The sequence below is a fragment of the Myripristis murdjan genome, chromosome 8 (genome assembly GCF_902150065.1).
Source record: "Myripristis murdjan chromosome 8, fMyrMur1.1, whole genome shotgun sequence".
In the NCBI taxonomy this organism is placed as follows: domain Eukaryota; kingdom Metazoa; phylum Chordata; class Actinopteri; order Holocentriformes; family Holocentridae; genus Myripristis; species Myripristis murdjan.
Genome location: NC_043987.1, coordinates 27231987 through 27288953, shown reverse-complemented (window position 1 = coordinate 27288953; position 56967 = coordinate 27231987). Strand labels below are relative to the sequence as shown.

Here is a 56967-nt window from a genome sequence, read left to right as displayed (position 1 = left end):
CCCCCCAAAAAATAAAAAATTCAATAGATTTGCAAACAGTGAAAACAATAATTAGTTAGCTGCAGCCCTGGAAAACAAATGCAATACAAATAAACACTAATACAATAATATCATCTTTAATGTCTTGACTCAGTAAGCTAATTGGCTCACGCTGCCAGACACTTTTGAGCAGCTCCTTCTCCCACGTTGCAGCCTCGCTCAACATTTTGTTTCAGTCAGAAATGATCCAAGTCATGGAAGCGGGTCAGTCTCAAAGCGGCGTCTCAAAGGGGCGACATTAAAGTAAATTATGATGCATTACCAGCAGATCCATAGGGCCATCTGAGTCTTATTTCACAATAAAATCATCAAGCATCAGGCGATTACATGCAGTTTAATATCAAGTCCTTTTATTTGCCACATCAATTATCCCCTAACCCGAAAATTTATATTGTTTCTGTTATGTTATGCTTTGATTATAATGATTTAAATGCATTCCCAGTGTCCTTACAGCACACCCATGATGCCTTATAAATGCCTTATGGGCACTTGATGTGAGTGTTACCTTTCTCATTTGTACTTCTCAGCTGCACAGCGAGGTTAAAGGACCTTGTGACGAACTGATAAACTATTAATTAGCGCGACATTCCCCCCACATTCCCTCCTTCATTATTTCTCCAACCCGTTTTTTCTGCAGTCTTGTGAGAGGACACGTGTCACGTGACGCCGCGAAGCTCTCGGATCTTGCGAGCATTTTGTCACCACAGATTGTTCCAGCGCCGGCTCAAGAGGCATTAGGTATATTCTGGTTTATTGAGGCGATATTACGGCACGTGGTTTATTATTAAAAATAGCTTAACTGCATGAGGAGGTTTCTAAAATCCCAGCGTTTTAATCAGCAGGCGTTCTTGTCAAATTGGATATGCCATGGCCCCCTCCGCTGCATCAGTCTCCTACCTCGCCCTCCCACTCAAAATGTCCTAGACACGCCGATGCTCTCATTAGAATGCAGGATGCAGCGAGAAGCCCTGATCTATTCAGAATTGCTCCTCCAGGAGCGGGGACCTCCTCCCCTTCAGTGGGGGCCAAGAGCAGCAGATTAAAAGTCACTGTGTTCATCACCCTGCTAAAGCACTCCCATTAACAGACATTACATTACCTTCCCCACATGCTCAAATCCCTAACTGGCGGCTTCATACCACTTGTCATTACATGCTGGGATAAAAGACTTTTTAATGTTAACATCTTCACATTCACTATGTGAGCTCTCAACTTCAAATGAAATCCAGTTATTACTGTCCGTTCTGTGGAGCTGCCTGGTTGGGATGCCGATTTTGTGAACAATTAATCCGTATTTAAGGTTGTTAAGTGTGTTGATACACTCAATTCCTGTGCGCTGAGGGGGAAGCCGAAGCCAGCCGTTAATCAAAATGTCTCTCAGCCATTTACAGAGCAATGTAAACTGCACAAGTTCGGCTTGCTTTAAAACCTTTTTCCCGGCGTTTTCTAGAGCGGAGAGCGTTCGTTGCTTCCAGCTGTTTTGGAGAGCAGAACTCGCTTCAGCATTTCTGTGTTTCGTGCTGCCCTCGCTTTCCCGTGACTGGGAGAGAGAGAGTGTGTGTGTGTGTGTGTGTGTGTGCGTGTGAGGTCAAGCTAAGGCATGTCAAGTTTGACTGCATGTGACTGCGAGTGTGTGCTTGTGTGACATTTGTTTGGTAGGGGTCAGAACATGCCATGTCGAGTGTGTGTTATGTTGTACAAACACACACACACACACACACACACACACACACACACTTTTATTTTATTGTAGCCCACCTGAGAGGGAGAGAGGAGCCTATAAGCTTTTTTTATATGATCCATGAGTATGAGGTTAGTTTAAAATGTATATATTAACAGTGACCTCATCTAATTACCTCATCAAAACTGTAATCCAAGAGATTACACATGTTCAAGAATGTATTCTGATTAAGCCTCTTCTTTCAGATTACTTTGCTATTTTGAGGTACACAGTCGCCCGCGGTTCAGTTTGTCCTGCGGTTTTTTGGTCACTGTTTTGTTTTGTACATCGATGAGGAAAAAAAGCGGCCATTTTCAATGTTTTGTGTATTTTATCTTATTTGCAAAAATTCCCTTTTTCATGCAGTGATTGGGAATAATAATCAACAAGAATACTTTCAAAGCCCCTGGTGCAAAGATACAGATGAGGAAAAGTGGAGAATTTAGTGGAGAAAGTTCAGAATTTATTGGAGATTTACACAAAAAGACTAATTTTATTTGCTGCCATGTCTTATAAAAATGCAAAACTCCTGCCAACTGACTTTCTCACTGACAGTTAAGAAATAATCCTCTATTTTTTCTGTCTGTAATCTGAATGCATCATTTTTCCAGGGCACATAAAAGTACACAGACAAATGTTGAAGTGATGTGTACCGCTTGTTGTTATGCACAGCGCTTCAGTGAATTACAGAAGACACTGTTTAAAGGTGCAGTACGCAAAATTGCCAAGGGATAAATAGAGTGAGGACTTGGCTGACAAAAAAAAAAAAAAAACTCCTTTAAACACTGAACATCCAAAAACCAGGAAGTAACTACGTTTGTTATTTTATTTTATTTATTTCATTTTTTAAATTTATTTATTTTCTTTCTTTTTTTTTAGCTGTAGTGACAAAGCCAGCACATGAACAAAATATTTCGCTCAGCCACCCATTCTGTCCAACAACTCTGCAACAACAGCATTTTTGTATCAACAGGTGGAGTTTTTTCAATCCTGCAGATCCTCCCACTTGTCCACCCCTCACACCCCTAAAATCAAAATGCGGCACACATAATCGTATTTACTTTGTTTTAAAAAAATTATTTTAAATTTGTTACATTGGCCTGTGAGGATGCATGAGGATTCTTTGTTGGAAAGCACAGACTCACATCCCAAAAAACTGACTTTTTAAATGGAAAAAAAGTCAAAGAAAAGTGAGAAGTATAAAAACTTTTTACAAAAAAATAGTAAAAAAAAAAAAAAAAAGCAAAAAAATAAACAATATTTTGAAATCGGACATGAAAAATATGAAATTGACACAGTGCTTTATGAGTAAAATAAACAGTGACTGTACTCATTGTTTAGATCCATGCATTCCAACCTAAAAAAATTTTTCAATCTCGCCTTTGTAGGCCACAGTAGCAATTTTGAAATATTTATGAGAGAAAAAGGTGAGTTCAGGTGGGTTTCCTGCCGGCGTGATGCTGTTAGAGGTTTCCTGCTGCTCCCCGGCCCCGGGCAGCAGGAAACTGTGTGTAAACAGCATTACTGTACGGAAACGCTGCAAGAGCGCGCAGCTCCACGTGTGAAGGGCCGCCTTCCTGGGAACAAACAAACGCCTCGTGCGTGCGTGTGTGTGTGATAAGCAACACTCTGCTGGCCCCCATCCATTCAGGCCTTACCCCAGCATCCTCTATGAGTGACACACTGACTAATACACAGACAGATAAACACTCTCACTGACAAACACGATAAGGCTTCGCCCACGAAACACTGACACAGACTGACTGATGGACGTCTCCATGGAGACCAGTCACCAAGACTGACACCGTGTCTCTCACAGCCGAGTGCCGTGCCAGCTAAATCCGTGAGGCGAGAGAGTGAGAGAGAGAGAGAGAGAGAGAGAGAGAGAGAGAGGAGGAAAGAAGGAGAGGGAGGAAGACAAAAGGGAAGAGGGGAGATCAGCGAGCGGCAGCAGATTGTTTACAAAGCCAGGAAGCGGTCCGGCCTGGACGAGGACGCGGCGCCGCTCTCGGCTCTCGGGCCACGTGAGCGCCTCTCCCGCCCTTCGATCCGCTCCTCTCTCACCTCGCTCTCAGCCCGTCACTCACACCTCCTCCAGCAGCTCGGCCCCATCACTTTCTCCCCGTTCCACTACCTCTTTCCTCCACCACCACCCCCTCCTCGTTCTCCTGTTTCCATCTCCTCCCCTGTTCCTGCACCTAAGGCATGTTTATTTCCACACCTCACCCCCTCTGGTGATTTCTCCACCCTTCTCCTCTCCACAGGTTCTTCTCTCTACCCCTCTCTCTATCTCTTTCTCCCTCCCTCTCCCTCTCTCTCTCTCTCCCACGCTGTGCGAAATGGAAGCTCTCACAGAGACCCGGGGTTGCCATAGTAACCTGCCATAGTAACCACTCACCATCTTGCGCGTCTCCGTCACGTCGGCGGGGGCTCGGGGCGTCCGCGGCCCGGCTATGCAGCTCCCAGAGCGGGGCGTCAATTCACTAAACGCTGAGGTGCGACGGCAGAGTCGCTGCATCTCATATCAGGAGCCTCCAAGAAAACTCCCAGACCTGCTCGCAGCAGCTGAAAGCGGAACGACGACGGACGGCTGACAAGGGATTATCATCTGGATTATAAATCATTAGACGTGTGTCATCAGATGCACAAAACTTAGGGGGAACATTGCTTGTTTGTTTGTTTGTTTTTTGGGTTCCTAGTAGCATTTTGGCAACTCTGACTGAATCTTTGCTGATAAAAACTGCAAAATCAGCGGGTGAAATCACACAGGCGAGGTCATGGTAATTGCCACCTCTTCCCGTGCCCATTTGATGCCCGTGCACTGCAAAAACTCAAAATCTTACCAAGATTATTTGTCTTATTTAAGTCAAAAATGTCTTATTACCAGTAAAAATCTCTCATTACACTTAAAATAAGACATGATGACCTCAGAAGTAACTTGTTTTTAGACAATTGTCTCTTGTTTCAAGTGAAAATTTGCTTGTTTCATTGGCAAAGTTTGTTTCTTGTTTCTAGCTAATTTTCACTTATTTCAAGTGAAAATTGTCTTAAAACAATTTACTTCTGAGGTGATCATGTCTTATTTTAAGTGTAATGAGAGATTTTGACTAGAAATAAGACAATTTTGACTTGAAAAAAGACAAATAATCTTGGTAAGATTTTGCGTTTTTGCAGTGTGGTTTCGCCACTCCACGGGCCTGATCCCGGCTGCACCTCACCTCACTGCAGCGCCCAATCCGAGAGCTACCACGAGAGAGAAAAATGCAAGAGGGGCAAAGCGTATAAATAAACTTGTACAACTGAGTCAACACTCTACATATATCGCGGGGGAGTCCAGGGAGTTGGGAAACGAGCGGTGTCTCCGTTGTACAGCGTTCACATGACGGCACGGAGAGTAATCGTGCTAACCGTACGGACGGCAGAATCTGTGATTTATCACGGCGACGGCGTGCGGCGTCACTAACTGCTTCCTCTGTGGCTCTGGGTAGCCCACAGGGACCGCTGCTGGGATGTCTCATCGCCCTCCTCTAAAGCCAACCCCCCCCCCGCTCCTGCCTGACAATATGACAACCTCCAACCAGATCCCCAAAAAGGACTTTTGATGACGCGTCATCTAGCGCGACAGTGCGCCCACACTTCTCTCCAGGCGTCTCATCATGATCTCTCTCGGCGCTCTGGAAACCAACCTGTCTGTGTCAGCGCTGAATCACCAGGAATAGAAAGGAGAAAAAAAAAAAAAACTTGTAAGCATCACACTTTGGTCGTTATGGTTCTAATATCACGTGTACTGGGCTGTTTCTCCTGCCATCTCCATCATCAGTATTTATACTATCATCATCATCAGTATCAATATGCCACAGCTGTTGTGCCTCGGGCCAACGCAGCCAGTCGGCGAGGCAGACGAGAGAGAAAGGCCCCGGTCTGACTCTGCAATGCTGTGCTGAGCTCTTCTGCTGCCACTGACCCGAAACAAACTCCCTCAAGACACCGAGCCTGGATGCAGCCGAGCCATCTATAGCTGCAAAGCGTGGCGGTCACTGAGGCTTGACCGCCTTCATTACCCAATCACATTTACTAATACTTCATCTAACCAGAGGAAGATAATATCTTTTCTCTTTTGCCAAACTCAATATGAGCCACGCTGCGCTGACTGCTTCCTCTGGCCGGCTGCTTTCCAGCAGCATACGGCCGACTGTATCCTGACTGCCTCGGTGTCTCAAGTGGATTTGTTGACACACGAGTGAGCAGCCGCCTGACCACTTTCGACCGTCTTTACTAACACATGATCGAGTCTTTGGCCTCGCGCTGCCAGACGGCTCGCCTCGTAACGCCGTCACTTAGTCATGAGGAGGCAAAGCGAATCGCCTCGGTCCATTTTCAGGCATCCCCCCTCCCTGCTTTAGGTCAGGATGAGAATATATTCCTCTGGGGAAATCTCACCATTTCTAATTATGTCAATTCAATGGATTATAGTATTCATTTTGTATCATTAACCATTGCCATTCTCCCAACTATTATTCAATAATTAATGCCCAGTCAGTCATCATGATCCCCGAAGGGCCAACACCCAGGCCCCGGGGCTGGAGACTCAATCAAACCAATCACAGCTAATTATACCCACCCCGCTATCACAGGCGGCTCAGTGTTTCCGCCGTGGATGGGTCAGCGCTCATGCACGACGCGGCCCCTGGTTGTCGAGATTAAACGAGCGCCAGATCATGCGCAAAAACAGACGCTCAGACCTTTGTCCCCAGGTTTAGAGGCGGCGTGCTCACGTGGCGACGGGCGGCGGCGGTGTGCGGGACGCGACGCCGGCCTGTCAGATGGGGCTCGTGGCGGCGCGTTACGGAGGGGACAGCCGCGATTCTCAGCCTCTCGTGGCTGATCAGCAGCTCTCTCTCTTCACAACCTTCAACCTGTGTACATCAGCAAGTCGCACGGCCATCAATCAGTGACACCCCTATGAAGAGATCAGCGACCAGCTTGCCCTGATTAGAGGAGTTTTACTGTCATCTATAATCTCTCTCTCTCTCTCCCTCCTATCTCTTTCCCCTCTCTCTCTTGCACACACAACCACTAAGTGCATGCAGCACTTTCTCTCTGCCTCTCTCTGTGCCTCTCTCTCTCTCTCTCCCTCCCATGCACACTTGCACAAATCAATGTGTATGTACACGCACGCATGCACAAATGCACACACTCATACAAAGACTATGCACTAACACAGGCACTAAATTTAGGGCAATAGTTACTCTGTTTGCATTCTAATGTAGCAGCAGAGAGGCCCCTCTGAATTAATGCAGTCCTTTGTCCTTTTAAGTACAGTAAGGGGACAAGGAAAGGCAAACTATACTTTAACCAGATTGAAAGCGTCCCGGCCTGACTGCGCGAGGAGCCTGAATCATGAAATTGAACGTTAATTTATGGGTAATCATTTATACGCCGAGCTCCTCGAAGCGCCCTTTCCCGCCCCGCGTGTTTGTTTTGGGAGGATTTGCTGTGACTCTTCCCACATCTCCACCGTGGCTCTGCGGCTCCAGCAGTGCCGGGGCGCCGTAGGGGGGCCCGAGTATTATCTCAAAGTCACACCTTCCCTCTCGGCCAGGTGTGCCGGTGTAATTTACCATGTCCCTGTTAACCTGCTTGCTTGTTTTCATCAAGCTCATCGGCCATGCATAAGTGGTGTGCCTCTGAAAATTAAAAGTGCAGCCTGGCCTGATTCCTCAGATGACTGAAATCGCTCACCCAGCTCTTAATTGGTGACACGGGGAGGATTCGACGCCCGGTTTTGTGGGACATAAGTGCCGCCACGTTAAAATTAACGGTTGACAGTTAAAATTAGCAAGATGACCGGAGACAGACGACCTGCTCCGTCTAATCTGTTATGAAATCGTCAGGCTGGGTGGAAAAAAAAAAAAAAAAAAAAAAAAAAAAAAAAAAAAAAGTTGAGGACGTCCTATCTTTGTTTTGTCTTCACTAGGTCAGCATCTGATTAAAAAAAAAAAAAAAAAAAGTGGATCTTCTGAATTAATTGTGAGGCTTATGAAAACTTCACCAGCCTGGAAGTTGATACTAGGCAAACAGCATCTCAAAATTCATCAAATCCGCCTAAATGTCCTGCTTTCGCTCGACCATCTGAAGGCCTCGACACAAGTCCGGCGCGCTCGAATAAAGTGCTTTCTGCTTGTGTTCTATTAGGCGATCTGTGTTAACCTTTCCTGGTGAATCATGACATTGTTCCATTTTAATAACATGCATATTAGGTCAAGACGTGTCATGACTCTGCACCTTCAGGACTGAAAAGGAGCTTCGGAGGAAAGCGGCGCGACACTTTCCCTCCACTTCGAGGCCTTTACTAATTTAGCAGAGCTTGTCACTGAATTTGCTTCTCGGCCTTGCACAGGTCACCAAATACTCTCTGAGCAGCGAGGCTCACAGGACCTTACACCCCTCCATCTCCAGAAAACCCACATCCGCAGACGCTGAATAAACCATTTTCTTGTTTTGTTTTTTTTTTCTTGTTCTGGTGAACAGCCATCTTTTTAAACAGCCTGGCCCACTTTGGATTTATTGAGGCTTCAGTAACGTTTGGGTGGCGGAAGGGGAGGCGGGGACAAAGATCAGGGAGAAACAAATTTCAGTGGCATTTGGGCCTTGGTGTGTTTGCGGCTACGAGACGTCCTGGTATTTTTGAAGCGCTGCCCTGAGCTGGAGGACCTCGCCTTTAATGTGATATCATGTGACAAGCCTCTCATGAAGCCGGGGCCTCGCAGTGACTGGTGCCTTTGCGCCCGGCGGAGGAGGCAGCGCGGCTTCACATGCGGATCAGCTGAGAAAAAAAGCCCCGTCCTCACTTTGCATGTTGCGAACCCTGAGTATGTATAAAACGGTGCAGATAAAACCGATCCTTTAACGGGTGACATAAAAACTTACCATCCTCTTAAAGTTTTACGTCTGTGGGTCTATTTTAGCCTAATGGAAGGGAATATGCTGTGGAGGAGCGCGGGTTCATAAACGGCGCGTGTCGTGGTCGTCCGCTTGGCGTTTCAGGAACTTTACAGGCAGCAGGGAACAAGCTTTAAATCTAATATGTGTAAAAACCAAGCGGCGACAGGAGCACTTAATCAGCATGTGGGAATTAAATTTCTGAAAAGGAAAAAAAAAAAGAAAAAAAAAAAAAAAAGAGGACACCAGCTATATTCCAGAAAGGTGTTGAACACAAATGTCTCGTTTCAAATCTCCTTTAGAAATCTCCTTTAAACTCAATCCCATCCTCTGCCTTCCTTATTGTGCTGCAAAAAAAAAAAAAAAAAATGTCGGTGGATCAGTGTTGGAGGGGGCTCTTAATGCTCAGGGCCCCCCCTCCTGTCAGTGTTGGAGCCTCTACACACAGCTCAACCCAGCACCCCCCCCTCCCCTCCTCCTTGTCTAATCCTGCCCCAGTGCCCCACTTCACCCTCCAACACCCCATTAATAACTTATTCTCTATCATAAAACTCAAGAGATCATCCGGTCGGTCCACAGCACGGAGACTGCCAGCGCCAGCCAATCTCATCCTGCCAGCCCCCCCAATTCGGATTTCTCTGAAACACTGCACATTAGCATTTAAATCCTCTCATAACCGTATCATTGTGTTGCAGATAGAGGCGGCAGATCTTCATTCATCAGTCCTAATCTATCTGCTCCTTGTTCTCAGCCGGAGGGCCCCGGGCTCTGACTCAGAACTTAACCCACCACGCAAAAGCCGCAAGGTGCCTGCGCATTTTTTTCCCCCCCACCACCTCCAAATCTGGGGTCATCAGCAGGGGCCAGCGAGGGTAACTGAGCCCAAATACAGAAATTAACACTTGCCTGTCCCGATACGGCGGGCTTAATTGGCTGTATTTGAATAATAGCTGCGGGGATCAAAAATGAAGCCCTGTCAACATGCGTGCGTTACAGTGGATGCTCCTGAAGGCGACTGCCAAGGTTAGACCAACTTGCTCCCACGTATCGACAAATGCATTAAAACCCGGGGATGGCACAAAAGCTGCAAAGGCAAAAAGTGGGAATCGGGGATGTTGCCGAGACACTGAACTGATGAGGGTAATTGAGCAGGATTTTGCCGCCTCGAGTCGGACACATTAGTCTCGTCATACATGATTAAAGGTCGGTCCACATATTATATCGGGTCATATATGCGGATTTTTTATTCCAAGCACTTGGGCGACAACGCAGCACAGGCTACTAGTTGGATGCACGTACCGCACAGACGCGCACACACACAGACGCGCGCGCGCACACGCACACACGCACACACACACGCACACACACAGAAAGAGACACGGAGCACATGAATCTGCATCGCGACCACATAATGTCCCCCAAATCAGCGTTGCGTGCCTACCTTCGTGCGGTGCCGCGATCAAGTCCTGAGAGCCATCAGCTCAACGCGCACCGAGCCGCCGCGGCGCTCCGAGCTCTTACCTTTCCCTAAAATAATAAAAGTGTATTCCACTGCAGAGCCGCCGACGCTGTCTTCTCTCCTCTCGCCATCCTCTCTCTCTCTCTCACACTCTCTCTCTCTCTCCCCTGTCTCCCTCACTGGCTCCTCTCTCTCTCTCTCTCTCTCTCTCGCTCTCTCTCTCTATAAGCGCTGGACTGGATGCTGCGCTGCCACCGCTGGTAATAAGAATTGTCTCTCAACGCTTCAGGTGGATGGAAAAAGTGGCATGAGATAAAGGGGTATTACACCAATGCTGGCACGCTCAATATGGACAATTCCAATTGTTGTTGTTGTTGTTGGGTTGTTGTTGTTGTTAAAAAATGAGCCTGGCCGCTATTGTTGCAATGCATATAGGCAAGTGTGCAAGTTGCGCTGATAACCCATGGGAGATGGACTTAAAAATAAACATTAGGAAAAAAAAAAAACGAAAATAAAATAAAATAAAATAAAATAAAATAAAATAAATAAATAAATAAATAAATAAATAAATAAAATACAATAAATTTTTAAAATAACTAAAATTTAAAAAAATAAATACATTTTAAAAATAATTACACCTAGAAAATATAGAAAAATTACATTTAAAATTAAAAAATCTAAAAACAAATTACATAAAAAAATAATAATGAAATAAATAAAATTGTAAAAAAAAAAAAAAAGTACATAAACATTGGCCTAATAGAGTAGTCATAATAATATCACAACAACAACAATAATACTAATAAATTATTATTATTATTATTATTATAACTATTATTTAAAAAGTTGTATGTAACAGTGGGGGTGGCTCAGGCCTGCTTACTTCCATTTTGCTATATTTATTCATTTATTTATTAATTTCCCAGCAGAAAGGCCTATGGACCTTCACACATACGGTTATATAATCTATACATGATGGTGGTGTGTCCGGCCTGTTACAGGGCACATTTGCCGCTTGACCGGTTTCCTTGGCAACGCTCAAGCACATACAGTGCCCACCGAGCCCCCACCTGTATGCACCGCACCGCCTGATTGGCTTTGAGGCCTGTCAGTGCAGCTCCCCTCACACACACACATACACACACGCAGGTACATCAGTTTATATGCTGGGGTGAAGGAGGAGGAGCCCCGGGGAGAGAGGAGACTGGCTGTTTGTGTGTGTGCGTGTGTGTTTGTGTCAATGTGTGTGTGTGTGTTTTCCCCTATATCTTGCATAATCCAAATTGTGAGTAAAAGAAATGAATGCTCACAAGCGAGGATGGATTGGTGGAGTCTCTCTAGGAACAGTTGTGTGTGTGTGTGTGTGTGTGTGTGTCTGAGAGAGTGTTACTGTTATAAATAATTAAGAGTTGAGGTGAGGTTTAAGGTCATTTTAAGGTTACACTTCTGGTTAGAGTTGAGGTTTAGTCGGCTGAACGACCTCGTCAGGATGTTACCACAAGGATGTGTGCTGGAGAGTGTGTGTGTGTGTGTGTGTGTGTGTGCGTGCGTGGGTGGGTGGGCGTCCATCAGATAGGGGAGGTAGCGAGGGATGGGGTGGGGTGGTATTCAGATGGGTGATTAGTGCTGGATTGATAACGTTCTATATTGAGACTCGGAGGATCAGTCTTCTCTCACATCCCTGCACCTCAACGCCAGCTCTCCATCACAGGCACACACACACTCATGCATGCATGCACGTGCCACACTTCCAGCTCTCACACACACACACACACACACACACACAGATGCATGATTTAGACTCAACACGTGTTAACCACCGACCTACCCATACGTTCACTCCCCTGGCTGCAACAATTTATTAAATTAAACCAACACACACACATTGCAAATCACAGCGTATGTGCCTCTGCGGGGCTCTCCATTGTCCCTTAACTTCACACACGCATGGCCTGGACCACCCCGTTTCCATGCGCACACACTCGCTTGACCCTCGATTGCCACAATTATCCCCCCCGCCCCCCGTCCCACCATGCAGTAATGGGCTCCCATTGTTCCCAGCCCATACCAGCCCCTCTGTATAATTCCATACCGACGGGTTTCTCTCACTTGCAGTGCTTTTTGCACTGCGTCGCTCCCTCCCTCCCTCCCTCCTCCCTCCTTCCTCCCCTCCCCTCCCCTGCTGCCTTCCTGCCTTCCTCCTCTCCCTCTGCCTCTCTCTCTCTATTAAATTTCCAGTCACACAACAGTGCAGTGGATATCCCTCCCTCTCTCTAACTCTCACACACTCACCGCCGCCACACATCCCTCCCTCCCTCCCTCCTTCTTCTCCCTCTCTCTCTCCCTCTCTCTCTCACACATACATACCTCAGTCTGTGGTGGTTGTGTTGTCGTCGTCCCGGATCTCTCCCTATCGCTCGCTCTTGATATTGACTGTTCTCTCCCTCCTTTACTTTGAACCTCTCAATCTCGCTCAGTCTTGATATCAGGCTGCGCTCCTTTCACCTCCAGTCGCCTCATCTCCCTCTCCCCCTCTCTCTCTCTCCATCTATTTCTCTCTCTGTGTCTCTCTCTCTCCCCCCCTGCCTCATTATTTAAAAGAGCCCCTCACATTCACCCCCCCCCCCCCCCCCCCCCCCCCCCCCTCCCCAACCCACTCTGTTTGTATCTCTGTACTGCAGTGTCTGCTCAGGCTACGGTGAGGAGTATAACCTCCCCTCCCTCTCCTCCTCACTCTCTCTCTCTTTCTTTCTCTCTCTCTTACCATGGTGTGTGTGAGTGTGTGTGTGTGTGTGTGTGTGTGTTTGGGGCTCGGTCTGTCAGGCCAGCCTTTAAGTGACTGATTGAGTGGACACCACAGGCCGACAAATGAATAAAGATGGGAGCCACTGTGAGGATTAATGCGCCTCATATGAAGACAGAAAGCTTGCCATCCAGTATTTCTGCCTCTGCCCGCGTGGATGAAGGTGCTCCCTCCTCCTCCTCCTCCTCCTCCTCCTCGTCCTCGTCCTCTTCTGCTCGTAGGCTTTCACACTCGCTGCCTTGTGTTCCTGCGTGTGTGTTATGCTGTGCTGGCATATGGGTTGGGAAGTGTCTTTGCCCTGGGTTAAACTCGGGTCCTGCCAGCCCGGGCGACTGGTTGCTGCGCGTTGGAGTGAAACCTGCGCCGCGCGTGGCGTCAAGCGAAGTGGGGCAGATACACTCTCTCTTTTCATTTCTCCCCTCCCTTCCCCCCTTAACACACACACACACACACACACACTCGCTATCTCAACACTGAACTCTCCGCAGCCCTTCGAGGCCCTCTACCTGAGCCCGCTTTCCTATCTGATGGGGAAGCAGCACGCCGCACCGCCAGCGCACACTCCAACCTGTGTGATGCCAAATTGAACACTCGGGCTGTCGTGACTGTATAGCAGGCGAGGGCTGAACGCTCCGATGCCTGCGTGCCGGGCCCGTGCGCACCCCTAAACGCTGTGTTTGTCCCCCCCGCCGAGAGAGAAGAGGCTCTGTTTAACCAAGCCTGCATTTCCGCCACTAAAGCCAATACACCTGCCTTATCAGAGGCAGCCCTTACCCGGCGACTGCATCCATTAAGGCCTATAGGCTCATTGATCTTCCCACACCCGGGCCAAGTGGACCTCAACCAGAAGGCCCCTGGAGACAAATCCAATTTGAGGTGTTATATGCTCCTCTGACCCCCCACTTCATTCCTCCTCCGCCTTGTACTCCTCTTCTTCTTCTTCTTCTTCTCCGCCTGTCCATGTGTGAGGCTAAACTCATCACAACACATTCACTCGGTGCCGGGGCGAGGCTTTATAATAAGAGCGCGGCTCCCCTGCTCCTCCACCGCCTGGCCCTGTCAACACCTCCTCCGGCGGGCCGTAAAACAAACTCTGCCCCCGGGCCTATAAACCCCATTATGCTGAGCAGCACTTCTGACACCGGGCTATATAATCTCCATGTCTCACCCGTGTCCAGCCCTTGGAGAGGAAAAAAAAAAAAAGAAACGTCTACTGCTCCTTTTGTGCGCAGAATCAACGAGGACAGGCAGTGACCGGTAATAACCGAGAGCAGGAACATTTACATTTGAGGCATTTTATCTGGCACCGCTTATCCAGGGAGACACCGCAGGCTAAACCCACTCAGGTAATCTGTTTTATCACCTTGTGTGTACAGAATAGAGTTCACCACTTTTTTTTTTTTTTTTTTTTTTTGGCTGAGATAAATCTACATAAGGTAGATTATAGGAGAAATCCACCCTCGGATACTCATGTTCGATATTTTGCGAGGAAGTGTGCTAAAATTAAAGGTGTGAATCTCTTTGCTTCACATTGATTCATTTTAATTCACGATCCACCGGCTGGCAATTTGATTGGATCATTTCTTTTTTTTTTTTAGATGATTCAATTCGAGTTTGTGAACCGCAATTTTTTAGTCCGCTCTTTCAGCCAAAATTGGTTATCCATTAAATAAACATGTGCAGTAGTGTAAGACTGTCCTGTTTTATCTGAAATGTGAAAAAGAAAATCAGAAAACAGAATTAATTTAACATTTTCTTATTAAAAAAGTTGCAATTCATAGTATTCTGTTTCATTATGACTTTTTTTTTTTTTTATAGTATATCAGAAATGATTCCATGCCAAATGTTTCAAATTAATTAAGACAAAGATCAGGGCAATTCATTCTGTTCATTTCTCTTCGGATTGAATTGGCAGGATTTACAATTGATACATCGATGTATTTTGCTGCTGCCGAGTAATTTTCTTTTTGGGTGTACCCGCTTTCCCTCAACCTGACTCGTCTACTTCCACTTCAATTAGCGACTTCCTATATTTCCCAGAATGCCTTTTGACAACCCCCAGAGAACAGGTGTCAACCTGTCGCTTTCGGTTGGGCTTTTTATGAGTACAAGGAGAAAGTAATAGTGATGGCAATAGGATAATCAGAGCAAGAGAGGGGGTTTATGCAGTCAGGGAAAGTGAAAGTCATGCTCTGTAGTCACAGCCGTCTTGTGGCTGCAATGCATTCTGGTTAACGGAGTCCACGGCCGGTGGTCAGGCTAGAGTCTCTTCTTCTCCAGTGGATTCCTGCCTGTTTGATTAATGGACGCCGGCTCAAAAACGATGAGAAAGTCGAAATCAGTCTTTGTTGTTTGATTGTGCGGGACTGACACCAGAACCTGACATTTACCAAGAAACATGAAGCCGAAACATTTTCTCCCAGCAGAGTCCATTATCGGAGTGTGACGCAGCCGTGTCGACGTGTCCAGATATCCTCAAGACGAAGAACAAGAGGCACTTGAGCTGCCTTATGTTCTGCCCTAATCACCATGATATATTAATCATAACCAGTTATGCTAATGAGGTCGTTAATTAAGCTCCTTAGTGCATTAATTAGCAAATATTTCTATGTCAACATACATATGTCTTCGCATAACACACGGGTGGTATTATTATGAACCCCCTAATCTTAAATCTAGAGATAGTGGCTTCGAGAAAATTAGGTTTTCCTTATTAATATGCAAATTTATGCGGCAAGGTGCTCCCAAATCTAATCAGATCATTTGCTCTATAGGGGGGGACCTGTGGTTTAAAGTTTCTGCCATGTATTATGCTTTGTTGTGCTCACACACGGACAGACACACAGGCTGACAGACAGGCACAGCCATATGTCATGATTAGCATGTGCCACGATGGACGGACATAAAAACACACAAGCTCCAGCTACAAAAACACCCCTAGAAATGCAAGGTGTATCGTTAATAGCTGTCTTAAAGTGGATAAATGTAAGTTCAGGATAATAAATCATATTAACAGCATTTAACTGATGCTGGTTATCTGGAGTGAGAGACAAAATATTAATAATGCTGGTGTAAAAGTATGATTTTAAAAAACTGTTCTGATGGTAGGTGTTTTCTTTATGGTCATGGCTGCTGGTCATAGTTTACTCACTGTTTTATTTACCTCTACATCAGGGGACGTGTGGGCCTCGCTGCTGTTATTAAAAGGCACAGTGAAGAACACACGAGCTCAGACAGGCACTAATAGCCAGATAGTGAGATAGAGATGGATAGAGGAGGGAGAAAAGGAGAAAAAGAGGGGGGGTAAAAAAAAAAAAAAAAGACAGAAGATAAAGTGGAGCTAAGCCGGGCGCTGAGGGCCGTCCAGTGATTAAGGGATGGGAGGGATGAACACCAGCCACTGAGGGACTAGTGTCTATCTGTGTGAGTCCATGTGAAAGCGGGGCTGAGGAAAAGCTCAGAAACAAGAACCCACTGTCACGGTATCTTAGCAACCGTCTCCGTCTCCCAGGTGACAGGGACTGACATCACTTCCTGTTGGTGTGTGTGTGTGTGTGTGCGCGTGTGTCTGTGTCTGTGTGTGTTGTACACAGTGTCCAAGTGTAAAAAATTCTGCACAAACCGGGACATGGATGTGTCATGAATGAATCCACAGAGGGGTGGGGGTGGGGGGGTTCACGTGCACTTCCTCTCCCACGTGCACGCCTGGCAGGGCTGCAGCACAGGTGTCCGTGTGTTTGAGGTGCAATGGTTAGCTTCTGTTAGCATGTGCTGGTGTGCAGGATTTGCCTTGTGTGTGTGTGTGCGTGTGTGTGTGTGGATGCATGTAAGGATGCATTTTGAAAGCCGATTGCGGGCACATATGTGGACTGGGTGCCATGTGCGCATGCGGTCAGCCTGATTGTACGGCATGCCAGGGAAAACATGGCCAAGTGATGCCATCTGGTAGGACTACTTGGCACGCGGGGACCCTCTATGGTTCCACGACATATTGGAGTAGTTAAAATTAACACTGTGACACTATTTGGCAGAAAAAGACACTGAACTATCTATTATTGTGTCTATTTCAGTCCCCCCTCACCTTGGGCTTCCAAAGTGTGTTCATACAAAGAGAAGCTGGGCTGTGGCCATCGCAAACACAACATCACATTCGTGTCAATAATAAAAACTCTTCAGTGATTTAAAAAAAAAAAAAAAAGAAAGAAAAAAAAAGTCTTTGACATATATATTTTTATTTCAGTATAATAAAACAACCTAATCTATAATTTAAAAAAAGGAAACTGACGAGAAAAGTAAAATCTCAATTAAAAGAAAAAAAAAAAAAAAGAGTCATATTTCATGTTTCAACAATAAAATGCAAAACAGGTGTTGTGGATTGAGCCACCAGGAGCGCAGCGATGCAGTTTGGACTGGAGTGTTTCCACCGAGTCCGCCTGGTCAAGTGTGTAACACGGAGGATTAGTGTGCAGTCGGCGGTGTAGTCTGTGTGTGGATTGCTGGTTGGACCATGTACATGGAAAACTAATGCTCGTATTGTCTGCCACTACCTTATTTCAGCGGCTCAGTCCGACAGTAATTATAAAAAAAGTAACGATTCCTTCGTTAATTATGGTGAACATTTGTACCAATAAAGCGACAGGACCCGATGCTGGAGCTCAGACCGGGCGAAACGGCTGCCAAGGTGGAACTAAAAACGATGTACAGTGGAGGATGCGTTTTCTTCCTGAGTCCAAAACAAACAAACAAAAAAAAACTATCAGATGAGGTCCATGAGGATTTCGTCCTCCATGACGCTGGAGACCTGCGGCATCCCGGGCTGGGCCACCGCCCCTCGCTGACCTGCGGCCATCAGCATCTGACCTGCACAGAGGAGGGACGGCACGGGTTAGAGGACAGCTGCAAAAATAAAGCCGACGTGAGACGACAAAGAAGTGCAAACCACAGAGAAATAAACATAGACACTTCCTTGTTTATAACACCACTATATCACTCTATTTATTTACTATATTTTTTAGTTGAATAGGCCTAAGATTTGTCTCTGATATAGATTTTTTTTTTCTTCTTTCCATCAAGTTATCTATTTTATATTTATATTATTTTATTTAGCTATGAATTTATTTATTGAACTTGTTATCTATTTTTTTTTTTTTTTGTTATGTTACGCTGTCTTGCTATATCCCAGGTAACAACTGTGCAAGAGGACCATGGATATGGGGAGGGGGGTGGGGGGGTGTTCATTTAAACTCATAAAATGTAAAAAAAAGAAAAGAAATTGTATTTTTGTATACATTAATTGTCTATGATTTGCATTCTATAAATAAATAAAAGTTATAAGATTTGTCTCTGATTTGTTAGCATTTTACAGACTAGTGGATCAAAACACACATTGTGGGAACATGAATGGGGTTTTCTTAATTCTGTCAAAATTATTGATGACATCTGGATGTTTGTATACGATTTTGCTTAACGTTTTATAGCCTGAATACGATCTGAGTAGATTTTAAAAAATGAATTGCCAGCAGCTACGTGGTTAGACACGTGCGATGTCAGAAATATCAGACAGGGAAACGGTTCATTACTAACCAGGTTTTTTTTTTTTTTTTTTTTTTTTTTTTTTTATGGCTCCGCAGGAAAAAGTGCTGCAGTGTTAGCTTTTCGTTAACACAACAGTCATTTGTGTTGGAAAGTGTCAGCACAATTCAGTGGATTCAGTCCCATTTAAAGAGAAAAAAAAAAAACGTGCAAATCAAAATGTCCATGTTTTAAATGCCAGATTAAATCACAGCCTGCGGCGGGGATGATCATGTGAAAATCTCATGGATTTTCCCCACGAGAAAATATGCTGCATCTAGGATTACACTCGTGTGGTGACTTCTGTGGCCTGTATTTTTCCAGTCTAAACCTCTTTTTTTTTAAAACCATTTTTTATTGTTAAACCAATACAGAATGAGCTCGATAAGATCTGACAAGTAAGTTCATTCTAGATTTCACCTTCTCATGCCTAATGCTGTACTTTGGTTGCTACGAGCCAAAAATACTTGAAATGAAAAGAACTAGGACTCAAGCATTTGAGTTATTGAGGGCTGATGCCAATATTTTTAACGGAATCTGCCAAGAGTCAATATTTTGTACTGACATTTAATATCTTTAAATCTGACCATTTTCATGCCAAAAAAAATCTTCACAATTAAAAGGATTTACTGTGTAGACCAGAATTTAATTCTTGCCATGGTGGAAAAACCAGGATGAAACCCAGGATGACTGGAGGAGGATGACTGTTACCTCAAGCTGTTCATTTCTGAGAGGGTTTTAGTTTTATCTGCATAAAACACTCCGTATGGGATACACCAGCTTTATCATTACACAACTCGTCCCAGAAATTAGCTGCAGCCACTGACAACATCGAGCTAGTTGGTGCAACATTACAAGGCTTTTTTTTTATTATTATTATTTTTTTATTTGAATTATGTGCACTGTAGAATATCTAAAACATTACACCTATGAGGTAAAAAATAAATAAATAAATAAATCAACAGTTTCATCCTGAGGCCAAACCGAAAAATGAGGCCAATTTTCACCAACACTGGAAAAATTCTTTAAGGACTTCCCACGGACAACCGGCGTAGTAGCTACTGATCGATTCTAGAATAATCAATCAAACTATATCATATCCATCATTTCACGGGTAAACCACACAACCTAAATGACATCTCATTTTTCATTTTCAAGGGCAACTTCATCTAACCCTATTAATGATCCATCAAATAATCCATAAGGACGGTGACAAAACGGGTTAAGAACGGGAGCAGCAGAATCGCACGCGCCTTCAAAGGGGTGGGGGGGTGTTTTCAGAAATTTGGGGTAATTTTCTATGATGTATTTTTGTCATGAACAAAAATGGCTGTGAAATTTAAATTGAAGAAAACTGTGACAAAATATTTTAGGTTACTTATTTTCCAGGGCTTAACGAGCATGTACACACTAACAAGGCACTCATTCATTATTAATGAGGCAATGGCTGCTGATTGGCTGTAATGTTGGTGGCCCCACCCCCTCCTCCCTGCCACCAATGGCTGCTACAGGACGGGCGGGCCGATACAAATTCAAGAGTTTAAATCAGGACCAGCCACTTTGAGACCCGCAGGCTTTGTTTGGGCCCGCCATGGCATTTGACAAGCTCATAGTTATTCTCCTCTTATTTTGAAAGTGCTGTTAAATTCTGACTGTGATGCCCATGAAACGTTAATTTTATGCAACTAAAAATAATCTCAGTTTTACGGAAATGTACAGCATAGTGCTGTTTAGCTTACCTATTAAATTATGAATGTTTCATCTATGAAAAAATTATGATATTCAATGTCTGTAAAATATAATCCATTTTAATGTAATGTAAATTCACATAACATCAACATTTATTTTTGGCCTGCGGCCCTCCATCCAGATACATTTTTGGCCCCACATGGGAGAGAGTTTGGGCACCTGTGCTTTAAATGCTGGATTGATTTTTGATGAGGCCCAGTTGTATCAAAACAACTGGCTTCAATCTGGATTTGCTTGTTATTCTGGTCATTCTATTTACCATTTTATATTTAAATCATTATGTAAATAACATCCCAGAGTGCAACATCCAGGCCCAAACTAGGAAAAAGGCGTTTTCAGTGATACCCTCCTCCCCTTTAATTTCGCTCACACACCAGTACTTCTAGTTGAGTGAACTATTTTGCTCAGCTTGCTCTTGCCACCTCTGTCGGGAGTGTGTGCTGATATCCCACCTGCCAGCGGCTGCCTCCACTGGCCCTGCATTTGAGCCCCCCCTCCTGGCGCCGGGTGGACCAACTGCTGCCCCAAGCCCTGGTGAGGCATCATGCCCGGCATGTGAGACACGCCGCCCTGCTGCGAGGAGACAGAGGAGCCGTGTTAACCTCGTGAACACGCCGATTAAAGGTCACTTGACAACCTTATGGGATATGAACTGCTGACCGGTGGAGTGGAGGTTCACCACAATACGCATTCTGTTGTGCTCTTACTGGCTGCTGTTGACTGAGGAGGAGACTGCGAAGCTGCGGATTGGCTCCTGGGTTCGGGAGGCGGAGCATGGACCCCTGGGGCGGGGCTTGTCCACCTTGAGCGACCTGGTTGGGCGGAGCGCCGCTGACCGGCGGCTGCTGGCTGGCCGGGCCGGCTGCCCTCATCGTCATCTGAAGGAACGCCGCAGATGTCAAACGTCAAACAGGAAAAACGACTGAACGTGTTAGCAGGTAAAAATGACTTGGGAGTGTTCACACGTTTCTCTTTGATTCAGGTCATAATGATAACATTAACTTGTCTACAGATATAATACAACTGACTTTGACTTTCATGGATTTGTTGTCAGCTCAACACACAGGCACTTAGTGATGATACATTTTAGTTTATGTGTAACAGGAAGGCAAACATTGCCCTGCTATAAATGAGAGATCCACCTGTGGCTAATGCCTAATGTGCCTAATGGGATGAAAATGATTTTGTTTCTTAATGTGAGATGAACACACGCGCTCACTGGTGAAGTCAGGAAGTTTGACAAGTTCAGAAAAGTTTGAGAAATCAGTGTCAGTCACCAACCCCCAAGCTCCCAAGTCGTATTTACATTGAACAGTTTTTTTTTTTTTTTTTTTTTTTTTTAAATTGGAGGCTGCATGTACTGATTTTGAAATAGGATGTTAATGAGCATTTGAGGAGAACAGGACAGGTAACAGTCGGACAAAAAACAGTGACTACATCTGTCCTTAAAGGTACCCAGTGCAGTCTGTGACCAATAGTGGAGCTATAGTGCCGGGGTTTTCATTTTTTTTTTCATATTCTGAACCCCAAGTTGACTTTCAATAAGCTGCAGACCCCAATCTGAAGTGATGTTACTGTGGCAACCCTGATACGAAAATGTATTTTGCTTGTGGTCAGTTTGAAATTGTTAAGATGTCATATTTAGACACTGACAAATGTAGATTCAAAGTGCTAATATTAGAAATGAATGTAAAGTAATCAATTATTCATTGCAGCATAGCAATTTCAGGTCAATTAAATTATGGAAAACTTAAACCGCAATCATTCTTCATTTTGCTGTGGACCCCTTGGAAGCCCGTCAAGGACCCCTGGGGGTCCTCAGACCCCACATTGACCACTGCAATAGTGCACACTAGGAAAACCAAGTTCCCGTTTTGTCTTTTGAGGCAGGACATGCATTCAACATGTTTATGAAGATCAAATCAAGTTTGTTAAGTGTCACCATGGCGACACTGAGCACATACAGTCCAGATCTGGAGTGTTTGTTTGTGTGTGTGTGTGTGTGTGTGTGTGTGTGTGTGTGCGTGTGTGTGTGTGTGTGTGTGTGTGTGTGTACACGCTGTTCTGCTGAGAAATTTGGAATGTCAACAAAACCAAGTGTGTTTACACAGAAAACTGCACCGGATATCTTTTATTCAACTGGCCCTGACAAATTTAGAAAAATTCTGTCACTGTTTTACCTCAAAGGCTCTTTTTTTTTTGTTTAAATCCAACATTTGAAAGGGTTCAAGCAATCTTGTGTGTGTGTGTGTGTGTGTGTGTGTGTGTGTGGCTCTCCCCATGCGCACTTCACTGCACACTCATGCTCTGCACATAGTAACATGTCTCAGTTCAAGTGAAGCATGCATGCAGATAAACGTGAATGAAACGTGTTTCTTTTAAACCAGTAATCTCAGCGGCATGCTACACATTGAGCAGAGATCGATACAGTTAATGCATGCTGATAAGAGAGGGGCAGTCCACCGGCCGGGTGCTGGACCGTGGGAGGGGGTAGGGGGTGGGGGGGTGACAGTGTGAGTGTTTGTGCGTGTGTTTCCACAGGAACCCTGATAAGACATAGTGCTGTTTGCTGTGGTTTCATGTCATGGGGACAGGTCTCACCATGTTGCTCTGTCTCTGCTGCTCCTCCATCATAGTGACCTGACTAACAGGGGGCATGCCCACCACCACAGACTGGACACAGGAGAGATCAGAGAGAAGGAGGAAGGAGGAGGGGGAGGAGTAGTGGTGGAGATGTAAAAAAGAAAAAAAAGAAAAAAAAGAAAAAGAAAACAGAAAGAGGACAGTGGAGGAAAGGGTTAACAGTAATGCATGCAGACATCAGTGAGCACCGAGGCACAGAGGTGTAAACAACAGGCACCGTGAGAGAGGAGGAAGGTAAACCGATGTGGGAATGCAGGCAGACGGGCCAGGCCGGGCCGTGACGCGAGAGTTGACTTACCTGCTGCTGGACGTTGCCGTGGGAGACGGGGATGGGGCCGGCGGGCCTGTTGAGGAAGTTCTGGCTGGGTGGGACTTGACCGGGTTGCATCGGACCGCCCGTACCACCCAGCTGCAGCGCGGGGAGAGAAAGACAGAGTTCAGTCCGTTTGTCTCTGCCGTGTTCAACTGGCATCAGCATGCGGCTCTAATAACCTTTATTTATCTATAAACAAGCGTTCAAGTTCAAGATTTATTCGTCACATGCATGAATGTACAGGTACAGCAGCAGTGAAATGTAATTGCGACAACTCCTGCACTGTGCAAGTAAAAATAGATAGAATAAAATAGTTAAAAAAATAAAATAAAATACAATACAATAAAATAAAGATAAAATAGAAAATATATATAACATCCCTATATACAATCTACAACCTATGTACATTATACAACAATATACAATAAGTACAAAAGTACAAATAAGTAGCCACATTCTGCTTCATTCACACCTGTTCACCTGTTCTTGTGACTGTCCAGGCTCCAATCTGAAGTTACTGTCTAAACATAACTCATTATTTATTACTCCTCCCTCAGTAAGTGTGATTATGGTGCATTGTTGCTTTCTGTGCAGTAACACGTTATATTATTTTAAAATCACTTTCACTACTGTTATGCTGAAAATTCAAACAAGTGGTAGATTTAAAAATCGGTCACAAACAGAAAATAATGTCATTCACGCCTGGTAAGAATAAGTCCACGTAATGATTTAAAGGTGCACAAGGTCAATTAAATTGAGCACCATTTAGAGTCAACGGATAAAAAACAGACTAAGCGCAGAATTTAATAGTTCTCAATGTGATAGATTATGATCACAATGATAGATTATGTATTTATTCCCAGTATTTTCTCAGTTGAGTCAAACCCAACCCGAGAAAAAAAAAAAAAAAAAAAAAAAAAATCTGCATAGTGTACCCTTTAAAATAGCAGAAAGTGTTTAAAAAAGATAAATAAATAAAATAAAAATACAATAAAATACAATTCACAGTTGAGACTTACAGTAAAAAAACATTGATGTGTAGGCTAATTTTTTTTTTTGAGTGCTACTTCTTAAAGTTCAGGGTTGATTGAAAGATCATTAACACTCCACCAACAACAGCTCTGGAATAAACACATAACTCATCAGTGAGTCACGCAGACGCCAAGAGCCAAGGAGACCCAACTACCAAGTTTCATGCAAAAGTTCAATGCAGTTTTTCTACATCGTGCACCTTTATCGGGAAAGAAGAAAGGGAATAAACGGCACCACTTCCTGATCCTCACAGCGACTGGAAGTGAAATGTCGGCTGACGCCTTTCAGAACGCTCTGTGAGCCGTGGCGGTAACTGTAATGACATTACTCTGCTTTAAACAGTAACTTCCTACACCACTCCGCTGCTCAGGATAAGTGATAATATTACGTAAGACGTGAAGTTATGTAACTCATTATGTTAAAGGTGGCTGGGTTTTCGCTGTCGGGCCGCTCAGCCGCTGGAACGACTTGTGTGAGAAGTTCAGGCTGGCACCGTCAGAACCGTCTTTTAAAATCACTTCTTAAAACTTACTTTAATCGCGAGGCCTTGGTATAATCTGTGGCTTTTATCCTCGTCGCCTTGTGAGTTATTTATTTATTCCATTTGTTTTATCCCTGTGGCTGGGAGTTTTTACCTCATTTTTCTTTCTGTTTTATTGACCTTTGTCATTGTTCATTTTTATTTTTCCTGGTTGTGAAGCACTTTGTAACTTTGTTTTCAAAACTGCTATATAAGTAAAGATTATTAGTAGTATTATGGCCGACTATTGGACACTGGGCTGCTCCATTGTAGCAGCTGGGGGTTAAATACTCGACGGCTGTTGCTGAAGGAGGGGAAAAACGTCAACATCAAGGTCATCTTTAGTATTTCACAGAAAGAAATCGGTTGTGCAGTCGAGCGTAAACACTCCCAAACAATACATACTAAGTACAGTACGTCTATTACACAAAAACAAATGTTTCCTAGGAATAGTGAATGAGTAAATACACGACAGTCAATACAAAGATTAGGAACTGGCTACTGAAGTCTAGACTTCAGCAAAGAGATTGCAGTGGGTGTGAATGAATATGCAAATCTGCTAATCTTAATCTCGGCGAGTCAATAGCGACAACACGATGGCAGACAATGCTGTGAGAGGGGAAAACTAAAGGGAAAAGCAAAATAGCAGCACAAACACTCATCTCCTCGTTGGATAATTCTCATTCAAACCGTGTATTCTCAGCTGGCCAGTCAAACACACCTACACAACAGCATAAAACAATCAATCAATCAATCAATCAAGACAATTTTTTTCCGCCCTCAATACTGCAACAATTTCTCTAGCTCTTTCTATCAATATGCATTGTTTATGCACTTCATTTTCATGTAATGTTATGACATCAGCATGTTAATACACTGACTTGAGTAAGTGCAATGTGTTAATTCAGTTTTAATAAATAGTGATGGGATCTTTGAATTAAATTGTTTTGAGTCACCTGATTTTTCAGTATTTTATTCGTCTTCCCTGATGTCATGCAGTGCGTTGTATTTTCAACTATTCATACATTTTCACTGCAATGTACAGTGGTCCCTCGCTATAACGCAGTTCACGTTTCGCGGATTTTTTTTAGTGCAATTTTGCTTATTTTTCTACGAAGGTTTGAACTTTGAGAGTATTTAAACGAGAGAGAAAAGTGAGAAAATGTTAATGCCTGTCTGAAAAAGTGTATAAAGTGTGTAGTGAGGGGTTTTACAGCCTTAAAACATCGATAATAATTGTAAAAAATAAAGCTGACTACTTTGCGGATTTCACCTATTGCGGGTTATTTTTAGAACGTAACTCCTGCGATTAACGAGGGAGCACTGTATTGTAATACAAATCGTATTTTGACCCAAGTACTGTGATTCGTATTGTACCACGAGGTCCTTGCCAACGCTCTATATGCCTGGTAATGTATCTGTACTGTATATTTGTTGGCGTGTTTTGATCTCAGCTAATATGTCAATTTACACATTTGACAGTTGCTGTTTTCAGCTGACAGTAACATGGTGACAGCTGAGATGTTCAATATGCTAAAAGGCATAAGGAGGAACTGGCATCAGTGCTATTGAATTAGCTGCACCCCTTGCCCGTGGGCGGCTCGTGTGTATGTGAGCTGAGGTGGAGACTAAGAAACATGAAGGTGTTGCGTGCCTCTTCTGAGCACAAATTAAATGCACCCCTCCTTGTTAATTATAGACTTTGGAAAAAAAAAAAAAAAATTAAAAACGTGATAGAAAAACAATTTTACTGCCACCATCCATCTTCCTGAGTTTGAACAATTCACCCCGTGTCTCTGCTAAGACAAAGTGTTGTTTCCTGACTGCCAGGAACAGGCCGCTTCAATTCCTTTGAGGGAAATAACAGCACAGCTGCTGCTTTCTCTAATGATTTATCTTCTATCTTTAACCCAGTAACCTGAACAATCATGGATAGACATTTAGAGATCATATCGCATTTCAGGGAAAAAACATTCAATTTTGTCTTACTGTGAAGAGAACAAACTCCAATCTACTTCCCGAAGAATGCGACTCCAGGGCCTTGCACAGAGAAACCTTAACTACTAGTCCAAATTGAAATTTTAATCATGTTAAGATTGCTGTAGCACTTCCCCATTAGCAATGCAGCACTGAATATGTGATGGCACACAAGAGGCAGAAAAAAAGTCTTCATTACAATTTCATGTCTTCAGCTTTCTCTACACACCCAGATGCGCACACACACACATACACACACACTCACACAAAGCTTCAAGTTACATATAGGATCCGCCGGTCTTTTTTGATCACATAAAATTAGCAGGGTGAGTAAACAAGCACCATCAACGTTTATGAGAGCAGAGCAACCGTGAGGAGAAATGTAATTTAACTCATGTAAACCTGCCACAGGCAATTTTTTTTTTTTTTTTTTTTCTTACACAGAGCCATACGGCTTCTCTGAGGCTGAATGCTGCATTGTTTGAGCCGTGCAGCCTCCTGGCACTGGATGCAGCTAAAGTGCAGGCCTGACTGAGAAGACAGCTAATCTAAAGCAGACATTTTAAGGCACCCTGTCTTGTGGGGATGAAGATGACAAGTGAAATTTCCTTGTCATGTGTGCAAAGCGGCAGCGCTTGTAAACTGTAATGAACCAAGCGAGAGCAACTGACCCAACGTCCACCCGGGGAGGCTGGAAAGACGGGCCTTGTCTCCGGATTCCCCTCTCCTGTTTCTTGAGTTTACCATCACCCGTCTCACTCCATCATCTCTCCTACGGCGTTTCCACTGAAACGTTATCATGTTGGCAGCCGGCCTGCTCAATTACGCAGGTGATTTCATGACCTCAGCCAGCCATTTTAAAAAACTCTTGGGTGTATGATTAACTCACCAATCACGGTGAGTTTCACATGTGCGGCAGGTCAATTAGGGGCCTGGATTGGTCGTGCCAGCTGTCTGTCATCAGCTGCTGCTCCCATTTCATCACAGAAATCGATGGCTGCCTTTGAAATGGCTCACTCAGGAACTCACTCACTATTCAGTCCACAGTGTTTGCCGTATAGTGAACTATATGAGAAAGAGCACTTTTGCACGAGGAAAAGCTGCCATTTGAATCCCAGGTGACAAACTTTTGGCATCCCATGGAAACAAACTGCATTGTAGTATACGTACGATGTAGTGCTCATCATACGTTTTGCAGTGGAGTCTAGGTATTCACTGCAAAAATTCAAAATCTTACCAAGATTATTAGTCTTATTTCAAGTCAAAATGTCTTATTACTAGTCAAAATATCTCATTACACTTAAAATAAGACATGATCACCTCAGAGGTAACTTGTTTTTAGACAATTGTCTCTTGTTTCAAGTGAAAATTTGCTTGAAACAAGTGAAAATTTGCTTGTTTCATTGGCAAAATTTGTTTCTTGTTTCTAGCTAATTTTCACTTATTTCAAGTGAATTTTCACTTTTTCCACTGCCACATTTTTCAAGTGAATTTTCACTTGAAACAAGTGAAAACTGTCTAAAAACAATTTACTTCTGAGGTGATCATGTCTTATTTTAAGTGTAATGAGATATTTTGACTAGAAATAAGACATTTTTGACTTGAAATAAGACAAATAATCTTGGTAAGATTTTGCGTTTTTACAGTGTTTTCTAGTGAATTATATAGTGAATAAAAACTACTGACAAGAGGCGGTGGACATTTTTACGTGAATTGCTGCCATCGAGAAGAAATGCAGCCTTTCTATCAGGCCAACTTCTGCATTCCACTTGGTAGTAAGTATTAATATTTATTTACAACTTTTATCAAGTCGCCACAGCATATCTTCAGGGTTCTCAAGCGCGTGTGACACACTTTACTGCCCGTTGTCACTGCAGCAACTAACCAGAAAGGCCATTTTAATTTTATTCTGAACCAGCCGAACGGCCATGACAAACAGTTCAATGTCCGTTCTACTCCATTAAAGTTCAGTGATTAGGACGCTATATCACAGCGGCTGACACACTACACAGTGGAGAGTGAGCACTTTTACACCTGCAGCAGAGGTGAGAGTCAAAAGACGGTGGTTAAAAACAAAGATCAGGGGCTTGATGGTCAGATCCTGATGACATCTAGCTGACGTCACTAATCACCCGTGTGATCCATGCACCCGTTCGCTGTTTGCTGCAGCAGACCCCTCGCTGCACACTAACATCAGACAGTGTTATATTTTCTCAACTGTGAATATCGGCGGTGAGACTTGAAAGGCCGTGTTATAAAAAGAATGAAATCAGTTCCCGTTTCCCATGTTGACAATGAAACCACCCACAAATGAGACTGGGAAAAAAATCTCTTAAGTATTTTTTTTTCCCCAACAATTATTAAACACACCGTGATTTTTATTCAATATACGGGCACTTGCTATGTTAGCACTGCAAAACAGATTATCTAAAAGCCACCAGGTTCTTATGTTTTCCCCCACCAATTGCTGCTTTGTCTTCTCTGGTATGCTCTGCACAGTCTGGAAGTAGACACAGAGAAAGAGTCCTCCATCTTTTTTTTTTTTTCTTTTTTTTTCTAATCCATCATTATGAGACTCATTTTGACTGAGATTGTCATTAGTGGAGATAATCATCCATCACTGAACTGTTTAAGGAAGAGTTTTGAAAAGTACTGGGGTCATGAAATCACTGGAGGGAGCACTTTAGCGCTTTTATTTTAGAGTCATTCCAACTGCTGCAATAAACAATGCTGCAATTGGAATGTGGTATTTGTGAATGTAAAGCTTTCATAAAAAACACATGAATCATGATTTAAGGCTGTGAGGCTCTGAAAGCATGCAAGGGAACTACAATGGCTATAATTCCTTTCATTTTTGACAGCATAGTGTTTCCCACAGTCTACAGTTATGTTGAGGGGATAACTAATTTGATACAACTTGTTTGTATGTTTACAGCATATATTTGCTTGACTTAAGCAGAGATAATAAGATTAGAGTCAGCAAATCGTCAGCAAATGTTGCCGCAGCAGGTTAGCTAGCGCTGGACCCATTAGCTTATACAAGAATGAGAGATGTTAGCGGCTGCTCTGAAGATGCTGGCTCGCTAAATGAAATGCCAATAACAATGCACTGTGATGCCTTAAACAATGAGGCCCAATTCCCTTGCGCGCCTCTATAACGCCTCTTCATTATTGCTTCTTTATTGTCTCCCCATTCTATGATGTCTTTTCCTTCGCTGTTCCCCATATATTCTCCCCCTTTTACAAATCTTGCTCTCCTCCCACCCGCTCCCCCTCCCTCTCCCCCACCACCACTCACCGCTCGGTGCTGCTGGACCTGCTTGTGGTTGGTGATGACCTGCCGGATGCCGTTGACGAAGCCGCTCTGGTCGTTGGGGATGAGGCCCATAAATATCCTCTTCTTGGACGAGTAGAGCAGCATCAGCACCCGCACTTCACAGGGGGAGGTAGTGTGGGGGAAGTGGACACAGCCAGCCTGCAGGGAAGGTCAAAGGGCAACAAGAAGCCATCAAATGGGACCCGTTGTAATTATGATATGGGCTTGGGCTCGGAGACACGAACTGAGTCCCGGGCTCCATCGCCCAATCAAACATATCAGTTTTAAAAAATTAAATGGAAATAGTATTAACTTAATTCATATGGTGCATTCCCTGTGCTGTAAATCAAATTCAGGCAAAAGAGACAGAGCTCAGCTGGACTGAATACTATTAATGCCTCTGCTATTTCTCAATGGTATAACCTGATTAACATTCAGAGACAATGCACCACATTGACAAAACCCCCTATCATTATGCTAGCCTTCTGGAACTGAATCAAACTAAACAATTAAAGTTCTTTTTTCCCCCCATACTGATGGCAGAGCATGTTTAAAATCCTATTATCTAGCTCGTCGGGGACTAAATGTACAGCCTGGCGCCCCCTCTAGAGTCTTCTGCATAGCACTGCAGCTCAGCTTCACATTCAGAGTCCATCTACTGGACAGAGGCGGGACCTGCACCGAGAGCTGTGACTCATGGAAAATGTATTCAGGTCTGCTAAATGATAGATAAGAGCAGGGACAGGGGTGGGAAAACAGAAACATCTGACATTTAGGCAGAGGGAGGATACTTGACAACTTACAAAACCATTGGCCATTATACGGTACAGGCCTTTCAGCGACTCCACGTCTTTGTTGGTGAAGAGAAACTGAACCATTCTGGAGTTTCTGAAGAGGTGACCTAAGGTTGTCTGCAGAGAGAGAGAGAGAGAGAGAGAGAGAGAGAGAGAGAGAGAGAGAGATGCAGACTTGGATTTAGTTATGCATCATTCATAAACCAGTCATCTCTGCAAACAGGAGTCACCAAAACACACCCCGCATTTACAAATACACAAACAAAGGCAAAGGCAGGGAGAGCTTTCTCACCAGTAGCTGCTGCGGGATCAGCTGCATGATGAGCTTCTGTGGCCACTGGTCTGTGTTTCTGTTCAGTGACACAGACAGGACAGCTGTGTTGAAACTGTATACATGCTGTGTACTCAGTATTTGCGCAGATAATATCAGGGTTTTTTTTTTTGATGCAGCGTGGCTACTCACAGATTCTCTCCTTGGTTGACCTGCACCTGACACGGCAGAGAGCGAGTGAGTTTGGTGGCTGAATCCATAGACGAGGCTTTAGGCTTCTGCAGGGACCAGGACAGAGGGAAGCGGGTGAGAGCAAAGAGACAAAGGAGGTCAGGATGTTAGCCGACAAAACAGGAGGCATGTGGCTAACAACACTTTAGGTTATCTGCGGGTTTCAGAAAGCCACTTTTAAAGACTTTAAGACCAATTTGACGCTGCTTATAACTGAATGTAAGACCAATTTAAAAAACAAAATAAACAGAGCTAGTAAAAAAAATGCCTCTTTCTCATAAAACACACAGTAGCTAATTAAAGCTCTGAAACTATAAATGGGCAGTGTAAGAAAAAGACACCAGGAAATTAATTGTTTCAGGGGCTGTGTTTAGGATAAGCTAGAAAAACTATGGAAATACGTTCGGAAATAAATTTTTCCATGTTTCCAAGTTTGTCCATGTTGTACTCCTAACCGGTTTCTGTCATGAAACTAGATTGGTGACGCAAAGAAACCTGTCACTGCATAATGTTGTTTTTTTTTTTTTATTTAATTCAAGATGAATTTAAAGGAACACTTCATCCAAATGCTATCTATGTTGTGTTGTGCACTTACCGCCAAGAGTAGGCCACTGAAGGTCCAGCAAAAAAAAAGTTTTGATTACATACCTGACATAAAACAAAAACTCTAATGGAGGTGACCAGCGAGCTCCACAAACAGGAGAAAAAACAGGATATGAAAACGTCTGAATCAAGTTTTAAAATTCTTCACGCAGCCTAATCCAAGTCTTCGGTCTCCATTCCTATGCTCAGTACGTCCCAAACCCAATTACAGTAAAACATTTCCACGGAAACCACATCCAGGAAAGGCCTCATGCATGAGCACCTGTGTATGAAACGCTGAACAATCATCATTATGCTGCATGAGGAGCTTGAGAATTTGAAACTGACATATCGACATCCTTTTTGCTGGCGTCAAACTTCCCCCATCAGTTTTTGTAACTTTTGTTCTTTGTGAGATTAAAACTTTTTTGCCAGACATTCAAGAGCGCAGGGGGGTGAGAGCATGATACAAAATAGATAGCTTCTGGGTGAAGTGTTCCTCTATTAAACAAAAAGCTGCCAAAACCAGCCCATTTCTCATTGAGCAGACAATAACTAATGAAAAAACGAAATAAATGGGACACACACACACACACACACATTAAAGAAAAAGGACACAGAAATGTTGAAGGACCTGAACTCCAGCTGTGTTTAGGAGGTGTGTAGGAGTGTAGATATGCAGGAGAAAAAGAGTTTTGCATGTTTGCATTTTGCTGTACTGAGCGGACACGCAGTGCAAAGAAACCTGCCACTGTATCATGGAAAAAATAAGACATCTAATAACTGTATTCAAGATATTATTAGATATTAAACATTTCTAAAAAGGCCTGATAACACATTTAAATCATGCAAAACTTCATTTAGACGTTTTGAAGACGTTTTCCAAGCAAAAACCTCTGTGTAATGCAGGACTGAGCTAAAAAAAAAAAAAAGAAAGAAAGAAATACAACTTTCTAAGGCCGTCAATCATCAACCCCTTGGGGAAATTGCCAGCACTGTTCATCTTCATGGCATCAATACAAGATCAATGATTAATCAATCCAATAGTGGTCAAGCCTGCTGTAGTCCTTGTGCCGCTCATTACAAATGTATTGTGCTGGGCTTTCCTGAGCACACATGTGATATTTATGCCCGGGGCTTACCGAGCACACCGAGGTGAGCCAGAGAGGCGGACAGTCACAAAACCATCCTGCTCTGAACTGGTGGTGGGCTGAACAAGCCACCCAAACTATTATGAGATGTTGTCTAACCATTTATATGGAAAAATCGTTTTAAGAGATAATCAACTGCATTTCAAAAAAAAAAAAAAAAAAAAACATTCATCAATTTGACTGTAATGTACTCAAGGCAAGCTCCGGCAAAGTGCACTGCTTTTGCTTTTACAATCAAGTGTCTCTTTGAATGAGTTTTACTCTCTATAGCGTAATTATTATTCCAATTATTATTCCAAACAGTGATGACTCTGGAGAAGAATCACTTGCAGAGCTGAAAGTCTAATGGGATGACCTGCAGGAGGACATGGTGGATTTAGAGCGATTTTTCATGAGAGCCCACTCTGGCTGTGTGAAACTTTTTTCAGAGACAAGATTCGGGGTCTCATGAGCCTCCGATTCGTACTCCTCTCCGCTATCTTACTTTGATTATTTTGACTAACGCAAGGGGGAGAATGAGACTATAATCGATAGAGGCAATTGATCGAGTCAGTCCACCAAACACAAACACTTGAATGCTCATGAGTGTCGCATAAAAGCCATTAACACCCATTCTCCTGGCTCAGCACTGCAACTGTCAACCAAATCGATGTGTTGACACCGAGCTAAACCAATAGTCGAGGAGAGGTAAAATGATGTGCAATTAATCATACTGTGCAATAGTCAATGGCAGGTTGTTATTAGACTTACCAGTGATAGGTCCAAGGCAGTGGTGGTGACTGCAATATTGTTGGCCAGGGCAATATTTCCTAACTCCAATCCTTAAGACCCAATGCCCGGTTAGTTTTTAATTCTAGCGGTTTAATAGGAACTGATTTAGACCTCAGACACCAGATAAATGCAGTTTAAGATGAACTGCAGAGTTTTTGGAAACTGGTGGCACTTAGAGAGGAAAGTGGGCCCCGGTACCACTGGTGGTTTTCAAGTAGGCAAGTGCTCTGAAGTCAGAAAAACAATCTCCTACTTAGAAGCATTACACCAAACAGCCATTCAATCGAAATTCCTCGTTGGAAACTTGGGCAAGACCGATGTAGCCTGAATTTGCTACATGATGTCCCATCACAGTGAATGGAGAGCGTAATTCTCTTTGTGTCAAATCATACTTTATAAAACTTTACTCTAGTAGATATATAGTTCGTGTTGTGCAAAAGGTGCCGTAACCACCTGGTAGTGGGTTTTATACAAGGTTTTCTTCTATTCAGACAATTGAAAAGGTGAGCTGTTCATACCTGCTTGACAGTTTCGACTGTGGCTCCAGTCTTCCTCAGAAGCGTCATCCGACGTGTTGCTGACGTGTCATTTATCAGCTGATCGGCCTGACAGACCTGTCAGAGTCTGTCGGGCCGATCAGCGACCACGCCCCCCTCTCCTTAGGTGGTCCCAGGTGTGCGAGAGGGTGTACGCCCCCTCATCCCGGTTGATGGTGCCACTTACCCGCTTCCTGATCTCTATAGCCTCTTTTATTCAACGTTTGAATTTGTTTTTTTCCGATGTGATGATTTTCCCATTGTCCCAGTCCATGATGTGGTTGTTTCTCCTGCAGTGATCTGTGATGGCTGATTTTAGATTTTCCTGTTCTGCTTTGTCTTTTTGGGTCCGTGTGAAACCTCCTGCTGTCTCTTTCTCGCACTCTTTTTGATGTTCTTTTTTTCTGGTGTTGAATGCTCTTCCCGTTTCCCCGATGTATGTTTGCTGCTGAATGCAGCAAAATGACACGTCAGCAATACGTCGGATGACGCTTCTGAGGAAGACTGGAGCCACAGTCGAAACTGTCAAGCAGGTACGAACACCTCACCTTTTCAACTGTCTGAATAGAAGAAAACCTTGTATATCGCAATAGAAGACAAACTGAACTTAATCAGCTGGTAGTGGGTTTATTCATTACTAGATTGTAATAACGCATTAACTAGAACTCACTTACATCAGAAGTCAGATATACTGAATTTCAACGAACATCTGAATGCACAACACACTGCCCTTCTGTTTGAGTGAAATTGTGATTGAAAAACAAATCCGCCTTCTTTAGATAGCAAACTCCGCAGTTCATCTTTAAGTGTTTAGTTGGACAGAAACTCTGCACGACTCTTTGTCTCAAGAAGTCGAGTTGGGAACCACTGTGCCGAAGTGACTTTCATCTAAGGCAGATGGGTTTCATCCCAAAATCCTGAAATATAGCCTTATCGATGATAATCAGTTGTCGCTAATTCAAGAACACCGATGACTCTATTATCACAAGAATACGGTACGGTACGGTGTGAGCAAAGATTTTAAGATGACTGACAACGTTCATGGTAGCTCAAAATGTGCTTTTCTTTCATGACAGGAATCATTCGGTCAGAGAGAGAGAGAGAGAGTCAACTATTTCAAATTGAGATATCAACTCATATTTCAGTACAATTATTAGTGTTACCTCTTGCCACTCCAGGACGCCACTCCATGCTACAATCTTATTGGCCACTCCCTGCGGCTGTCCAATCGGATTGGCGTTGCCCTGAGCACCAGAGACACCGGGCTGTCGACGAAACAAGAGAAGAGGATCCGTGTTACAGACACAATTCACGTGAAGAAAACAATGAAATGGAATCCCTTTGGGTATATTCACAGTCCACTGCTGACTCTCAACCATGTATCAAGAAATGTCCCGACATCAGCTGTCAACTATCCCACTATCAGCCAGGTATTTTTAGTTGGCTGTCGACAAATGTTTAGCAAAATGTAGCCCAGCCATGCAGAAGCTGTTTGTCTGAAACACCTGTTCAAACTACTGTTGTACAAAATCTGTTGCAACCTGGCAGCTCCACCAAGGCGGATGTTGGAATCAGGAAAAAAAAAAAAAAAAAAAAAAATCAGCAAAGCTAAGTTCAGGCACATAAAAGAAATGGATTAGGATTAGACATGTGAAATAACAGTAAGAGTTAAAGTCCGGATTTAGGATTAAGGATTGGGGTTAGGAATCGAGTTAGGTTTAATTTTCATCACAAAAAAAAAAAGGCTCGGGAAACAAATCTATACATGGCGGAGCTGAGAGTAAACACTCAGCTGATGAGGTCTGTTGGTAAGTGCATGAGATGCCCTTTGTAACAGCCTACAAGTGGCTGCTGAACGCGCGTTATTCATTATGTTGAGAGAAATCTTGTTGACAGTCAATTGACACATGGTGGAGTGAACAGCGGACAACCAAGATTAAGTGTTACCCCTCTTTGCAGGTCAGAAATTTAGTATACTTAGCAATACATAGAAAGAAAAAAAATACATGATAAATTATGTCCACATAAGCCTGAATATACGCACATTGTTTTGGTAGATCTGACTGAATTGGAAAACTTGTTAAATTCAAGCTGTCACATGTTAATTCCTATACACAAGGACAGTTCAGACTGTATTAGAGAATATTTACCACCAGAAACAACAAATGAATGAACCAGAAAAACAACAGTGACTATACCCATGATGATTTTCTGGAGAAAAGGGAACATCGTCTTGTTTTGATCTGATAGTAATGCAAACATCTAAAATTCATTTTGATATTAAGCTTGAGACAAACACCGAGCGAATCTGCAATGTCAGCTGCAGCGTGCACACACAGCATCACAGATTACAATCTCGGCTCTCTTAGCTACAAGGACAAAGCTGTTTACATACACAGATATTATATAAATATATGATTAAACGAAAAATAAATGCTTACATGAAAAGTTCAAAGCTGCTCTGGAGACAGTTCAACTCGTTTGATGGCATTTCATTAAAAGGCTTTTCAACAAGAATCGTGTCAACATGACATCGGGCCAACGTGCAACAAGTTACACAAATGTGAAGAAGGTCAATGTTTATGGGAAAATTAAAAATGAAAATATATCTCGTGGCCCACATAAAAAGATGACTGGTCGCTCTGTATCATCAAATAAAGATCAAGAATATGTTGGGTGCTCTTGGAAACACGGAAAACAGAGTACTTAAGAGGGCGATCCAGGCACTGCAAATGTCAGGAAATGAGGAAGGAAATATTAAAAAGTCTCAAAAAATTTAAAAAAAAAAAAGGTGTAGAAGTGATGGTTCTGTGGATGGATGAATTTGGTTAGCTGGATATGTGTACCAAGTCTTACGTCATTGAACCGTGCAGTGTAGGAGAAAAAGTGTCATGTTATTGTTTCCAAACACAGTTATTAACACAAGGGTTTTCACACAAAACCTAAAATTTAAATGAGTTTAAATTTCAATTTGATAAGTTTCATTTTGGTGTTCATGGTGGGACGCTGTCAGACTGAGTGCACAGCTGGTTGATTCGACTGACTGCACAGTGCATCGTGAAGTGAGAAGATGCTCTCTCTAATGTGATGTGCATGCGACAAAACTGAGATTAAAATGATAAAACATTTGAAAAAAAAAAAAAAAAATCCTTCTGTGTGAGCCGGCCTAACATGTGATTATCAGTTACAAATGTCTGCAGTGGTTCATGGTTTGACACAGGAAGGGTTTGGTCATGGTGTTCAGCACCACCATCTGGAAAAACTGGGAATTTTGCAAATGGCTACAGTGTCAGGTGCATGTTTCTGTGAATCTGAGCACAGTTCTGGCAAGATTCGCCCATGACTGCTGTGATTGGTCAGAAAATTAATTCACTGTAACAGCCCTGCTATGGGAGCCGTAAACCCCCTCACAAAACCATAAACCAAACCCTAACCCTCGTGGGTGCACGTGGCCCAGAACTGATTCATCACAGGACGTCCTGCAGAGACTCGTATAAATGTTGACCATTTCCAACACGTCTCCTCACATTCCACACATGCCTGCGTTTATCGTCACTCACCATGCCAGGCTGTGCTGAAGACGCCGCCTGCTGATTGGCTGTGGCCTGCTGCTGAGGTGGTGCTTGCTGCTGCTGATTGGGCGCAGGCTGTCCTGGGGGCGGGACTTGCTGCTGCTGCTGATTGGGAGGGACTTGCTGCTGTGACATCATGGGAGGCGTCGTCGTGGTGACCGTTGATAAGCTGGGCTGGCCGGACGGGGCCAGCTTCACCCCGGCGACAGAGGGGAGGGAGGGCTGGCCGCTGAACGGAGGACCCTGGTTGACCATTGGGACTGGAGGAGGAGAGAGAGATTTGCCAAATGTGGAACACGTACAGGTGCAAAGTTAGAAGGAAGCTGCCAGGAATCTTATTATTTCTTTTCCTGGTTGTTACTCATGATTATTCTATGAGAAATACTGTACGGGCGGCATCGCTCTGACCACTGCTCACCTTACAATTTTAATAATCTAGAAATGTAAGCGTCTCTGCCCGTTGCAATCATCGTAAGTCACTCTGGATACGCGCATCTGCTAAATGCCTAAATTGTAAATGTCAAAAACAGTGACAGTGTCTTTTGAAAGCCTGTTCCCAGATGAAGTGCGGAAACACTCAACTGTAAAACACACAGTCAGACACGCTAACTAAAAGCTCTGCTGACATGAGATGATGTTGACAAAAGCCCACAGAGTGCTGGCCCGGTAACTCACATCGACTCTTCTGGTTGTTGGCTGCCTCCACGGCCATCTGTGCCGCCGCCTGAGCAGCAGTCATCGAGGGTGGGTTCTGGCAGGAGGCAGATTAAAAGGCAGACAATGCCGGGTAAAACGTTTTAGGGAAGGAACACAACAACCACTGTCTGAAACTGAGCCAAAACCAGACAATAGGAATTAGTTTCTGGGCAGCCTCTGTCTGTGTGGCTGCTTAGTCATTACCTGATAAGCGTGGGCTGTGCTGATGGGTGGGGGGGCCTGTGAAGCCACACCAAGAGGCTGGCTGACAGGCAGCGGCTGAGGAGGGAGGACAGGCTTGAGCGGCCCGGGGCCTCCACCTGAAGAAACTGGAGAAAAAAGAAAAAAAAACAGAAAAAAGCTCTTGTCATCAGGCTGCTCATGATGTCAGGACCGCTAATATACCAGTCAGCTGCTGGTGAAAATAAGCTGTGTGTGTGTGTGTGTGTGTATATGTGTGTGTTAGGTCATTGGTAGTCATTCGCTTGATGCCACAGTCTGCAATTAAGTGAAAATTTAAGTGAAAATTTGCTTGTTCCACTGGCAAATTTTGCCAATGAAACAAGCAAATTTTCACTTGTTTCACGTGAATTTTCACTTGAAACAAGTGAAAATTGTCTAAAAACAATTTACTTCTGAGGTGATCATGTCTTATTTTAAGTGTAATGAGATATTTTGACTAGAAATAAGACATTTTTGACTTGAAATAAGACAAATAATCTTGGTAAGATTTTGACTTTTTGCAGTGTAGAGGACAGGTTCAGTATTTTTCAACCCAGGCCACATTAAAATATTCACACCCATTGTTTATAACTGTAACAGCAACTATAACAACTTCGCTGCTGGCTTTAGTGTCGAGAAACTTACACCACTCTGGAATTTCAGCCTTGTAAATTTCGACAACACGGATGTTTTGTTTCTTTTGGATGGAATTCCTGAGGTCCAAGTTTAAGTGAAGACATTAGCTGCAGCAGGACAATGCGGACGGTGCGTCATAAAAGCTAAATTAAACTTGTTGGAAAGCAAAGTTTGCAACCTTATTTTGATTTTTGATTTTTGTTTCAAGGTGTACTGTCGGTGCCGTTTCCCATTTACATTACCAAAGCTATCCTCTGACACCCGTAAATGACTTCAACTTGGTCTTCAGTGGACAAATCAATAAAGGTCACCTACCAGTTACATTATTGTTACATATCGTCTTACATTTGTTTTCACACTGTCCCTGCTGGCCAATATACACTCTGTGACCAAGAGCCAATCAAATAAAAACTAAAACAATGCTTCTGTACAATCCAGGCTTCTGATTGTTTCTTCACTGTCTGGATGGTTAATTGGCTTCCTGTTAGGGGTGAATTTCTAACCAACTGCAAAACACACTGAAAAAGAGTATGGTGACATATTTCCATGATCAAAACATACGCATTAGTTTTGCTGGTAAAAGATTTTCTTTGCAGGTAAGTTGTTTTAATTAGCCTGTCCTTGGCAGATGAGGGGAGAGGTAGGTTCAATTTGGTTAACACTGCCCAACACTTTGGTTAATCAATAGTTCTTGTTATGAACCACTGGGTTTGATATTTTATTAACCTTCTGGTGGCCGAGTGCAACTGAAGTCTTTTGTTCACCCACTAGGTATATGGATACTTGGTGTGTACTGATAATGTGATAGATGTGTACATTTACTTAGCTGATTTGCTGCATGCGGTTTGTACATACAGCAGGTATTGACTGATGTGAGCCACCTGAATGTGATTTACTCGAGTGTGGTTTCATGTACGACCCTCAAAAACCCTATTTAACATACAAGTGGATCTTTTATACATAGGCATTCATTAAAACCAAACTATCTACTACATTTAATATATCATACAATAAATATTCTTTAAAAATATATACTCCCATCCTTACATAGAATATGTTTTACCTGTATGTAAGAGACATTTTATACACAAATAACACACACTGGCCCACAGAGAGAAGTGTTATGTTTCTCACTAGGAAGTGCGATGCCTCTGACCAGGACCATGTGGAAGGGGTCCTGACTGTAGTCCGGATGGGGTTCACCCGCCCCTCCGACTGGGGACGCCCTCTCATACAGAGCCCTTAGAGCCGGCAGCTTCCGGGGAGCCACCACGGAGAAGTGGATTCCTTTCTGAGAAGCAAGACAGACTTTGGTGAGCACATCATCTGCGAGCAAAACTGTTTAGATGAAATACATCTACTGTCCTCTTTACGCTTGTTTAGCCATCTGAATTTAATCTGCGAGGCACTGAAATCATTTTCGAGCCTGTATGTTTTTCAACGCCTGAGTGCTTACACAGAACTAAGGAAATGATGTCAGCAGTTACTCACATCTCTGATGATCTTGACCAAGTTGTCTGCCGTGCAGCCGGTGTAGCTGACGCTCTCCACGGCAGGAAGCAGGTACGGAGGAGAGTTGCACAGCAGCACACACACCTTGTGGGTCTGACCTCTAGCAAAGGCAGACAGAGAAAAGTGATATGCCTGAATGTCTGATACTAATGTGTCATCACCAGCTGCTAAAGGAGCAACTTACAGGGATTAATGTGGGATGGACAGCGTGTGCCGTGGCTTCCAGGCTGCGCTGTTTGAGCTGTATGTCTCATCATACAGCTCGCTGTTCGCCTGGGTAGTGCTACACATTTTCCTGTGGACTCGCCCAAGAATCTGTGTTTGGGCCCATCTTGTTCTCTATTTATATCCTCCCACTTGCTTCAACGGTGCTCAGAACACAAGCTTTTGGCCCCTTTGCACTCTGCCCACCTCCACTCTCTCTGTTTTTGACAAGCCAAACTGCACACTCTGTGCACGACTTGGTGGATACACCTGTGTGTGTCACCTAATGGTGCAAAGGATAATTTATACCCTGTAAGAAAAAAAAGGTGTACTACCCATTTTCTGAAATTTTGGAGTCGTTTTGAATGTCTTACACAAGATAAGACACTTGTGAATATTCTGAAAACTCAAGGACTGCAGACATGCATCATGATTTCTTGTGTAGCCCTGATTGGTTGACAGGTGTGGGACCACAGAGCATTCTGCACTGCCAGGGAGAAACAAACTGTCCATGATTTCATGAACAATGTTCTTGTTTGTAATTTATTGTATTTATCAAAGGTACTGAGGAAAGGCTGGCAGAGTTGGTTTCGAAATGCTCTCACCTCTGGATCATAATGATCATAAAGAATTTCAGAAATATTTTAAAGCACTAATATGCAATATTTGTGAAAATCAAGCACATCCCCTATAGACTCAGCTGCTCTGAGCCTGTAGGGAATGCAGACAATGCAGTTATTTTGTGAGGGTTGGACTGTCACAGAAATTGCAAACTTGCCTTTAATTTCTGGGCTGAGGTACCTGAAGCTGTAGGTACAGCCATGGCACCAGGCTCATGTGAGGAAAAAAAAAAAAAAATCAGCCCCAGATGCTTTCTGTCGGATATTTCAGTCAGGTACAGAGGTCAACGTTGGAATTAGGGTTCAGGATGAGCTCTCTGTCAGACTGCATTACTTCCTGTCTGACAGAAAGCATCAGCGGCTGATTTTACACATGAGCTGGCACCGGACAAATCCCAGCTCAGAAATCACACACTTCCCATAGACAGGTCGCTCACCAACACACTGGTGTGTGGCCTGAAAATGCCAAAGGCTATCAGATGTCATACAACACTGTCAGGAGACATTCATTGTAGGACATGAAGTATAAACCAACCTTGATAACAGCATGTTCCCAAGAAATTACTGGCACAATAACTTGTTATTTCAGTTTCATAATGACATGTATAATACACCCAATACATATGTATAGCCTACTTAATACAAAATACAGCATAACCTTGACTATCTGAACCCCTCGGGAATGAAAGGATTTTGGATATCTGGACAATAATACTGTAATAAAAACAGAATTAGGTGGGGAGCTTACTGTGCTGTAGGCTACAACAGAGTATTGCACAGCTTGGAGTGGGAAGGAAAATAAATACATAAATAAATAAATAAATAAAGGAAAAAGGCTGACCTATCCTTCCATATAATTGGAGGGTCCGATAATCGAGGTCCTACTGTAACACAACTATCAATCAAACAAGGCATTACATATTAAAAAGTTATGAAAGCTAGCATGTTCTGCGTGTGTGTTGTGACAGAAATTGTGAAGAAGGTGCTCTTGATGGGAAGCGGACAATAACAAAGTGTGTTTTAATAAGGCATTAAGCTTTAAGTTATTGCCTCCTCTAAATATCAGGCCGATGCATGATCAAAACTTTCTGATCAAAACCATCCTGCAATTTGTTTTTCTTACTTTTGTTTGCCTCGCCCTTTACAGGTAATTAATTATGCAACTTTAGAGGCAAGAAAGTTTATTCACTCCTGATGGAAAGTGTACCGCTGCTTTGCGTTTATCAAGCAAAAAGATGACGGCAACACTGGGCATCAGTGTGCTTTTGTTACCCTGATCATTCACACAGGTGGGGCAACTGAGTTGGTCTGATTTGTGAAGACAAGAAGGGATGCAGCTGCCAGGTTTGGAGGATCATTACTGCTCCCAGGGGGTATAAGTAAAATGACGTTATTACTTTTGAAATGACTGACTGATGAGTTTTTGAGTCACGAGTCCACCACAAGCAGGTGCTGACTCTACTTTTCAAATACATTTACTAAACTTATGAATCAGTGAGAAGTGTGGCGTGAAACAACAAGACTGCCTCACATTTGCTCCCTCATCTTCTTAAAGTCGTCGAAGAGCTGCAAGGCCACAGAGAGTCCCTCAGCAATCAGACTGCAGCTCTCTGCTCCACCTCCCATGAACCTGCGCCGACAAACAGGGGTATATTTATTTATTCATAAATTCAATTTGACTGAGAATATCTTGGTTAGGATAAAACAAAAAGCACAAGAATGCTCACACTATGATAATCCATTTTTTAAAAAATTTCCCAAAACGTACTGGATGCTGTCGATCCAAGAGACAAACTCGAAGGCGGAGCTGGTCGGAGCGTGGCACTGCACGTACGATTCGGGCGCACAGTCCACTGTGTTGAACACCACCAGGCCATACTGTGTGCCTCCGTACTAGAGGGACAGAGAGGACAGACAGAGAGAATGATAGCAAAAGCTCTTCTTAATGTTTCTCCTCAGACAATATGGACGGAGAAAATATGGGAAACACTTCAGAGAAAAAGATGAACTCACATCGCCACCAAAATCTGTTTCTGCTGGGGGGCCACCATTGAAATACCTGTGTTAAAAAAAAACAAAAAAACAATAACAAAGACATTCAGACTGGACTGAATGGGGAGAGTAACTAACAAAGGAGAGTGTTTTCCACTTACTCAATGGCAGGCAGTATGTAATTTTTTCGAAGAGAGTCAAAGTAGGGTCCAAGATTTGCTGTGCCTTCGATGACAAACACCACGTCGGCCACCTGGTTGGCCACAGGCTTGGTGGATGGCTCCATAAGCGCCGCACCCACCACCATGGGTCTGGCCATGAGGAGGGAAGATATTGAGAAATGCAATAAAATTAACTTACCTCCTTTGAGAAAAGCTCCAGCGGTACATCTTACACAAAACGCATTTTACAGCTAGGTATATCTGGCAACTTTAAAGTGTGTTTGTTTGTTGTTCGCGAATGCACAAACCTTGCACAACATGAGTTAAGAGGATAACCAGTGGGAGTCACCCTTCAATACAGCCAATACACAAAGTAGCACGTGTGTTGTTTAATTTCAACCTGGAGAACTACTTCGTCTCTCACTACTCTTACAATCTTCCTCCGCCAAAAAAAAAAAAAAAAAAAAAAAAAAACTATCCCGAAGCAGGGTTGCCAAGTCCGCGTTTTTTCCGCCAAATTGGGCTACTTTTTAAGTGTTGCCGCGGGTAACAAATTTTGTCCGCGGGTTGGGCTTGGGCAGACCTGTGGCATACAGATGATGAATAATGCCTATGAATAAAGATTTATATTTTGAATGACTAATGAAACCTGCTGCCACGAGTTTGAGCCCACCAGAGAGATTCTGGCCTCGTTCAATACAGTTCTGTATGAACTGTATTGAACGAGGGCGAGGGATCTCAACATGTCTAAAAAGAAACTGGACAGCGCTGTAAATAGTTCAAGTTCATGGAGTTTTTTCCCGTTCTTTTTTATGTTGGAGACAGCCAGGAGTTTAACAGGTGAGCTGAAATGATTTTCAATTGCCTTTGCCGGGGAAATTGCCTTTACTGTTTATGATGGTATTTTATAGATATTACAGTGCATTTTGCAATTATAGCAATGCTGTTGGACTTTAAAAGCAACATATATGGATTTTTATGGGCATATTTTGAGTTCTGGTATTAGGCTCATTTTTGGGCTGTTTTTATACCCGGTTGGGCGGGTTTGGGGCTGGTTTTGAGTTGCTGTTTGGCTGCTTTTGTCTCACAGATCTGGCAACCCTGTCCCGAAGCTATATTCTGTCATAAAACTAGAATATATCCTGTTAGATGGACCAGATGTTGGCCGAATTTCCCAGCGAAAACTGCTGAATAATAAATGGTCTTATCCATGTCCTATGAGGCATTTATGTTCACTAGCGAGAGAGATAATATTCAGTTCTTTAATAGTTGACGGAGTTTGGCTTAAAGAGCATCCCATTTATCAGCAAGCAGAGCCCAGTGCGGCTCACCCGGCTACACTGAACCTCCGTTTACGAACAAACATTATCCAAACTACCCAACAACCCATCACCTACTGCTGATTTTATTTCAGCACTTACATGTGTAATAAACTTAGCCAGTTGTGCAAAGAACAGCTGAGGCTATCAGGGTAACGTTAGCCAAACAAAACGGGACTTAACTGTTTACCATTCAAGTTCATGCTAGCTAGGGAGCTAACTAAGCTAGTTCACACTGTCCGACTAAACTGGCCACAGCGATCATTTGGCCGGGAAACCAGGCATAATATCTAACGCAGCTACTAGTGTGCTCTCACCTGAGTGGTATTCGGCTGCCTCCTGGTGAATAATGTGATCGGTGAAGCCCAAAATACAACGGAAAAGTAGCCAAAGATTAGCTCCACACGCACAGCGTCGCTAACTGAACCCGTCTGTTGTATTTTGACAGGAGCGGAAGTGCGCGCGGAGGGGGGCGGAGCCTGCTCGGTCACTCTGACATCGGCAGGTCATGCCTGCGCACATCAGACCCACTTTAACCAATCTGCTGTGTCCTGTGTATGAATATTAGTTATAACTTCATTTAATATAAGTTACAGCATTAACATGTGACACACACAGTCATAAACAAACAAAAAACAAATAAAAATAAAAAAACAACAGACTAACAAAACATAAAAAAATAAAATAACATAATACACTACTCACAAAAAGTTAGGGATATTCGGCTTTCGGGTGAAATTTCAGGATGAACCTAAAATGCATTATAACCTTTACAGGTGAACTTAATGTGACCTTCTGTAAACTTTTGAATGCACCTGTCCAACTGTTCAATGTTTCAGTACTTTTTGCACAAGTTGCTGTTCTCTAACAAGGAGTTTAACGGCAAAATTCACATCAGGTGTTTGATGCTCCAGCTCATCGAGGTCGTATCATTAGGGAACGGCTGCTGGAGAGTGGGGTACCTCAGATGGAGTGGCCTGCACTTTCTCCAGACCTGCATCCCATAGAAAACCTATGGGATCAGCTGAGTCGCCGTGTAGAGGCTCGGAGCTCTGTACCCCGGAACCTCAATGTCCTGAGGGCCGCCCTTCAAGAAGAGTGGGATGCCATGCCTCAGCAGACAATAAGTCGACTTGTGAACAGCATGAGACGTCGTTGTCAAGCTGTAATTGATGCTCAAGGGCACATGACAAGTTACTGACACTGACATTTTTTGTTGTGGTATATTCACCACTGTTGTTGGCTTTTGTTTCAAGAAATTGTTTGAGATGAGGAAATCACCAGTGTATGCTTCTACTTAAATGCCCTACTTTCATGATATAATATCACTGTAGCGTGAACATTTTACATTTTCCATAAATTTCACCCAAAAGCCAAATATCCCTAACTTTTTGTGAGTAGTGTATAAAAATTGGTTGGATAATGTTGTTTACCACAGATTAGAGCCGTTTAGAGAGCCAATCAAATCCCAAAACCCTCACTGACCGGTCAAAAGTCCAATAACACTGACTGTGATTGACAGGTCAGGTCGAAATGAAATAGTGACATGATGACACACTTTGGTGAAACTTATATCCGAAGTGCTGGGTTTAAAAAAAAAAGGACACTGGTGTTATAGCAATGCCACAAAGGTGAAACTGTCTTGCAACCTTGACAATCAGTGAGCTACACTCAGCACGGCACTATGTTTTATTCGAACTGAGACACTTTTATTGTAGGAAGCCCCTCCGGAGCGTCGTAACTACACCCTCTCAGTCCTGTTCATCGATCTTGTACCCACATATTTTTTCTTGAGCGCTTTTCTATTTTCTACCTCTGCTTGAGTCCAAAAAAAAAAAAAAAAAAAGACAAAATGACATGTGGCATAAATTCCGTTTATTACAAAAGAAACTTCTCACTAGTAACGTAGGACTCCACACATGCGAGGCGTTTTCCAATGCATAAAATTGGTGATGAATTTTTATTGCAGAAACAATAAAAAAAAAAAAGAACGCAGCGAGTGTTATTATCCCCATAGGTTCCAATTAGCAGCACTGGAACTGTACCCAGCTGAGATGACTGCTGCCTGGTGCTATTTTAAGACCTGGATGCTTTCTATTTATTCTCCCCGCTGCATCTCCACAGACACGATGCTATCCGCCGACAATAAAGGAGTGCACTTAAGACACACTGACCCACAGAGCCGAGGCGGATCTTTGCTGCATAAGGTCATAAATGGATATTAGTTTAGTGCGTTTGGCGCTGAAAGACATCAGAACAACATGACTCAGTGTTGTGGCATTTGGCTCCTCCATCTCTGGGCGAATTTCCTGGACGCCGGAGGCAGCGGGACAGAAGGAAGCCAACAAGAGGGCCTTCTTCTGCAAGTGCAGCAGGGATCATCTCTTACACGAATAATCACAGAATTAGTTGTTCTACTTTTGTCCAGCGCGGCCGAGGGACGCTAGACCTGCTGGCTGATTTGATTCGGCTGGCAAGGGTTACAGTCAAACACTCTGCACCAAATATTTCTTGTCTCTTGCGGAGAAAAAAACACTTTCAGCATTCAAGGGCCAAGCCCATTTTGGCTTAATATCCCTTGGAGCATGTTGCAGTTTGGCATGGATAATTGGCAGAAAGAAGCATGAATGTAGATTTGCTTCTCTAGTGAAAGTAAATGCCAAGGTAGTGCAGACTCTTTAGCTAATGGAAGACCGGAGCCCGAAGCCACTCAGACTGCTTGACTAACACTGCATCAGAGTTTGTTTGTTTGAGGGATGGGTAATTCGAACCTGCAGGCGATGCAATGAAACAAAAAATACTTCAAGGGTGAAACTACAAACCTCGGATGAGTCCATAAAGTCAGTTTCCCCTCCGTTGTCGAGAGCTCCGCACCCTACAGATGACACTAAAACGTTAAGAAGACTGAACGCTTGAGTTTAGGAGAGTTCATTACGTTGTAGACTAAATGGTCCAAGACTGGGTTTTTTTTCCCTCTTTATGTTTGAAGCTGATGTCTGCAGGTGCATTAGAGAGAGAGAGAGAGAGAGAGAGAGACTCAGTGCTGTTGATGCAGATCTCCAGGAGATGTCAGCAAATATCTACAGTAAGTACAGTAGCTGTTCGATCCGTGTCAGGCAGACAAGGTTAGGCATCATTGAGAGCCACAATACATTATATTTGTTTGCCTCTATTATTTAGATTGATTGAGGTTGCACAATGAAAAATCTCTACAGGGAAACGTCTGAAACGCAGTGGACTACTTTTTCTTAAATGTGTCTATTGGCTCCTATTGGTCTTTCAAATGCAGATGAAATATTGGCGACTTGACGCTAGAAACGCTGAACCCGGTCTTTACCATGTTGTCAGGTTTTGCTTTTCCGAACCCAGTCCTTCCATCTATACAGTGAACAAGGCCTGCAAAAACCCTCTGGGCGGAAAACAACAGCGTAGTTACATCAGCACGCTAACCTGCTGTCAAATCAGCACAATGCGCCAGCTGCTAACCTGTAGTCAGAACACATCGGGGCAATGTTTCTTTGGGTCCAACAATAGCGTCTATTCCCCCGTGGCGGTGCCAGCCACTCAGCGCAGCGCGGCGTTCAGCAATGGGCTTCAGAGCTCATCAAACTCAAAACCTCCTACAGAAACAATGAACCGAACCAATTTAACCCGAATTCAAGCGGCTGCACCAAAGCTGTGGACCCCGGGTAGCTTTTCCATTTAGGCATCAACAGCCGGGGCCACATGGGCGCCGGCTCCCGGTGACCTCAGAAAGGTTCGTCTGCAGGAGGGCGTGTACGCAAGGCTACCCCCCGGACGCACGCATCAAACCCCCCCCCCCACACCGCACAGACTTTCATCTCCGCTTGTGAACCGTGATCGAATTAAACTGACACAAAGGCTATTGTGTGTGCATGTGTGTGTGTAAGTGTGTGTAGGCTCCCTATGCAACTTTGATGTTTTCTGCCGCTCAAAGGGATATGTTATGTATCTCATTGTTTTGAACTCCAATAAACACAACAGCGGCGGCAGAAGGCCTGCATTCAAGGTCTGCCGTCGGAAAACAATTCCAGACAATGTGATTTTTTTTTTTTTTTTTTTTTGCTTTGTTGTTCGTTTGCCTTGGCCGGAGAATGACATAATAAAATATGAATGAGAAATATGGATGGTGCCTGAGCTCTCCGTGTCTGGGAGGTCCAGGTGGCGTGGTAAAGACAATCCGTCTCCTGACCGTGGTACCCAGCTGGGATGCTGGGGACCAGATGGTCTGTTCACAACAGGTAATCACAGCCAGCATGCTGATACACTGACAGCCACACAAATGGGTTAGCAGAACTACCCAGAGCATTTGGGATGCTGTGATAGCACCGTCTCCTGCCGGTCTCAAGGGCCTCTTCTACCAACACTGTCACTGGTACGCTGCATTACAAGTAATTCAGAACCGAAAAGATGCTCAAGGTTCGGGGAGGGGCGTCTCTGATCTGATCACTTTTTGCTTCCACTGCTGAGCTGATATGAAACAATGAAAAAAAAAAAAAAAAAAAGCGGTTTCTTAAGTGCCATTCAGCGCCTCACTCAAAGTTTATCAGGAATGATGAATCACTTAATGATTAAAGTCACAACCACACAGCATTTCCAGAGCATCTCGCTTCCTTAAGTTGACGTATATCCTGTTGAAACACTTTGTTTTTGGGCGGGGCTTAACACCAACACACATCCTTCAAAAGTGTAAATCAATGTGCAATCAGCTAAGGGGGAGAAAGGCCGGTTTATTTGACGGTGATTGCTCAAAAATGGGATGTTTTGTACTGGTTGAAATTTTTATTCACACCAACTGTTTCCTTGTTTGAGATTCTCTGTTTTCCAGAAACAAGTCATGGGATTTTGATATACTGAAAAAAACAGTTTTTATCCTACTGCTGTGAACCAGTTAAATACTAAACACTAAATAATTCTCCTGTGCAATATTGAAATGTGACACCGCCAAAGTGTTTCTGTTTCTGTGCAATACTGACTTTGACAATAACAAACAAGTATTGGAAACGTGCGATATCTTTAGAATGTGAAGGAGTGCATGTGTATGTGTCACTCTTATTATTTATTATGTTTTTTTTGTTTTTTCTCTACTGCACTGAAGGATGGCACCTAATTTTGTTGTTAACCATGACAACGACAATAAGGGGGTTCTTATCTTATCTTATTCTCTGATATAAAATAGAAAAACAATAAATAAAGTTAGTAAATCCTCTTAATTTATTGTTTAATATGTGAATATTAAATTAATAAATTTAACACGTTCATTGTGACGTTAGGTAAGTTGTCATTATGTGGATTAGCTGATATCCATGATAATTAGATCCTGGTTCATTAAGGTGGTATCTGACAGTCCACTCTTGGAATTACTTATTAACTACTTGAAAAAGCGTGTGTCTCCAAAGTGTCTCCCTTTCAGGAACTAAGAAAGCAGTTTTTAGCTCGATGACTGGCTTTTTCTGTTTGTCTAATTAGTTTTGGAATCGGCTCATAAACCCAAGCGTTGAGGAATTTTCTTAATCCTCATTTGGAGTTGCCTTATTGTAAGGTGTTACGGATTCACTCTTCATCTAAATACTGAATATGATTTTATATATAGAGAGAGAGAGATTTTTTTTTTTTTCTGATAAAAAGAACCCCAGCTGCCCTGTTATAATTGGTTCCTTGTTCATCTTGGTGGCCTAAGCTGAATGTTGTTAAACTATGAAGACAATTTGTAGAGCAGGATAATGGTTGAGAGCCCACGGCACACCTACTGCGTTAGTGCCACTGAAAACACCGTTCCCCTGGAGAGGCACCTCAACATCCCCGCTGCTTGGGTTTTCCACCCGTGTGCATTCTTTGAATTCATTAGTTTGAAAGGATTTGGGTATTATTTATAGTGCCGGAATAAAACTGTATACGTGGCATAATAAGTGGTCTTAGGAGACGCCGGAGTCCGTCTGCACGGTGCTTTCAAGGTGAGGAAACTCAAGTTTGGAGTCACAGTCACGTAAGGAGGAAAGGGAGTTGTTTTTTTTTTCTTTTTCTTTTTTCTTTTTTGCTGTGTAGTTAAGTAAAAAGTGAATGTTAACGTGTTACATAAAGGTACGGGTTCAGTCGGCCTGCTCCGTCCAGATGGTCCGGCCAAGACGATCCCGATACCCAAAGTCTCACCCAAAAAGCAACAGCATTCATTTTTAATGACGAGAGGGAATTGGTTATCATTAGGCTATGTGTAATAATCCAATATATATGCAATAAGAGCTAATGGCTTGCTGTCACCTTACATGAGATAAATCCCTCCAGTGTGATACAAACAGCTCTATATTGCACACACACACACACACACACACACACACACCTCCCCCAGTCTTTAACTCGCTCCCCCTCCCTCCCTCTCAGCCTCTTTCAGCTCACTGAACTGAGTGAAATGTCTTTCCGACTAAATGATTTTTTTTTTTTTTTTTTTTTTGCACGGTGGGAACGTTGCCATGGAGACAGCAACCCCCCCCCCCAACCCCTCCTCCCTTTTCTCTCCCTCCCTCTCCTCCTCTCTCCTTCTCTCTCAGCATTAAAGCAGTGCTAACCGGCATGTTGTCACGTGTGTGTGTGTGCGCACGTGACGCTTGTGTGTGTGTGTGTGTGTGTGTGTGTGCATCTCCCTATGGTGTATGTGCGATCTCAAACTGTTAACACTGTCAGTGTGCTGCAGGTGCCCCATGATGAGTGTGCCTATATACAGAGCTGCCCTCCTCCACCTCTGTCTCTCCTCTCTTCCCCACATGTTCACACACTCGTCTCCTCTCCATTCCAGCTTTTTCCCATGTGCTCCCTCGCCCCCCTCCTTCTGTCCTTCCTTCCTTCCTTCCTTCCTTCCTCCTCCTCATTTGTCTAATCCTCTCCTTCCCCTCCTTCTCTTCTTCTCCGCCGCTGCCTCGCACATCCAAGAAGCTCACGCCTCCTTTCTCTCCATTTCTGTCACAGTGCCGGAGTTGCACATTGCCGCCGGTGGGCATTCCCTCTGCACAGCACACAGCACACAGCGCTCACTTTAACAAGGCGGATAATCACCACATGACAAATAATGTGAGTATTAAAAACAACAACAACTACAAAGCATAGGCGACAACGCGGGAGGAGGCAGTCCAGTCAGCTGGAGGGAGGGAGGGAGGGAGGGAGGCACACGGGGCAGGCAGCCGTGCTCTACTTTGCATTTAGGTAAAACGCGGCCACAATAAAGAATTCATGACAAAGTGGCTAAATAATTACACATGACTTAATGCACCGCAGAAGGTAGGAGGCCAAGAGAGAGGGCGAGAGAGAGAGATGTACAACTTCTAGTGATGAAAAAGTTAGGTTCAGGCTGCCTCTGTCCAGGTACAGTGTATTGCCTTACATGGCAGAATTAAATATAGAGTGTGTACATTTGAAATGCCCACGGCCGTACATTATATATATATATATATATATATATATATATAGCATAGAGCCTTGCATGTGTGCAGTGTGAACACCAAGTGCTCTGACTCCCAACCTGAGAATTTAAAAAAAAAAGACTCAAGAGGAATGAGGCTGGATGATACATATCCTTTATTTCCATTATCATTGCTTCAGCCACATTCATTACTTACACATTCACCTACTTCCTGCTTCCTGGTATAGTTGCCCTGACTGAAACAATCGCCCTGACTGAACGCCTTTGCGCCCGTTCAAAAAATTCTCAGCTTGAACCCATAAAAAAGTAAACCTCTTAAATAAATTATATATATATATATATAAAAAAAAGGGTTGAAAATTAAAAACGAGAAATACCAATTCAAGAGAAGATATACACAGCATAAACAATGTTATTTCATCATCGGTTTGTTTTTGACCACAGAGATAAACGATTCGCTAGGTCTCCATTTAGTCGTCATTAGTAGTATTAGTATCAAGTTCATTGTCAGATTTTTGCTTAAAGCATCACTTATATAATTTTTCATTGCATCAAGTTGACATCATTCATGTTAATATAAGCATGCAAACACGTTTCCCCATGACCATTCAGAACTGCACTAACACAAGAGGAGAGAGAGAGACAGAGAGACAGAGAGAGAGAGAGAGAGAGAGAGAGAGGGAAGGGAGGGGAGGGGCTGTTATACACCGATAGAAAGAAAGAGGGCAAGATGGAAGGAGGTGAGATTGCTGAGGGAGCGGTGGCGGTGGCGGCGGTGATGGTGGTGGTGGTGGGGGGGGGCAGAAAAAATAGAGCAAGAAATGGATAGGCGGGGGGGATGCGAGGGAGGAAAAGGAGGAGGAAAGGTAACATTTGCAAGAACGAGAGGCGGGTAATCGGAGAGCGATGGATAGGGAGCGAGGCTTTCGAGAGAGGAAAGGAGGGAAGGAAGGGAGGATGGAAGGAAAGGAAAGGAAAGGAAAGGAAAGGAAAGGAGGGAGGAAAAGTGAAGGTGGCGGCTCCACTACAAGTATCACCGGCCACCACTAAGGAGCTTAAACGGGGAGATAGAGAGAGACAAAGAGAGAGAGAGAGAGAGAGGCCGGGAGGGAGAGGAACAGGGCCTCGACACCGATTGGATCAATACCATATCTTCTTATACAAGCTGATCAATAAGCTCCTGAGCTGACAAAACCACACGGGATACTTGTGGGTATGATGTGATGCGGGGACGTGTTGCCTCTGTGTACCCGAGCAAGCATACCAGTAAGTCTCACTCGCACTGCCATGGTCCAAAGGTAAGGAGAAAGAAACCAGATCCCCCCAGCCGGCCTCCTCCTCCTCTTGGAATGTGTGTATTTGTGTGTGTGTGTGTGTGTATATGTGTGTGTGTGAGTGTGTGTGTGTGGAGATGAGGGGGAAATGGCAGCGGATCGCAATACAAGTAGCTGTAGTGAGGTGTCGTACTGTTGTTTTTTTTTTTGTTTTTTTTTTGCTGAGGTTACAGTAGTCGTCGTCGTAGTAGCGGTGACAAACATGGCTTTTTGTTTTTTTGTTGTTGTTGTTGTTGTTGTTGTTTTTTTTATTCTCCCACACCTCCTCCCTGTTTTCTTGCTCACTGGGGGGCGGCAAGGGGATCTAAATTTGTCCTTATCTGTAGGCCGTAACGTGTTTTTTTTTTTGTTTGTTTTTTATTTGTTTTTCCTCCCGTTCCTTTTCTGATAATTAATCGAAACACACCCAACAATTTATTTTTCAATCACGATGCCATCTGTTTTTTTTTTTTTTGTTTGTTTGTTTTTTTTCCCCTCTGACATACAGTACACAAATTATTGAAAGAAGTACACGATCAACACAGTTACTTACATCAGGCAAGGCGAGGAGGAGGAGGAGGAGGAGGAGGAAGAGGAAGAGGAGGAGGAGGAGGAGGAGGGGGGGAGTTGAATGATTGACAGCTGATTTCAGAGACAAGATAGACGATACGACCTAGTGCCTATGAAAGACAAACTGTTTCCCCACCTAGTGCAATGAGGCCCACGCTCACACACACACACACACACACACACACACACACACACACACACACACACATACGAAGTATCCTTTGAAGACACGGGACAGAAGACACGTTTGGCTCCGAGACGAGTGTTTCAGTCTGTGGATGCTGGGATTATTTTTCTTGGGGGACGAGGAGGAGGAGGAGGAGGGTGGGGTTGGTGGTGGGGGGCGAGGAGGAAGGGGTGTGGCGGCAAGGACGGAAAGGACAAGGGAGGCGATGAGCACAGAAACGTGTCACACACAAGGTCACAGTGACACACACGTACAGGCACACACGCGCACACGAATACAAAACAAACACGCCCACAAAAAACACGGAAACACCCACGAGTAAAAGTGACACGGACGCGCGTGTCCTTCTGTAAAGTCTTGTCTCGGGACAGGATGTGGACTCGAAGACAACATTTTTCTCGGTTGAAGTCGGACGATGACTTTTTTTTTTTTTTTTCTTTGACCAAACAAAACAACCCAAAAAAAAAAAAAAAAAAAGAGTCCTGGAATGATAGAAAAAATCAAACATAATGGTGATATCCTTTCCCACCCGTAGGCCGACGACTCCAGCGAGTGCACTCAGAATGGATGCTGGTCTGGTTCCTGAAACACACAACGTTCGTCCTCTTGGAAAAAGTCTGCCCAGTTTTGGCCGGGACGCCGGGGGATGATCAAAGAGTTCACGTCTCCCAGAAGCACGCGGGCGCCATCTCATCCTCAGTGGACTGTAAAAAACCGGCATGGAGAAACTCCTCTCTTGATGGTTTTATATCTATATTACACAAACCCCAAAGTGAAATAACTCAAAAAAAAAGAATCATAAAAAAAAGAAAAAAGAAAAAAGGATACGGATGAGCACCTTGAGGACGGTGACAAAAAAAAAAAAAAAAAGAATGAGGAAGAGGGACACATTTCAAGGTTTGCGTGACATGCTCGGGGCCCGGTGAGTCCGTCCTCGTTTCTCCCTCCTCTGACATCAATAACAACCGCCGGACGCTTCATCATCGTCTGCCTCTCCTGCGGAGGAAAACAAAGTCCGACACCGGAGGGACGCTGAGCCCCCGAGGAGGCGTCCGAGATGGCCTCGGAGAATCCGCCGCTGGATGTTTCGTCCTGCTGCAAAGTACTACGTTAGATGTTTTTTTTTCCTATACAGTACGCCGTATACTGTACACTAATGTGGCAGAGAAAAATATCGACAGAGTGTTTTTCTTCTTCTTTTAAAGTCTGTACAAGGGCATGAACCTTTGGTCCTGGTTGAGATGACCATTCTCGGATGGTTTTCTTTTTTTTTCTTTTTTTTTTCTTTTTTTTCCCACTTGCTCAAGGGGCGGAAAGTTGATCACGTCACACTCCTCCTAGATGAAATACTACACTAATCTGAAGCACACATGAACTACGCACATACTACAAACCCTGTCTGTGTGTTCGTGCGTGCCTGTGCATGTGTATGTGTGAGTTATGTGTGTGTGTGTGTGTGTGAATGTGTGTTTTTTTTTTTCCCATTTCTAGATCCCAAATGTACACCTGATGTCGTTTGTAGCGTCTGGTGTCCGTGTGTGTTTTGGAAGTGTGTGGTGTGATGCTCAACGTGTGTAGCTCGTGATGGATGTGTCTTCTTCTTTTTTTTTTTTTTTTAATTTATTTTATTTTATTTTATTTTTTTTATTTTATGTTCTCCTCGGCTTGCTAACGACAGCACAGGACTTGGAGGATTCATTAGCAGGAGCAAAACAGCGCTAGCAGTTGGACGTGTCTCCTTATCTCTCTTTCTTTGATGGAGAGAATTATTCACAGATGAGAGGAAGGAAAGGAAAGTCTGGAGCTGGAGAGATGATAATGACCTGAGGAGAGAGGGAACGAGAGAGAAGAGGCAGATTAAGCGAGAGAGACAGTAGGGGGGCGAGAGAATATCTAAACAGTACGCAGTACAGTAAGTAAAGGGGGGGGGGGGGGGGGGGGGGGGTGCATTACATAACCCATAACATCTAGATTATACAGATGCTTCTGCCTTACAGCCTCAACATCTGAGAGCTCCTCAGCCTCCACTTTATCACACACTCACAGTTAGGTCATGCTTTTAAAGAGCCGACCACTTTTCCTGTGTAAATCTGATTTGCGTGCGTCTACTG

At 43.7% G+C, this 56967-nt stretch overlaps 2 protein-coding genes across 3 annotated transcripts in view; both read right to left on the bottom strand.

The window, feature by feature from the left end:
• Positions 1 to 17235: 17235 nt before the first annotated feature.
• Positions 17236 to 45808, bottom strand: med25 (mediator complex subunit 25). 2 transcript variants are annotated; one of them, XM_030058647.1, is made up of 20 exons: positions 45672 to 45808; positions 44036 to 44185; positions 43896 to 43941; positions 43651 to 43775; positions 43414 to 43512; positions 41038 to 41158; positions 40681 to 40837; positions 38893 to 39017; positions 38668 to 38743; positions 37981 to 38252; positions 35584 to 35685; positions 31342 to 31427; positions 31171 to 31228; positions 30888 to 30995; positions 30067 to 30243; positions 23225 to 23335; positions 22885 to 22956; positions 20991 to 21161; positions 20736 to 20856; positions 17236 to 17823 (listed from the first exon to the last, which is right to left on the bottom strand). In XM_030058647.1, the coding sequence occupies exons 2-20, from the start codon at positions 44179 to 44181 to the stop codon at positions 17720 to 17722; spliced, it is 2277 nt and encodes a 758-aa protein (XP_029914507.1). In that variant the 5' UTR covers positions 44182 to 44185; positions 45672 to 45808; the 3' UTR covers positions 17236 to 17719. The 2 variants fall into 2 exon arrangements, with proteins under 2 accessions (XP_029914507.1, XP_029914508.1); XM_030058648.1 differs by lacking the exon at positions 22885 to 22956.
• Positions 45809 to 54239: 8431 nt separating this feature from the next.
• Positions 54240 to 56967, bottom strand: part of syt3 (synaptotagmin III) — a 28049-nt gene continuing 25321 nt past the window's right edge. The window contains 1 exon segment of the mRNA XM_030058658.1: positions 54240 to 56679. The gene's annotated coding sequence lies outside the window, so the exon portion shown is untranslated.

What these genes read in the sequence shown, in the direction of transcription:
- med25 (XM_030058647.1), bottom strand. Translation starts at nt 44,181, where the DNA reads ATGGTGGTGGGTGCGGCGCTTATGGAGCCATCCACCAAGCCTGTGGCC. An exon ending in TGATCCCGCAGCAGCTACTG is followed by an intron (nt 30,996 to 31,170) that starts GTGAGAAAGCTC and finishes CTCTCTCTGCAG; the next exon opens with ACAACCTTAGGTCACCTCTT. An exon ending in ACGGCAACGTCCAGCAGCAG is followed by an intron (nt 22,957 to 23,224) that starts GTAAGTCAACTC and finishes TCCTGTGTCCAG; the next exon opens with TCTGTGGTGGTGGGCATGCC.